This window comes from Schistocerca americana, chromosome 1, assembly GCF_021461395.2.
Source record: "Schistocerca americana isolate TAMUIC-IGC-003095 chromosome 1, iqSchAmer2.1, whole genome shotgun sequence".
NCBI classification, from domain to species: Eukaryota; Metazoa; Arthropoda; class Insecta; order Orthoptera; family Acrididae; genus Schistocerca; species Schistocerca americana.
In genome coordinates this window covers 1,147,645,977-1,147,718,065 of record NC_060119.1, presented here as the reverse complement: position 1 = coordinate 1,147,718,065, position 72,089 = coordinate 1,147,645,977, and the positions used below count along the sequence as shown (strand labels likewise).

General features: G+C 42.0%; 1 protein-coding gene across 1 annotated transcript; it reads right to left on the bottom strand.

Annotated features, from left to right (window-relative positions):
• Nucleotides 1-19,361: 19,361 nt before the first annotated feature.
• On the bottom strand, nucleotides 19,362-63,946 carry LOC124551382 (prostaglandin reductase 1-like). The gene is made up of 3 exons (XM_047126437.1): nucleotides 63,662-63,946; nucleotides 37,706-38,050; nucleotides 19,362-20,524 (listed from the first exon to the last, which is right to left on the bottom strand). Exons 1-3 carry the CDS (start codon nucleotides 63,905-63,907, stop codon nucleotides 20,072-20,074), a joined length of 1,044 nt encoding a protein of 347 aa, XP_046982393.1. The 5' UTR covers nucleotides 63,908-63,946; the 3' UTR covers nucleotides 19,362-20,071.
• Nucleotides 63,947-72,089: the final 8,143 nt, after the last annotated feature.

Genomic DNA, 72,089 nt, shown 5'->3' with positions numbered 1-72,089 from the left:
CTGAAGGACCAACACCGGTGGACATCCTTCGGAGAATAAAGAATGTGCACGGGCAGCAAGTCTGTCGAAAACTACATCTGTGGAATGGTCCGCCAAGTTCTATGCTGGTCACGATTCGAGACAAGACGCCAGTCAATCTGGGAGGCCGTCCCCAACCAGGATACTTAGATGGGAGACGCTCGAGCACCTGCCCCATAGTCGTGATCTCTTCCCAGGCGATTACCAGTTCTTCAGTCCTTAAAAAAGATCTTGAAGGGTCGAAGATCCCTGTCGCACTATGATCTGCAGCAGGGAATTACTGACTTCGGTGCGCAACAGGGCATGGTGTTTTACCAAACGGGTATCATCAACGTGGTGAGCCGGTGGGATGATTTCAGTAATCCTCACAGCGATTTTGCGTCATTGGCATACCGATTCTGGACTGTAAGGCCTTCGAACAGAAACTGTTTGATCCCCCCTTATAATAAAGGAAACGAATTATCGGCATGAGCCCACGATCATCATGAATACTTTCTGAATAAAACCGTCTGGAAAGCTGAATAAATAAAATGTCTTTATCTATTACGACGTTTTGGCATCTGCCATTATCAGATATCAGAAAACTTCGAGTTAGCGGGCCAGGGTTCAGTGTCAGTAATACAATCTGTACCTACTCAGGACGCCCAGAACAAGGTTCAGCGTCAGTATTAACATCTGTACCTAATCGGAAAGTCCAGACTAGGTATAGATTTTAAAATGACATTGCGTTTATAGATTTTTTGATATCAGACGATGGGAGATGCTGAAATAACATAGTAAAGAAAGACATTTCATTTACTGATGTAGACGGTTTTATTCATACAAAAGCACTTCTGAAAGAGGAAAGAATCTTCTATCCGTTGGGAAGATTTCTACATAAAACTACTTTCTGTGAGCCTCACTTTCGTGCGGTTTCCTTCTGAAATCCTGGAGTTACTTATGAATAACCCTGTTCGAGGTGCGACAATAAAGTAATGAGACTGATGTGAAAAAAATGTTGCTTACCGTTTTAGTCAGGTTTAGTGTTGTCTCCTTCAAAGTAGTTCCCTTCTGATTGCAAACACTTTTTCCAGCGCTTATGCCATTGATGGTAACATTTCTGGAACTCATCTTCGGTAATATCCTCCAAGACACTCGTCACAGCTTTTTGGACATCGTTTTTTGTTTGAAAATGGTGTCCCTTGACCGCCGTTTTGACTGAAAAAAGTCGCACGGAGCGATATCTGGTGAATAAGATGGCTGTGGTAGTACTGAAATTTGTTTTGAGGTTAAAAATTGCTGTACTGACTGAGCAGTATGGGATGGCGCATTATCGTGATGCAGAATCCAATTATCAGCAATGTTGGTACGGACACGAAGAACTCTTTTACGAAGTCTTTCTAAGATTTCTTCGTAGTAATATTGGTTAACTGTTTGTCCGGGAGGCACGCACTCTTTATGAAGAATTTCCTTGGAATCAAAGAAGCACACAAGCATGCATTTCACTTTTGACTTTGACATGCGAGCTTTTTTTGGTCTGGGTGATCCCTCTGAGCACCATTGTGAATTTTGGTGCTTTGTCTCTGGATCGCAACTTACATCACCCGTGATATCACGGCTCAACAATTCTGGATTGATTTCCGTTTGCTTTAACAGATCGGCGGCCACATTTTTCCGTGTTTCTCGCTGTGGTGGTGTGAGATTTTTGAGGATCATTTTTGCGTAAAACATTCTCATACCAAGATCTTCAGTTATTACTTGACGAACCGTTGGCCAAGTTGACATCCGTCCGTGAGGTTGATGGTCGTCCACTGCGGTCTTCATCTACAACATTCGTTCTGCCTTCACTAAATATTTTATGCCAATGAAAAACTTGAGCTCTTGACATAAACTTCTCTCCAAAAGCCTTCTGAAGGTTACTGTAAGTTGTCGTCGCGTTTTCACCCAATTTCATGCAAAAAGAAATGACATACCGTTGCACAATATTATGCGTTCCATTTCTGTGATGAGAGACACAAACACGTGTTAACTTATTACAGCACAACTCACGACTGAGCAGTTGCATCGATGTGCCAATCAAGGTCAAAGATATTGTGCCTACAAAAGCCTGCAGTGTTGCCACATCTTGCAAAGAAAATATGTCTCATTACTTTACTGTCGCACCTCGTGTGTCTTGTTTCAAAACCACTCACATAGTTATTCGTTGCAAAAGGAATGAAAGTGCAACATGACATTTTGTACATGCAACACAATTAAACCATCACCCTTTCGAAACACCATAATTGTCTGCTATTGTGATGTGTAAGTTTGAAATTTAACTCAAAGGTACATGCAACCGTCTACTGTAATGGTGCAAAAGCCCGCAACATCAGCCTAGGGCTGGGTGACGCTTAAAACAGCAAGGTGTCGACACATGCGGGGAAAAAAGGCCGCAACGCAGAAGTTCCTGTGACGTGTAAGGTGGGTTAACAATGTCACATTGGCACCAAATTACGTCACAATTCTTCCCAACACCATAGTGGACGTGTCACATGATGGAAAGGGCATCACACCACCTCCTACGCACATTTCACTCCTTCTTTTGATACCTCTGTGATGGAGGTGAGAACTGCCATACCCAGCGTTTAAATCGCGCGGTTTTCTTGTGCAGTGGCCTTGGAAAACATTTTTTAGATGCAACGCCGGGCTGTCGACAACACATCGAAGGGGTTGCCTACGCCCAGGCGCTACAGTAGCAGAGGAGAGCCATTCAGGTGAATGGGTCCCGAAGTCTCTGTACAGGTACACTTTTAAAGGGCGCAACAGAGGTGCTGGGATGGTACCAGGGGTGTTGCTGAAGTGTGGTGTCTTAGAGGGACCCTTTGACATTTTATCCATGCATATGTCAGTGTTGCCCGCCCCCAACCCATCCCCCCATTTCATTGTGATCACTGATCATTTTACAAGGGGGCATGAAAAAGGATGACAGAAAGAGCATAAACACCTTTTGCTGCTTCGCATCATGGTCACAGTTCGTCAAATGCTTTTGTGCGGTTCCCAGTGGATCCACCCTGTATATAAGAGCAAAAACTGTGGTCGCACTACACTCTGAAGGCATCAGATCACGTTCATTGGCGCTGCAGCCTCACGATGTCCTTACAGAATGACTGAATCGTCATGCGTCTGTCAGCATTGTCAAAGATTGCCAAGAATGTCGTCCTGTTGCTTATTGCACTGAGAAGGGCGTTTTCGACAGCGAAATGCGTAGGAAGTAGACTTATGCTCTAGCAAAACTTCGGTCCAGTAGTTTTGGTACACTACATAAATGTCGTAGTAAGTGGTAAGATTACCAGTAGTATTTGGCAGCATTGGTGGGGAAAGCAACATAAATGAATGTGTAAGAGAAAATTTGAGAGTCAGCGACTTCTATGTTTTTGTTTGTTTCTTTGTTTGGTTGTTTGTTTTGCACATGATTGCTACCGCCCATCATTCAGTGATGGTGCATTATGTATTTTGTATCTTTACAGAACATAAATTGCATTTTATAAGTAATAAAAATAGTTGATCGCTTAACTTGTGCGCTTTTATGTAATCAAAGCAATTACTTTTGATACAAATATAGTTTACATGCACAATATATTTAATTAAGCTGTTATTTTCTACTCAGCACAACATTCTCCATTATGATCAAAGTAAATACTTTCCTGTTATTTCTGACATATACGGAAGCTGTTTAGGACTAATGGAAAAATGTTTTACATAAGTTCGACGAAGTGGTGAAGCGATGTTTGATAATTTTTTTCGTATTTTTAATTTACCTTTTTGTGGAGGAAATTTCATTTTCCTGTGCTATATATAAATTTTTATTTTACCTTTTTGTTGGGCAAATTGAGTTTTCTAGCGCTATATAGTAAATCCGTATTGTTTTCTATATTTTTACTACAACATTCCTCTGCTTCACATTACAAATATCAATTTTCGGTTAACAGCGAATTAAACGCTGAAAATTTCAATTTTGCTATAAATACTGTTTACTTTCGAGTGACAGGTAGGAGAATAATAAAGTAGTACAAAAATTTTCCATAGGTTACCCGGCCTTTTATATGTCCCCATTCAGTTTCCAGACAGTTGACAGCTTTCGGTTTTAGGAGAACCTTTTAAGATACTGATTGCACATGCTAAGAAAGCGGTCGTTGTGACGTAATGTCTGACAGGTGCGCAACACGCCTAATGTACAGGTAATGTGGGTATGATCTTAACTGGGCAAAGCTACTAGGAGAACTACATCTACATCCATACTCCGCAAGCCACCTGGCGGTGTGTGGCGGAGGGTACTTTGAGTACCTCTATCGGTTCTCTCTCCTATTCCAGTCTCGTATTGTTCGTGGAAAGAGAGATTGTCGGTATGCCTTTGTGTGGGCTCTAATCTCTCTGATTTTATTCTCATGGTCTCTTCGCCAGATATACGTAGGAGGGAGCAATATACTGCTTGACTCCTAGGTGAAGGTATGTTCTCCAAACTTCAACAAAAGCCCGGAACCGCGCGACTGCTACGGTCGCAGATTCGAATCCTGCCTCGGGCATGGATGTGTGTGATGTCCTAAGGTATGTTAGGTTTAAGTAGTTCTAAGTTCTAGGGGACTGATGACCACAGATGTTAAGTCCCATAGTGCTCAGAGCCATTGAACAAAAGCCCGTACCGAGCTACTGAGCGTCTCTCCTGCAGAGTCTTCCACTGGAGTTCATCTATCATCTCCGTAACGCTTTCGCGATTACTAAATGATCCTGTAACGAAGCGCTCTGCTCTCCGTTGGATCTTCTCTATCTCTTCTATCAACACTATCTGGTACGGATCCGACAATGCTGAGCAATATTCAAGCAGTGGGCGAACAAGTGTACTGTAACCTACTTCCTTTGCTTTCGGATTGCATTTCCTTAGGATTCTTCCAATGAATCTCAGTCTGGCATCTGCTTTACCGACGATCAACTTTATATGATCATTCCATTTTAAATCATTCCTAATGCCTACTCCCAGATAATTTATGGAATTAACTGCTTCCAGTTGCTGACCTGCTATATTGTAGCTAAATGATAAAGGATCTTTCTTTCTATGTATCCGCAGCACACTACACTTGTCTACATTGAGATTCAATTGCCATTCCCTGCACCATGCGTCAATTCGTTGCAGATCCTCCTGCATTTCAGTACAATTTTCCATTGTTACAACCTCTCGATATACCACAGCATCATCCGCAAAATGCCTCAGTGAACTTTCCATGTTATCCACAAGGTCATTTATATATATTGTGAATAGCAACGGTCCTACGACACTCCCCTGTGGCACACCAGAAATCACTCTTATTTCGGAAGACTTCTCTCCATTGAGAATGACATGCTGCTTTCTGTTATCTAGGAACTCTTCAATCCAATCACACAATTGGTCTGATAGTCCATATGCTCTTACTTTGTTCATTAAACGACTGTGGGGAACTGTATCGAACGCCTTGCGGAAGTCAAGAAACATGGCATCTTCCTGGGAACCCGTGTCTATGGCCCTCCGAGTCTCGTGGACGAAAAGCGCGAGCTGGGTTTCACTCGATCGTCTTTTTCGAAACCCATGCTGATTCCTACAGAGTAGATTTCTAGTCTCCAGAAAAGTGGATAACTATTGTTATCTAAGCTTGCTTAGTAAAGTCTACGGTAGCCTTACAGTACTTTTACAACTGTAGTGGGAATGAACGCTCCAGAGGAAGTGGTGGTTTCATCGACGCCCTCTGTGTCGACTCCTGAGCTCCTGAGGCTTTTTCGTGTCGATTCTGAACGGTAGCGTGACTGAAATGTTTTCTCCAACACCCATAAGAAAACTGCGTGATTTAAACGCTGGACCTTGCGGTTTTGATCTTCAACGGAGAGGCTTCCCCCCCTCCCCCCCCCCCCAAAAAAAAAGGTTGAAACTTGGGCAAAAGGGGGTGTGATGACCTTTCCATCGTGTGACACGTCCACAATGACGTTGGGCAGAATTGGGTTAAATTTAGTGCCAATGTGACATTAACCCACTTGACAGCTCATAGGAAGTTCTGGGCTCTGGCCCTTTATTTCTCACTTGTCAACACCTAGCTGTTTGAAGCGATTGTAGGCACCTTTAAGCCAAATTTCAAACTTATACGTCGCAGTGAGAGACAAGTGCGGGGTTCCGAAAAAGTGGCCCTTCGACTGTGTTGCGCAGTGTCGTTTGCTCTGTGTAAAGCGGTAAGCACCCTATAGGAAGTGGGGTGGGGTGGCGCGAACCTGATCTGAGGTCGTCCCAGGCCGTCTTGGCGCCCGTGGCGCGAGCCCGCCGGCGTTGTCTTGCCGGCCTAGCCGATATCTGATGGCTGGAGAGGGCAGAGGGACTTCTTGTGCAGTGTAGTGGTCGCTGTACCTTCTGGCTGCCTGCTCGGCGAGGGCCGTAGATAACACAGCAGCAGGATGGAGGTTGGGGCGGGGAGTATGGGCCAGGAGGGGGAGGGGGGGAAGCAGGCCCATTTGACGCTGTCGCCAATGTTGCTTGATGCTCCGTCTCAGCTGCCTTCCGGCTCTGCTCCACTGATTGCAACCATTGCAGTTCTGCAGCTAAAATTAGCAAGTTGTTTCTTTTTATAAGAACTTTACTGTAGCCAAATAGCCATACAAGTTCGAAGAGCAATGATAATAATACACGAAATTAGAAATTTTACATATTGTGATTTGTGTAACCGCGCGACCGCTACGGTCGCAGGTTCGAATTCTGCCTCGGGCATGGATGTGTGTGATGTCCTTAGGTTAGGCCGGTATTACACTATCAAGTTTCTTTGTCAAAGATTTGATCAAAGATGTGATCAAATATTCCGTCAAATATATTTGACAAAGATCTTTGACGTAGCGCTCGAAGGGGTATTACACTGTCATCATATTTTTCGGCAAAGTTCAAGATGGCTGACAACAACTTGTTATTAACCGCAGCAGTTGTACGTACCACAATTGCACTGTGTGCATTTGCGGAAGAAAAGCGGGGAAAAAAAAGGAAACATACCGGGGGTGAAGCCGTGGGTTTTACGACGACACGATAAAAGCATTCAGCAAAACTTGTTACGTGAGCTTATAGTGGAGGACGTTAAGTCGTACATCAGTTACTTAAGAATGGATGAGCATACATTTCTGTATGTGCTCAATGAAGAGTATCCTCATATCACAAAGCACAATATTCACTTAAGAACTGCTACATCTGCAGAAGACAGGCTCACTGTAACACTCCGATTCCTTGCTACAGGAGAGGATTAGGTTAGGTTAGGTTAGGTTAGGTCAGGTCTCCAATCTTCGTAATCTATTCTTGTATTCAAGGTGCCTCACGTTGTAAAGCACCTCATCAGCTTCATACATCTCTATTAATTTTGTAGTTGTCGGGACACACCAATTGTATTTATCCGCTATGTTTATAAAAACTCTACAGACGACAGAATGCAGCGATGCTAGCGCACCATGTAGTTGGCTGGCTGTTTCGGAGAAGAAGACCAGACAGCGAGGTCATCGGTCTCATCGGATTAGGGAAGGACGGGGAAGGAAGTCGGCCGTGCCCTTTGAAAGGAACCATCCCGGCATTTGCCTCGAACGATTTAGGGAAATCACGGAAAACCTAAATCAGGATGGCCGGACGCGGGATTGAACCGTCGTTCTCCCGAATGCGAGTCCAGTGTCTAACCACTGCGCCACCTCGCTCGGTGCTCCATGTAGTAACATGTCGCAATGCAGTGAACAGAAGACAAGCGACTTCTTTGATCAAATCTACAGCGAGGCCCTAGATTTGATCAAATATTGGACGACATTTGACAAAGTTCCCTATTACACCATCAAATATCTTTGACAAAGATATTGGACAAAGATATTTGACAAAGAAATTTGATAGTGTAATACCGGCCTTAGTTAGGTTTAAGTAGTTCTAAGTTCTAGGGGACTGATGACCTCAGCAGTTAAGTCCCATAGTGCTCAGAGCCATTTGAACCATTTGAACTTATTGACCGTGTCCTTTTGGCAGAGAGTTCCATACGATTTACACTCAAACATTACGTTTGGCTCATGATATGACGTGTTGTTGCAAATAAAATGGTGGAAAACGTGGACTGTGTGGTGTCACAAGGCTTAGGCCTGTCCCACCCCTCATTAAATCTACCAAGACTTATACGAATAATTGTAAGAACAGTTATTATTATTATGTTCTTTAAGTTTGTTTTGGTTTTCAGAAATACTGTGGGAAGAAAGGGTATTTATGTTGCAGATGACGTGGAAGACGTTACCCAACGATCATCACGAAAGTTCAAAGTAGCGGCAAGTGGGCAAGGAATAAGAATGCTGCAAACTACCGCGAGCCATGGAAGAGTCTGGGCCGCGAGGGTGTCGAGCTTCCTAGGTCGTTGTTGGACAACGTCAAAGGAAGAGATATTCTGCTTTCTCTTTGTAAACAGATCGATCGAGTCTTGAAAGGTTCATGTAAAACGTATAGGCGGGTGACACATTAGGTGTGACCCGATGCTTATAATACTTCCACAGTTATTAAAAAGTTGTTAAACGGCAAAACCAATAGTTCATCATTTATATAGATAAAAAGTAGTAAAGATATAGAAAAGGAAGAGTTGCGGCGTCAGAACGAAAAGTGGTACATCGCTCAGCAACGAAGAAGGACGTAAACAGCGGGCGTTACGTGGTGAAAACAGATCAATTGATAAAATAGTAAGTCTGTAATTAAGCATAAAGCCACGTAACACGGCAATTGCCATTCCGGTGGTCACGTGTCTCATTTTGAAGTTTTCCTTTGTCCATGTTCGGTCAATCATGGGGCCTGTGCTGCTAAATTCTGGAGGTATACTTCCCTTTTTTTTCAGTGTTTTAGTAGACTTTCCGAAGCACTGGTGTTGTGTACCATCAGGTTTGTCCGTAGGTTTTCAAAGAGGAAGGGCTCCCACACCAGCAAGTATACAAGTCTGGATCGTGTTGTTTTGGACACGCCTAGTGCTTTCTTTACGAAGGTCGCCTTTACTCTTTCTAGTGTCGTAGGGTTCCCACTGTAAAATTTGGTCCGATAATTTCTATACCGTACGTCGATACTGGGAAGATTTTTGCCTCTGAATAGTGCCATCGCTGTCTCCAGGCTGCGGAATCTGATGTATGCTATTGCATGGACTGCCATTGTTGGCCGGCCACAGTGGCCGACCGGTTCTAGGAGCTTCGGTCTGGAAACGCGCGACCACTACGGTCGCAGGTTCGAATCCTGCCTCGGGCGTGGATGTGTGTGATATCCTTAGGTTAGTTAGGTTTAAGTAATTCTAAGTTCTAGGGGACTGATGATCTCAGATGGTAAGTCCCATAGTGCTCAGAGCCATTTTTTTTGCCATTGTTGCCTGCATTGCCTTGTCTGTTATCTGTTTTGTGAAACGTTTTGCAGTTGTTTGTATTGTGACTCCTAGGTTCGATTTTCAGTTTTCTCTCCCGTACGAAGATCTCGGGTGATGCAGATGCTCTTCATCCATTTCGGAGTACCATCATTTTTGTTTTTTCCACATTTATTTCGAAGCCGTGTTTGACACACGAATCTTCAATATCGTTTATTACTTCTTGTGTCCGTCCCCGGTAGCTGAGTGGTCAGCGCGACAGAATGTCAATCCTAAGGGCCCGGGCTCGATTCCCGGCTGGGTCGGAGATTTTCTCCGCTCGGGGACTGGGTGTTGTGTTGTCCTAATCATCATCATTTCATCCCCATCGACGCGCAAGTCGCCGAAGTGGCGTCAAATCGAAAGACTTGCACCCGGTGAACAGTCTACCTGACAGGAGGCCCTAGTCACACGACATTTTTTTATTTCTTCTTGTAATGTTATAGTTTCCTTTGTGTCTATAATAATATCGTCTGCATTTGCGTACCATCCCTCTGGGGTCTTCTAGTTATTTCTTCCGCTGCAAGGATAAATAATCCTCCAGCCTTCCCCCCTAATCTACATCTATAATCTTCAAACTACCTTACGGAGTGTGGCGAAGGGTAATTTGTGTACTACCTTCCATTTCCAATCGCCAAAGGTCCGTGGGGAGAATAGTTGTTGGTGAGTCTCCGTGTGGGTTAGAATTTCTCCAATTTTAACTTTACGGTCTTTACGCGAAAAATGTGTAGTAGGAGGCAATGTATTGGTAGACTCTTCTAGGAATGTACGTTATCGGTTGTTAAAGTAAACTTCTCTGATGCAGAATGTCTTTTTTAGCGTCTACCACTGCTTTCGGCGGAGCGTCTCTGCCACGTTTTCGCGGTTACATAGTGAAACTGTAACGAAATGCCGTATTCTTCTGTCCATCTCCTCTATTTCCTATATCAATCCTATGTCGTATGGATCCCACACTGACGAGCAATATTGAAGTTTTTGTTGAATGGGGGTTTTGTAAGCTACTTCCTTTGTTAGTGGACTTGGTTTCCTGATGACTGTTCCAACGAATCTGAGTCCGCCGTATGTCCAACCTGAAATTGGTTTTATATGTTTGTTCCACTTCACATCGCTCCGGACGCATACTCCTAGATATTGTATGGATGTGGCTGCTTCCAGTGATTTACACTGAGGTGACAAACGTCATGGGACGGCGATAAGCAAATATATCAGGTACACAAGGTAAAATGTAAATGTCGTGTGACTAGGGTCTCCCGTCGGGTAGACCGTTCGTCGGGTGCAAGTCTTTCGATTTGACGCCACTTCGGCGACTTACGAGTCGATAGAGATGAAATGAGGATGATTAGGACAACACAACACCCAGTCCCTGAGACGAGAAAATTTCCAACCCAACCGGGAATCGAACCCGGGCATTTAGGATTGACATTCTGTCGCGCTGACCACCACTCAGCTACCGGGGGCGGACACGTACGAAAGGTATAAAAGGGCAATGTATTGACGGAGCTGTCATTTGTACTCAGGTGATTCATGTGAAAAGGATTCAGACGTGATTATGGTCGCACGACGCGAATTAACAGACTTCGAACGCTGAATGGTAGTTGGAGCGAGACGCAAGGGACAATCCATTTCGGAAATCGATACGGAACTCAACATTCCGCGATCCTCAGTGACAAGAGTGTGCCGATATTAGGTTATCAAATTACAGGCATTATCTCTCACCACGGACAACGCAGTGGCCGACGGCCTTCTTTTAACGACCGAGAGCAGCGGCGTTTGCGTAGATTTGACAGTGTTAACAGACAAGCAACACTGCGTGAAATAACCAGAGAAATCAATGCGGGACGTATGACGAACGTATCCGTTAGTACAGTGCTGCAAAATTTGGCCTTAATGGGCTGTGTTAGAGGACGACCGACGAGAGTGCCTTTGCTAACAACCGACGTCAATTGCAGCGCCTCTCCTGCGCTCGTGACCATATAGATTGGACCTAGAAAGTTGGGAAACTGTGGCCTGGTCAGATGAGTCCCCATTTCAGTTGGTAACAGCTGATGCTAGTGTTCGACTGTGGCGCAGACACCACGAAGCCATGGACCCAAGTTGTCAGCAAGGCACTGTGCAAGCTGGTGATGGCTCCATAATGGTGTGTTTGGATGGAATGGGCTGGGTCCTCTGGTTCAACTGAGCCGATCATTGGCTGGAACTGGCTATGCTCAGCGACTTTGAGACCATTTGCAGCCATTCGTGGACTTCGTGTTTTGAGAGAAAAATTGCATTTCTTTGGACGATAACGCGCCATGTCACCGGCTACAATTTTTCTCTATTGGTTTGAAGAACATTTTGGACAATTCGAGAAAATGGTTTGGCCACTCAGATCGCCTGACAGGGGACCCAGCCGGGCGGTGTGGCCGAGCGGTTCCTATTGAGAACTGAGTGACATTTCTAGCATCATCAGTTAAAAGCCTCGTCACTTACATATATTGTGAAAAGTAATGGTTCTATAACGCTCTCTAGGGGTACATCCGGGGAATTTTTCTTCGCTAAAAATGACATTGTGTTCTGTTTGCTAGGAAGTCTTCAATCCTAACAAACGGCTGGTCTGATATTCCAAACACTCGTATTTTTTTCACTAAGTGGCAGTAATGAACTGAATAGAACTTCTTCTGGAAGTCAAGTTACAACGTGGGCGTCGGTATCTAATGCTTTCTGGTTGTCGTGGACGAGCAGAGCGAGTCGAGTTTCAAACTATCTTTGGGGAATCATTGTTCACTTCCACAGTGGAGATTTTCTGTCTCCAGAAATGTCGTAATACGACAGCATAAAACATACTCCAAAATTCTGCAACAGAACTGTCTATGCTGAACAACTCCTAGACTTCAACCACCCCATCGCCCCATTCCCTCTCCCCTAGTTACCAAACCTGGTATGCTGCCGAGACAATACCAATACATCTCACTGACACCTTCATACCGTCCATATTCATAAAATTCTTTTGGGTTGTAGAACGTGTCAAGCTGTAAAATGATGTACCAATATAATGGAAATGGTACCAAATGGCCTTAAGCGAGGTAAGTAATGATACTTACACATTTTTTCCTCTTTAACGTGATTTCATTTTCTGGGCCGTCAGGTTGGCAGCGTCAAATGACAAGTCTTTATGACAACGGATCACTTTACTAGCGTTACATGACGTAAGCAGGAGGTGAGAAGGGTTGTTAGAGGGAGACTGTTTTGGTGAGAAAGTGGGATGGGAGATTTGGACAGGAGCACACAAAACCACGCATTTGGAAAGACGTGGAGGAAATGGAGGACAGTCAGAACAGCCCCAACATGTAGAGAATACTGCCAGGACCACATTTTTTCCCCTTTATTGTTATTTCATGACCTTGCGGGTGGGCATCCTGGTGGCGGATGAAACTACTGTTTAGCCAAATGCAGGATAACAAAAAATGATTTAATTCTATAAAACCGTTGAAGAAGCAATTTTTTAAATTTATACATAAATGAAAAATTACGATTTTTAAAAACTTTAGTGAAGTTACACAAAAATTAATCGATCAGATACTGCGCTGATGATGGTATGGTGTAAGGGTGGTTATGTTCATGATGGAGATAGGATGATGAATATTACAATGGGGCTCTGTGGCCCTGCAGAATGCAGTTAACGCTTAGTGAAGGGGAGGATGGAGAAAACGGAAGGATGGGGTGAAGAGGAATGTTGTTGGCTAGGAATGAAAGGAAGGGTATATCCTGTGAAGGATTTAATGATTAGGTAGTGGGAGTTGAATGAAGTTACAGCAGGGGAGCATGGACACAGCAAGCAATTCCATGGAAGGTGAAAGAAAGGAAGGAAGGAAGATTAGGCTTTAACGTCCCATCGACATCGTGTTCACTAGAGTCAGAGTAAAAGCTCGGAATGATTCAGGGAAGGGGAAGGAAATCTGCCATGCCCTTTCAGAGGAACCATCTCAGCATTTGCCTTGATTGGTTTTGGGGAATTCGCGGAGAATCTGAGTCAAATTTGGACGATCGAACGTGGATCTGAACCGTCGTCCTCCCGAATGCGAGTCCATTGTGCTAACCATTGAACCAACTTGCTCAGCACGTCAGGTAGTATATGGATGCAGTTGCACAACATGGTACCTGGACTGGTGGTTAGTGGAAATGATATTTTGGTGCTGGGACTGGGTTTTGCAATTAATGTACTGAGTCCGAATTTGCTCCAAGAAGAGAAGAAGGTGTGGGAAGTGGATGAGTTGGGCAGTGTGCGAGTTGGGGAAGATAGGCGGATGCGCAAGGCGGGGCGAAGTGCATGCCTTTCCAGAATTTCAAGGGATTTATAAAATTTAGAGGCCAACGGCCTTGCCACAATGGTAAAGTTGGTTCCCATCAAATCACCGAACTGAAGTGCTTTTGGGCTTGGATGAGTCACCGTCTGGGTCTGCCGAGTGCTGTTGCCAAGCGGGGTGCGCTCAGCCCTTGTAAGCCCAAGTGAGGAGCTACTTGATTGAGAAATTGCGGCACAAAACCGACAATGGCCAGGAGAGCAGTGTGCTGACCGCATCACCCTCTGTATCCACATATGGTGACGCCTAAGGGTTGAGGATGACACGGTGGCCTGTCACTACCGTTGGCATACGAGATGTGGCTATAAAATAACGGGACTACTTCTGTAAAACATTTTATATCAAGAACATATATATTTATTGTCAGCCTCAATACACTCTCTATCCCTCCAAAGCTCCATGCGAATTTTCCATTGATGGAAACACTGCTGGAAGTCTTTCCTCTGTGAGATACTTGATGACGCAAGCCACATTTTCTTTCACTGCTTCAATGGACCGAAATCTTGTTCCTTTTAATGCAGCTTTGACCTTGGGGGAATAGATAAATGGTACTAGGTGAGGCGAGTAAGTTGGGTGATCTAAAACTAGGATGTTGTATTTCGCTAGAAACCTCTTAATAGACAACGCGGTATGAGTCGGCGAGTTGTCTTGATGCAGAGCTCATGTACTGCTCCACAGTTCAGGTAGTTTTTTTCCTTGTTTTCTCATGGAGTTGAATAAGAACCACAAGGTGGTAATTTTGATTAACAGTTAGACCTCCAGGAAACTTGGGAAGATGCACAGTTCCATGAATATAGAAAAAAACGAATCATCAACACTTTGAATTTTGATCTGTTCATTCGAGCTTTTTTCGCTGTCGGTAAAATTGGGCCCTCCCAGTGCGTGGATTGGCACTTACTTTTTGGATCATAAATGAAAAACCAATATTAGTCACATGTTATCTCCCTTTCCAAGAAATTAAGATCATTTTCATTGTTATTCAAAGTGTTGAGTGGAAAGATTTTCATGAGCTTCTTTTTGTTCGATCGTGAGAATTTTCGGCACCAGTTTCGTACACACTTTTCCATTGTTAAACTGGCTACGTAAAATTTGCCTTAACCATTTCTTGTCAATACCTTAAGTTTCAGCAATCGATCGAATACTCAACCTATAGTCAAATCGAATCAGATTACCTACTTTTTCGATATTTTCATCCGTTTTTGATGTTGAAGGTCGTCTCGGACGATATTCATTTTCAACTTCTCGGCCATCTTGGAAACGCCTGCACCACTCAACAACTCGCCTACGTGATAAACAGTCTTCTCCATACAAATCTCTTAATAACACATAGGTTTCAGAACCAGATTTTCCAAGTTTCATGCGAAACTTCATAACAGTTCGTTACTCTGTTATTACACATCGTTTTTCCGGCAAAACAAAATAAACTGCTTTTACACCAACGAGGGTTACGGCCACACTGATTTGTTTACAGAAACCAGAGAAACCGCCTTTGACTGAGATGACTTCGAGCATCGCAACTGTTGGTCGTTCATCTTTGGCGCATCTGTGCTTACTGTGACTGAATCAGTCCCGTTATTTTATAACAACAAACAACACCTCGTATACGGCGACAACGCAGCTTTAGCTCTAATACAGCGTGAATCCATGATGGTGTTACATACTTTCAGGGATGATGCAGACGGGTAATTGTTTCAATTTGAGGTAAGAGACTCTAGTCTGGAGGCGATGGAGTAGAAAATTCTAAGCGAAAATCGTTTTGATACCTTTGCATGAGAAAACACACGCCGGTGCTGTTGTTGCTAAGGCTGTAGGGTAGGCAACTTGCAGAGCTGGTAGTACGCACCAAAACAAGAAAAAAGTGTCGAGTAAACATGGACTCTCAAATGCATACGTTACGAGCTTGAGCACTTGTTCATCTTCGCCACTGCGAAACACTTCTACTGAACAAGTGCCCGTAAATCTTAAGGTGGGCATTTTAAAGCACATGTTTACTTGACTTTTTTTTCTTATTCTCACCTCTGAAAGTTACCTGTCTTACAAACTTAGCAACGACAGTTCCGGAACATGTGTTCCACTTGAAACCTCCCCTTGGAAAAATTTATGAATTACTGTGCTGATAAACCTCTTACGTTATTTGATTTTCAAACAGCTGAGCAGAACTGAACGTACTCAGACATTTCTCTCTTTACTTATTCTGATCGACACTAAACTGACACACAATATTTTTAGCGCAACGCAATCTGACTTTCAAAAATCCCTGTAAAAGAATGGCCCTGACTAACAATAACCTATACCTTTCATGAATCACTACCTCACAAAAATCTTCGTTACTCGAACTACTGCAATACAGCGAGCGCCAATACTGCCAGCTAAATAAAAGATTCTAACTACTGAAGGCACGAACTACTGATAGGCATAGTTAGCAAATGAAAAATTTTGATAGCGAAGAAACAATGTATTTACCTTAATAGTGTTCAAAAGTTATAATATATATATCAGTTCGTGACATCCAGTCTTACAAATTTCGTTTTCTGAAGGACACACGTCCAGATCGTCCGCTCTTAAAACTCTGCCATGTCTCTTCCCACATCCACCACTGCTGGAGGCTCACCTCCAACTGCGCAACGCTACGCGCTGTTCACATCCAACTGCCCAACACTACAATAGCGAATATTCCAACAATGCCAACCAGCCACAAACTGGACACAGCACAGCCAGTGATTTTCTTACAGAGCGCTACGTGACGTAAACCTAAACAGCCTACTTACACGCTGCCAGAGGTATCAGAACTTTCGACTTGGTCGTTTCCAGACCAAGGTCCCTTACCTAGGGATACCTATTTTCAGTCCAGTGCAGTGGAATTTTTATTTAAACTTTTGGATTCTTAGAAATGTGCAGTTATTTTAATTTAGTAATTTCATTTTATTTATACAGTCACCCAATAAGATTTTTAGAATGAATTCACATTAGCTATAGAATGACTTACTTGCAATATATCCTCACTGTATCACGGTATCTAATAAGTTATGTAACGAAACAGTTATAGCGTGTTTAAACAGTGACCTGCTAACCAGTCATAAGTCGATAGTAAGGCAATCGATATCCGAAGACACAGTGTACATTGCCCATTAAATTTTTAAATCACTTCCTACCTGCTTAGCATCCTTTAACATCATCACCGTTGTGTGACAGGAGTTAGCACATACCATTAGCAAGAAGTCTGTTGCTAAGGCAGAATACTCAAAATTTCTGAGTGTGTGCACTGATGAGAAACTGAATTGGAAGAAACACATCCTTGATTTGCTGAAACGGTTAGGTTCAACTACTTATGCTATTAGGGTTATTGCAAATCTTGGTGATAAACATATCAGTGAATTAGCCTATTATGCCTATTTTCATTCACTGCTTTCATATGGCATCATATTTTGGGGCATTTCGTCATTAAGAGAGAATGTATTCATTGCACAAAAGAGTGTAATCAGAATAATAGCTGGAGCCCACCCAATATCACCTTGTAGACATTTATTTAAGAAACTCGAGATATTCACAGTACCTTCGCAATACATATATTCACTTATGAAATTTGTCATGAATAACCCATCCTAATTCAAAAATAACAGCGAAGTGCATAGCTACAACACTAGAAGAAAGGATAATATTCACTGTTCTGGATTAAATCTCACTTTGGCACAGAAAGGGGTGAATTATGCTGCCACAAAAATCTTTGGTCATTTACCAAATAGTATTAAAAGTCTGACAGATAGCCAACCAACATTTAAAAGCACATTAAAAGAATTTCTGCATGAAAACTCCTTCTACTCAATAGATTAATTCTTAGATATGAAGTAGTAACTGTAAAAAAATAAATTAATTAATTAACTATTTTGTGCAAAGAAAAATTATGTTGAAGTGACACGTTCCACATCATTATGAAATGTTGGATTCACGATCTATGGAACAAGGATAAATGTATATATGTAACGATGTTAAACAAATAAAAAGACGCATAAATGAATTAAAATATTTTTGTTGTTCTGTGAACTGATTGTTTATACTTTGGTTGCCGGAACTACCTTTTGAATAGTTTTCAGTGTTCCTGTATATATGTCGTAATATTTCGTAATTCCCGACATTAACACGACTGTCCATTTTGGACTGTCTATCGACTTCAGAATTTGCATTCGTTTGGTAGCTCCAGAAGAGATGAGAAGAACTAGTTCATTCCTTCTGCCGAGACCTCTTGCTCTGCCATTTGCTTAACAGCTTTGGCAATTCCGAAGAGTGCAGCTCTTTTCATTTACCAAAGACAACTTCAGTTGTCTTCCAAGCGGAACTTTCGCGGTTGCTTCCAACTGCTGCTGCGTGAATTCCTCCGCCCCCCGCCGCCCCCCTCCCCCCAGAGATAATAATTATTGCTTGTCCGTACAATGCTCTCTATGAAAATTTTGTATATTTCCATTCATTACCGTCAAATTTTCTTGTGAGAGTGCGTTCTTGATTGTGAGTTAGCTTCTGTTAATTTCACACGAACACTAGCTAAACTTCATGAAATATATCCGTTGAAAAAAAAAATGGCGCTGACCTAATGTAGATGGTGAGATAAAAGAAAATTGAAGCAGCAATTCCAACGACAGAGCCCAAAACAGTCTAGAAAATGAGAGAGATGGTAAAGTGGCGAGAGCGATGACCAGTGGTTTATATGTTGATCGCATGTCTTTTCCCAAACATTTCATATCAGGTCGTCCTGACAGAACTTCGCACAGGTCTCCAGAGAAATCAGAGATATTATACCATACTAATGTTTTTAAAGCGGGGTGACATTTCACCAATACTTTTTATGTTTTTTAACATATAAAATAAAACTCAATGATAACAACTAGCAAACGAAATGATTACGAGATAGTTTGAAACAGTTTCAGGCACACGATGAAATCCTATAGCCGAAATTACCTTAATCTTCATTTCAATTTCTGTAACAGCAAGCCAGCGACTTGTGAGCACTTCAAATTTTTACAAAATCTTCTATATAGTTCATGTTATTTAGTGAAGAAAAGACATCTGATATGTTACCATGCATCACAGTAAACAAAGCATATGACTCCATCTTTGCAACAGATGTAAAACGACTATGTATAATCTCTGATCAAATTTGCAGCATTTTTACATCTCTGTATCGTATTGTATACGACTATACGAATATACGTAGGATGTGAGTTTGTACGTGCATTCATTGATCGTGAATTTATATGCCTCATAGAAGCGAGTAACTAACCTTAAGGTACGAAGGTAGTCTTAGAGACAGTTTGCTGCATGTTGTTCGAAAAATATATCTTAAGACTCGAAGCATCATATTTTCTGAGTCTGATTTATAGTCTCAAGTAGAGATGTCGTGAAAGTAGTGACTATTTCATTGTCATTAACATTGATTTCACATTTGAGTGATACGTTGCTATAATCTTTGCTTCTTTCTAATACGCAAAATACTGTCGCAATTAAATCTACCCTTCGTCTGTTTTTAAAGATGAAAAGTATATTATGTCGTTCACTGTTTAGAAGAGTAACATAGCAACGAAAGCAATACAACATAAATAAACAATAATACATATTCATCTTTCAACATTACATTTACTGTATCTGCAAGGAGGTCGATACGTGCATTCGTGTTAAGGATCTTCACGAAAATAACGACAGCTTTCATTACATACTCACTTCACACCGTAATACATGATACATCTGAAAGTACGCTTACTGCTTGGAATGTTGTGTGTCGCGAAGCGCTTCGAACATTATCACAGCGAGAGTCTTAGAATAGTTCGCCACGTATAGTACCAAGCTGTGGTCTAATCGATTATTCTCTAGTTCACGCGTCGTGTAACACACACTCTATGGGGCGTATTGTTCCAACCGTCGGCGAACGACGCACGTAATAGCGTCCTTTTAGCTTAATTATGGTCTCATTGTACTCGTTTGCATTCCAGTAACTATGAATGATGAAGTCCATCAAATAGTTTCGCAGTTCTCAGCTATTGTCGCCGAAGCGTACTTTTAGAACTAACCCTTTCCCTTTTCAGACAGTGTTATAGTGCGTAGAGAGGAAGCAAGAACGGTGTTGTACGGCATCATTGGAGTGAGTGAAATATCACGAACCATCATGGATAACGTCTTCTTGGGTGACTACAATAGCAGCAAAGGACCGCAATACTTCACACTAACACTATAACTGTTATACGTAAGCAATTTAATACGGGACTACGGTGACTTGGCAGTATAGGTTATCACGAAATAACGTGAGGTCTCGCGGCTGTGCACACGGCATCACACCTTGACAACTGCCTTGCCCAGGTTTTCTCCCTTGAGCATACCGATGAAAGCCTTCGGCATATTTTCAAACCCTTCTGTGACCGTCTCTTTGTACTTGAGCTTTCCCTCTTTAATCCATTGCATGTTCTGCTTAATGCCTTCATCCCAGCGATCCAGCCAGCGGTTGACCAGGAAGCCTTCCATCTTGAGCTCGTTGAACACCATCGCCGGCTGCAGGATGGGCGCAGACGGGATCTTGGTGTCATTGTAGCTGGAGATGGATCCACAGACCGAAATACGGCCTCCAGTTCGCATCTTGTAGAGGATGGCGCTGCTCTGTTGACCGCCCACATTGTCGAAGTATATGTCCACGCCATCAGGTGCGACTTCCTTCAGCGCTTTTCCGACGTCTACCGTCTTATAGTTGAATGCGTGGTCGAAACCCAGTTCATCTCTCAACCAGTTTACCTGCAACCAAAAGAGAACGGTTACATGACAGTTAAATGTGAGGTTGACAGCTGAGTTCAGAATAATGTTTTGTCGCAGAAGCAGAGTTCCTATCGATCCAATTCTCTTTTCAGTTTAGTGATATTTACCTACATCTACAGGGTGGACCAGAACGCTGATAAACTTTCAGGGGTGGTAGTATGGGCCAAAAAAAGAAAAACATGTCCAGCAGATGTGGCCTACAAAGTGAATGCCTAAAGTGCTATGAACACTTGTTCATTTCGCTGCTGTGAAACACTTCTCTTCCACTGAACAAGTACTTATATCTCTTAAGGTATGGATTTTACAGCCCATTTTACTAGACATTTTTCTCTTGTTTGGGTCTGTACGACCACCCCTGCAAGTTCTGGTTCACTATGTATACTTCGCAAGTCACATTACTCCGTGCGGCTGAGGTTACTTGTGGTATCATTATCCCCACTCCCTTCCCAGTTCCTTGTTCCATTCGTGAATGGTATGTGCGCTAGTTAGTTTCATGTTCACGGATCATTTGCACGATAAATCGTAATGATATGGAATGAGTCATTTTACATTCACATTACAAATTAATATGTAAATATGGCTACAAGCAGAACACTTGTAAGTTTTCTGTTCTTATAATAATAATAATAACAATAATAATAATAATAATTATAATAATAATAATAATAATAATAATAATTATTATTATTATAAAATATACAGATGTGAGTAACTTCCACTCATCACCGTTTGCACTTCACAATAATAAAAATTATTCTACGGATAGAAGGAGCTATCAAGGAGGAACTTTTTCAAATGTTTTTTTACTTCCCTGTCTGTCAGACATTTTATATCACTGGATATATGAGCAAAAGATTTAGTTAAAGCATTTCCCAACCTTCTTGTGCTAAAAACAACCTTAATGCAGAGTAACTCATTTTTCCTTGAGGTATTGTAATTATGTACATCATTGTCCCTTTTGATATATAGTGGATTATTTACAAAGAGACTTCATGAGGGAATAAATATACTGTGAAGCAATAGTCAGAATGCCGAATTCCTTAAAAAGATGTTTTCAAGCTGATCGTGGGTGAGCACCACATATTACTCTATCAGCACATTTTTCAGCAATGAACACTTTCTTTGTTAAAGACACATTAACCCAGAATATTATTCTACATGATATTATTGAATGAAAAGATGCAAAATATGTCAACTTACTTATTTGCCTGTATCCAATATTTCCACTGATTCTATGTGCAAATTTGGCTGAACTAAGCTTTTTTAGGAGTTCCAAAATTGACTTTTTTCCTGTTTAAATTCTGATCAACATGGACAGCAAAGAATTTTGAAGTTTCCATCCTATTTAATATTTCCTCAGCATGCGTTACACTTATCATTGGTGCAGTACTTCAAGATATGCAGAGCTTAATATGTTTTGTCTTTTTAAAATTCAGAATGAGACTGTTTGCAGGAAACCAGTCCATGACGCTATTAAAAGCATTGTTCAGCATTTCTTCTGTTGAGGTTAGTACACTTGGATCGTTTACTATAGCAGTGTCATTCGCAAAAAGAACTCATTCTTCTGGTGGGGTATTAGACGGCTGATCGCATATAGAGGGTGATTCACGAAGATATGCAAATATTTTACAATGTTATTCTACAAGTAAAACTGAAGAAAAAGTTCATATAAACATACGTCCGCAAATGTTTAGTTACGGAGTTAGGGCTAATAAGAGGTTTTGCCTGAAATTTAGCAACTTCGCAAATATAAAGCTACAGCAAAACTGTACGAGTTTAAAGTAAAGCATGATTTCCATTTATTTTGTTGTTATTGGTCAGGTGAATCTAATAAAACATGTCCCAGACGCGTATCTGCAGTCGTTTTACAGAACATTCACAAAAGCAAAGGAGTAATTTCGTAAAATTTTTAATTTATTAACTACTTGGTCCAATTTGTTTTTTAAATTCCAGACAATTGCACAAAGTTTTCAACAGAAGTTGTAGAGAATTTAATTTTGGAAAAATATTGGTAATAACGTTAACTCAAACTGTATGAGTGCAAAAGATAATCTGCTTTTATTAATACCATAGCACACGTGAATTCATGTTAAAAGCAAAGCTCAGTGTTAAGGAAGTTGTATAGTGTCCATGCAATTTCACAATACATTCACAACAGATGTTCAATAATGTCTTCACGAGTTCAATGCATTTAGCTGCACGTATATGAACAGACTTTGTTGGTCGTCTCAGTTTACTAGGGCTGTTCTCAATTTCGTCTGTTGCATTCATAATGCGACCAATAATGCCTCACGTGTATTGACTGACCTCATAAACTATGTCTTTCATCCATTCCCAAACACAAAAATCGTGGCATCATATTAGCGAAGTTGCAAAATTTCAGGCAAAAATCTTTTATTAGCCGTTAACTCCGGCACTAAACATATGCGCACCTATGTTTATATGAACTTTTTTCTTTACTTTTACTTGTAGAATAACAGAGTAAAATATCTGCATATCTTCGTGAATCACCCTGTATATGAGGAACAATGGCGGACCTGAGACTAGCCGGTCGCGGTGTACGAACGGTTCTAGGCGCTTCAGTCCGGAACCACGCGTCTGCTACGGTCGCAGGTTCGAATCCTGCCTCGGGCATGGATGTGTGTGACGTCCTTAGGTTAGTTAGATTTAAGTAGTTCTATGTCTAGGGGACTGATAACCTCACATGTTAAGTCCCATAATGCTCCGAGCCATTTGGACCTGAGACAGCCTTGGGGAACTCCGTATGATTCAGCCCGGTCACGCGAATCTCCCACGATTAGGCTGGTTGAATTACTAAGTACAAGAACGACTACAGCAAACTTTCGTACGAGCTGTAATTTTTCATATTTTCTCGTCGAGATCGTCTTGTAGGACGTATGTAGGTGAAAGTAGTAGGTAATTTTTTAGAACATTTCTGTTGGGGTACAGCGGTTTTGTTTATCACTTGGAAATGAACATAAACAGTGTCGACCATAAGAAACTTCTTTTTATACGGGGCTACCGGTTTCGGTTTGTTGTAGACCACCCTTAGACCTCATACAACGATGGTAGGCAGTGGCGGTGAACGGAGCAGGCAATACGAATCCTGGTATGAGGCCTGAAGACAAATATCGGTAGCGTAAAAAAAAAAAAAAAAAAAAAAAAAAAATCTTGAGGTCAAGACTGTTGATGTTCATTTTAAAACGAAAACAATACGTTTGTCGAGTCTTATTGCATAATTTCAACAGTAGACCTACCCGTCATGCAGAACGCATCTCCTGTAGCGTCTGTCACTGTAAATTGTTGAGGCTCCCCATAAAGGCGTGTACACATACGGTCAGCGAATGACAAGCATTCGCTTCGTTGGCCGTGATTTACTTAGTGTGTACGGGCGGCAAATTGCAGCCAACGCTTGTGGTGGGGTTCGGTTGCTGAACGGACGGCCGGCGGTAACATCAAAGCGTCGGCGGTGAATCAGCATTGGAACCTCTCTCCTATTGTGGACGCCGGGTCGAATGTTGGTTGGCAGAGTAGCGATCTGCCGTGTCTCTTGAACATGAGCGTATTTATTGCGTTTAAAATACTGTAGTATGGGGAGCAATGCAAAACGAGCATTAAAGTTGATAGAGTGTTATCTTAGACTGGGCATTAATATTTCTGCTGCAGGTACAGCTCTCCTAAAAGAGGTAACATCCTTGGAAACTCAGTAACAGTTCGAAATTTTGTAGCTTCCACATTCCAATTCAACTTTAGAGTCAACATTAATTTTGTCTCACCACGCTGCTCCCTGCTTTTTAAAAGTGATATAGTTCATCAGCATCGTTTCTTCTTCTGTTTCTTTTTCTAATGGTCAGATAGGTACTTGAAGTAAAGTAAATGCCGCAAATGCGACGACTGCTAAATCCTCTTCTTCCCTCATAATTTCGGCCGGTGAAACAATAAATAAATCACCACTTTGTAATAATAACAATATGGGAGCAATTCCTAGGCCCCAACCCCTTGGTTTGGTGACGATGAGGGGTCGAACGCCATTGCGTTGGCCCCTACGTTCGGCCGAAGCCATTGGCTGTCGCTCTTTGGCCTTCATTGGGCTAGAGCGCATGGCGCGCCTTTTAACGCTTTCGCAGCGACCAGGCGGTCCCGTTACAGAAAGAGCCAATGCGCCACTCTTCGTTGGATCTTCTCCACCTTTTCTGTACATCGAATTTAGTACGGGTCTGAGACTGATAAAAAATACTCAAGGATCGGTTCAACAAGTGTTCTGCAGGCCATTTTCTTCACGAATGAATTGAATTTCCTTAACATTGTTGAACTGCACTTCCTTGACATTGTCGCAATGAATGTCAAAAGTAAACCTACACAAGCGATACAATTAAATTTTGATCGGCTGTGCATATGTTTTAGCGTAGAGCACAATAACAGCCACATATCTTTTATACGTGTCAAAGCGGCCATAAAGAGGGTGAAACGCCCCCTTGGAAAAAACTGAGTTTATTGGTTGGTTGGTTGTTGGTTGTTTCGGGGAAGGAGACCAGACAGCGAGGTCATCGGTCTCATCGGATTAGGGAAGGACGGGGAAGGAAGTCGGCCGTGCCCTTTGAAAGGAACCATCCCGGCATTTGCCTGGAGCGATTTAGGGAAATCACACAAAACCTAAATCAGGATGGCCGGACGCGGGATTGAACCGTCGTCCTCCCGAATGCGAGTCCAGTATCTAAACTGAGTTAATTCTGTATAAGTACCCTTGAAACGGCAACAGACATAAAAAAGCTTCAAATAAAAGTTCTATGGTTTTTAATGAACGTTACACAAAGATGCACCAAGATTTAACGAAAAAACCTTTTTTTTCGAAATCCCTCCCCATCACTATCTGATTTTTCATTTCGATATCTAACTAACAGCAAAAAGTACATCATCATTAATACCACATCCGGTCAGATAGGAAGAAGTGGTATTCCAAAGACGCATGTGCTTTTGCTTGTGCTCGGTGGGCAAAATGAAAATGCAATCAGCATTTTTTCGATCCAGAAAGTTCCGCGCGTTCTCATTATTGTACAGATTTCCAATCCCACAACAATAATTTACAAACAATTTCAAGTATAACATAATTAAATCTGAAAACGTTACAACTAGAAAGAAAAATACACCAACTATAAAAAGCAAACACAAATACAACACAAGATATATTTCACAAAATTAAAAGTGTGTATATAAGAATATAGTTCTGTGGGAAAGACTTAGCAAACAACCCAGCTTGACAACTGGCGTTGAAGACGCGACATATCGTGCTCACGTGCTCACGTACAGTGGTACAGAGATATTATTTCTAGCTTATTTCTGACAAATGCGTCTTTGGAGTACCACTTCATCATATATGGCTGAATTTGGTACAGACGATGCTACACGTTTTGCTGTTAGTCAAATATCGAAATGGAAAACAAAGTAACGATGCGGAGGGGATTGCGAAAAAAATTACTTTTCCGAAAAACCTAGGTGCGCCGTTATAACGCACATTAAAAACCACAGAACTTTTACTTGAAGTTTTTTTACATCTTTCGTGGTCTCAACGGTATTAATTCAGAAATTTTAAACTCAATTTTTTTCAAGAGGCCGTTTCACCACCTTAACGGCCGTAAAGGCACGAATAAAAAAATACGTGTCTCTAATTTTGCTCTTCACACGAACGTATGCAAAGCCGATCAAAATTGTATTCCTTGAGTAGGTTTACTTGTCAGTTTGGAATCTATTTTTCCTGCTATTTGTTTTAGTGTGTCATTCCACTTTAGGTCGATCAGGGTGGTTACTTCTAGGTATCTTTTTGCGGTAGTTAATGCTCTCGGCCATTTGTTGATTAGAGTGTATTCGAACAGTAGTGGACCCTATCTCCTATTTATACGCAGTACGGTACATTTATTTACGTTCTAGGTCAGTTGCGAGTGTCTGCACTAATGAGCGGCCCTCTGTATGTCTTTCTGCATCTTGCTGCAGTCTCCTGGTGCTGCACCTTCCTAGAGAGAACACCATCGTCCGTGAATACACCTGTCTATTTTGTTCCATTAACAACAACATGTCGAATTCTGTCAACAAGGAAATTCTGTATCCAATCACAAATCTGTTCTGATACTCTGTAAGCTGGTATTTTGTTCACTAAAGGACGGCGCGGAACTGTATCGAATTCCTTTCGGAAGTCAACTAACAAGACATCGACCTAGGCCCTTCGATTATTCCGAGTATAAGAAGAATGCTAATCGCACGTGCCTCAAATTATGGAGTCAATTGTAGAGAACCGCCGAAGTTGCAATATTAAATTTCTTTATTACTTGATGAGTACTTAAGAGCCTAAGCTGATTATCAAATCATCCAACAAGCTATGCAGTAAGATCCGCTACGGCAGCCACGTGAATCTTCACTGTCGTTAAACACACCTTCACTACAAAGGTGGAACTTCATTCTCCAAGCTAATTGAAATGATCGTACGGCATTGTTGGCCGGGAGGCCCCATTCGAGGGAGTTCGGTCGCCGTATTGTAAGTCCAGCACATCGGCGACTTGCGAATCAACGATGATGGAAATTATGGTGAAGGACACATAACACCCAGTGCACCGCCGGGAATCGAACCCGGTGCCCCTGTGTGGTAGGCGGTAACGCTACCGCTACGCTACAGTGGCGGACATTCACCTAACTGAATGAAATTCAGCCCTGCACTTCTTTGCAGAGCGAACAATCATGTGGCTGTCTTAGTGGATGTTATTGCATAGCTTATTGGCAGGTACCAATTTTCATCAGTTATCTTTGCAATGTTGCATAGTTTTGTAATGTATAAAGTACATACAACGAAGAGCGTTCAGCAAGTAATGCAAAACATTTTTTTCTCGGACAATTTCAGTTGAAAAAATGCGGAATTTGCTGTGGCATATCGTGGAACATTCCAACTTCAACACCTACAGTTTACTGAGCAAGGTGGCGCAGTGGTTAGCACATTGGACTCTCATTCGGGAGGTTGACTGTACAAATCCGCCTCCGGTCATCCTGACAGTTTTTCGTGATTTCTCTAAATCGCTTCAGGCAAATGCCAGGATGGCATGGCCGACTTCCTTCCTCATCCTTCCGTAATCCGACGGGACAGATGACCTCGCTGTTTGGTCCACTCCCCCGAATCAACCTGCAGTTTCACGAAGTTTCGATAGATGGCGGCACTGTACGTAGCCCTCAAAATGGAGTCTGTAACGGAGATGAGTTCAGAGCTGAGAGCTGTCATTGAGTTTCTTGTGGCGGAAAACCAGATCACCGCAGATATTCATTGCGCTTGTCGAATGTCTGCGGAGACCCCGCAGTGAACGAATGTACGGTGAGTCGTTGCGCGAGTGGTCTGTCACCACTGCAACAAGGTCGCGCAAACCCGTCCGATCTCCTGCGAGCTGGCCCGGCGGCACACAGCTGTGACTGCTGCAATGTTGGAACGTGTGGTCACTCATTGGAGGTGCGAGACAAATCACAGTCAAACACCTCGCTGTCCGACTGGACGTCTCTGTCGCGCTCGTTCACCAGTTGGGGTACTAAAATGTGTTCCTTGCCGCCTAACTCAAGACCATAAAGAGCAACGAAGAAACATCCGTGCAGAATTGGGCCCAACGAAGGATACACTCTGCGGGAAGCAGTATGTGCATGATGGGGAGACTGATGCAGCAGGACGTTGGCTTCGACGTCGACCAGTAGTGATACCGTGCGGACATACCGGGCCTCACAGTAAGTTGGTGTAAGGCCGTCATATTGAACTGAGATTATGTTGAAAAATAGGGTTTTGTAGCCAAAAAAGTGAGGAATACTATGGTGTATTGGAATCCTGGATAAAATCAACCTGCTTTTAGAAAAAAAATTGTAGCGTATTTGGCTTCTGGGCTTTAGAGTGATTTGATAATGAACTTACGCTCGAAACTAGTCATCTTATATAAAAAAATATTGCAGTTCCGACAGCTCTCTGCAATTTATTGCATAATTTGGTAAATCATACAGTTGCTTACGTCATGCCTTCCAACATGCTGGAAATTAGTATAGAGGGTGGTCCATTGATAGTGACCGGGCCAAATATCTCACGAAATAAGCGTCAAACGAAAAAATTACAAAGAACGAAACTTGTCTAGCTTGAAGGGGCAAACAAGATGGCGCTATGGTTGACCAGCTAGATGGCGCTGCCATAGGTCAAACGGATATCTACTGCCTTTTTTAAAATAGGAACCCCCATTTTTTATTACATATTAGTGTAGTACGTACAGAAATATGAATGTTTTAGTTGGACCACTTTTTTCGCTTTGTGATAGATAACGCTGTAATAGTCACAAACATATGGCTCACAATTTTAGACGAACAGTTGGTAACAGGTAGGTTCTTTTAAATTAAAATACAGAACGTAGGTACGTTTGAACATTTTATTTCGGTTGTTTCAATGTGATACATGTACCTTTGTGAACCTTTCATTTCTGAGAACGTATGCTGTTACAGCGTGATTACCTGTAAATACACATAAATGCAATAAATGTTCAAAATGATATCCGTCAACCTCAATGCATTTGGCAGTACGTGTAACGAAATTCCTCTCAACAGCGAGTAGTTCGCCTTCCGTAATGTTCGCACATGCATTGACAATGCGCTGACGTATGCTGTCAGGCGTTGTCGGTGGATCACGATAGCAAATATCCTTCATCTTTCCCCACACAAAGAAATCCGGGGATGTCAGATGCGGTGAACGTGCGGGCCATGGTATGGTGCATCCACGACCAATCCACCTGTCATGAAATATGCTATTCAATACCACTTCAACCGCACGCGAGCTATGTGCCGGACATCCATCACATTGGAGGTACATCGCCATTCTGTCATGCAGTGAAACATCTTGTAGTAACATCGGTAGAACATTACGTAGGAAATCAGCATACATTGCACCATTTAGATTGCCATCGATAAAATGGGGGCCGATTATCCTTCCTCCCATAATCCCGCACCATACATTAACCCGCCAAGATCGCTGATGTTCCACTTGTCGCAGTCATCGTGGATTTTCCGTTGCCCAATAGTGCATATTATGCCGGTTTACGTTACCGCTGTTGGTGAATGACGCTTCGTCGCTAAATAGAACGCGTGCAAAAAATCTGTAATCGTCCCGTAATTTCTCTTGTGCCCAGTGGCAGAACTGTACACGACGTTCAAAGTCGTCGCCATGCAATTCCTGGTGCATAGAAATATGGTACGTGTGCAATCGATACTGATGTAGCATTCTTAACACCGACGTTTTTGACATTCCCGATTCTCGCGCAATTTGTCTGCTAGTGATGGGCGGATTAGCCGCGACAGCAGTTAAAACACCTACTTGGGCATCATCATTTGTTACACGTCGTGGTTAACGTTCCACATGTGGCTGAACACTTCCTGTTTCCATAAATAACGTAACTATCCGGCGAACGGTCCAGACACTTGGATGATGTCGTCCAGGATACCGAGCAGCATACATAGCACACGCTCGTTGGGCATTTTGATCACAATAGCCACACATCAACATGATATCGACCTCTTCCGGAATTGGTAAACGGTCCACTTTAACACGGGTAATGTATCACGAAGCAAATACCGTCCGCACTGGCGGAATGTTACGTGATACCACGTACTTATACGTTTGTGACTATTACAGCGCCATCTGTCACAAAGTGAAAAAAGTGGTCCAACTAAAACATTCATAATTCATTACGTACTACATGAATATGTAATAAAAATGGGGGTTCCTATTTTTAAAAAAACGCAGTTGATATCCGTTTGACTTATGGCAGCGCCATCTAGCCGGTCAACCATAGCGCCATCTGGTTTCCCCCTTCAAGGTAGACGAGTTTGGTTCTTCGTAGTTTTTTCGTTTGATGCTTATTTCGTAAGATGTTTGGCCCGGTCACTATCAATGGACCACCCTGTATATCAGTTCCGTAATGGCATACAAGTAGTATTTCTTAGGCTGAAGAAAGACAACATTGTAGCATGCCAATTGAACCATGTCTGCTGAACCGCTGGGATACTCAAACTAATCTTCCTGCTCCTAAATTCTTTGCAAATTACATAACAGAGTTTATACATTTAATATCCCATTTTCACAGGCACAGAATGTATGTAATAATGGATCACGAAGGGTACTGTTGTTAGGACAGTTAAACTTGGCCGCTAATGACCATAGAAGTTTTGCGCCCTAAAACCACAAACCAAAAAAAAAAAAAAAAAAAAAAAAAAAAAGGACAGTTAAAAACAACGAGTTTGTGGGCAAGGAAAGAAGAAAACAGAAGAGTACAGATGGAAAAATTAAGATTTCAATGTGTCGCACTCAAAGTTTCTGATCATCAAGGTTTACTAGTTTAGACTTATGGCAGCGTGACAGAGACATGTTATTAAAAGCTTTATGAAGCGATGATGGTACATTAATCGAACCACGAGGTCTTAATACTTCCAATATGATAACTAGTTTTACTTAAAAGATGTTTTTATTGCTGTTAATTAACCAAAACACCAGAAAAGAAACATCGATAACTCATATAGTACATTGCTTACAAAAAATCCAATTTCAGTTTCGTGCTCCTGAGATCGAACAGAGTCGTTTGATAAATTTCGTTTATGTTTAATGCCCCCTTTGGTACTTTGTTAGTGGTTTTCATTGTACACTTTTAATTCTTCCATACTCTCTTTCAGGTCGATTCAATCAGCACATTATAAAGGAGATTTGAGTATGGATACAACTGGCAATTTGTGAAGAAACTCCTATTGTCGTTTGGATGCAATGAAATTAGCTGTGTAAATTGCCATCAAAATTGTCTCACAGCGCAGAATAACATTACTATACATGCTTAAATTTTTTAAAAGTTGTACTTGGCGTCCTCAGAGACAAGAAGGCTAACTCTGTGTGGGTGTGCCGATTGGAATGACAGCACAACGTACCACCGAAATAATGGACGTCAGTGCACTAGGCGAATACTTGCCAAACAACCTCCGAGTAAGTGAAGCAAAAAACGCAAATGCCACAGTGCTACATAACGGGGTAGTGTGAAGTAATGTCAGCGCCAGAGCGTCGCTGTTGTAGTGAAACGTTGCAGAAAGACCAGAGTTCGGCGACCCATAGGAATTATTAAGTTACCACAGAGAACGATAAACGAGGGCAAATGCGATCATAGGCCTAGAGCCACAGCCTTGAAGTGTCGGCAGAAGTGCCAACACCGTGTTGTTTGAGGAAGCCGAAATGCACGCTATAAGCTCACGCAGGCGGGCGTGAGGTCTGAAACAGGATACGTAATGAATGCTACAAAGAACAGTACGTAGCTGCTGGAATACTTAACTTTAATCCACAATTGGTGAACATTGGTCTTGTTACTGTACATGCTTCATTAGATACATAGCAAAGGATAAATGGCGCCTTGCTAGGTCGTAGCAATTGACTTAGCTGAAGGCTATGCTAACTATCGTCTCGGCAAATGAGAGCGTAATTCTCAGTGAACCACGGCTAGCAAAGTCGGCTGTACAACTGGGGCGAGTGCTAGTAAGTCTCTCTAGACCTGCCGTGTGGCGGCGCTCGGTCTGCAATTACTGACAGTGGCGACACGCGGGTCCGTCGTATACTAACGGACCGCGGCCGATTTAAAAGCTACCACCTAGCAAGTGTGGTGTCTGGCGGTGACACCACAAGCCTCATACGCATGGGCTCAGATAGTTAAATAACGAGGCTTTTGGACATCAAAGACACATCCAGTTCTGCTACTATTCTCTCCATGTCGCTAGAACGAAAGAGTTTCAGTGAAACCACATGATGATGGTGTGCCTGCTACCCGCTTGCTGATTCAACAACGGTATGCAGCTGACCTGGTGCATCCCACAGCTGTGGTCTGCCATTGCTGCCTACAGGGACATGGTAGATGAGAAGAAGAAGGTCTGCAGTCAGCAGTCCTCCACTGGTGGTCAATACGCAAGGTGCCACCTCCACACCGCGTAGGCGCAGCACACTTGCACAGCCCCTGGTTGACTCGCGAACATCTGCTGCAGGCATGGACGATCCATGGTAATGACCAGGGCCTCGTCTTAACGACAACCGGCATCCTGGAGCACACAGTTGGCGAGCCTCACGTGAGTGCACAACGGGCTGCCTACAGGAGAGCTCTGGTGTGAGCGTCACTGCGCAGAATCTAGACAGACTATGCCTTTCCGTCCCCAAACTGCCTCCAGCACAACACAGCCACAGCTCGCTAATCTGCGGTGGCTACATCACAACTCTCTGCTGAGGCGCCAGCTCTTCTCCGCAACACGCCTTTGTACCCGTCTGACACCCTGAGACACTTACAGGGTGTTTCAAAAATGACCGGTATATTTGAAACGTCAATAAAAACTAAACGAGCAGCGATAGAAATACACCGTTTCTTGCAATATGGTTGAGACAACAGTACATTTTCAGGCGGACAAACTTTCGAAATTACAGTAGTTACAATTTTCAACAACAGATGGCGCTGCACGTGATGTGAAAGATATAGAAGACAACGCAGTCTGTGGGTGCGCCATTCTGTACGTCGTCTTTCTGCTGTAAGCGTGTGCTGTTCACAACGTGCAAGTGTGCTGTAGACAACATGGTTTATTCCTTAGAACAGAGGAGTTTTCTGGTGTTGGAATTCCACCGCCTAGAACACAGTGTTGTTGCAACACGACGAAGTTTTCAACGGAGGTTTAATGTAACCAAAGGACCGAAAAGCGATACAATAAAGGATCTGTTTGAAAAATTTCAACGGACTGGGAACGTGACGGATGAACGTGCTGGAAAGGTAGGGCGACCGCGTACGGCAACCACAGAGGGCAACGCGCAGCTAGTGCAGCAGGTGATCCCACAGCGGCCTCGGGTTTCCGTTCGCCGTGTTGCAGCTGCGGTCCAAATGACGCCAACGTCCACGTATCGTCTCATGCGCCAGAGTTTACACCTCTATCCATACAAAATTCATACGCGGCAACCCCTCAGCGCCGCTACCATTGCTGCACGAGAGACATTCGCTAACGATATAGTGCACAGGATTGATGACGGCGATATGCATGTGGGCAGCATTTGGTTTACTGACGAAGCTTATTTTTACCTGGACGGCTTCGTCAATAAACAGAACTGGCGCATATGGGGAACCGAAAAGCCCCATGTTGCAGTCCCATCGTCCCTGCATCCTCAAAAAGTACTGGTCTGGGCCGCCATTTCTTCCAAAGGAATCACTGGCCCATTTTTCAGATCCAAAACGATTACTGCATCACGCTGTCTGGACATTCTTTGTGAATTTGTGGCGGTACAAACTGCCTTAGACGACACTGCGAACACCTCGTGGTTTATGCAAGATGGTGCCCGGCCACATCGCACGGCCGACGTCTTTAATTTCCTGAATGAATATTTCGATGATCGTGTGACTGCTTTGGGCTATCCGAAACACACAGGAGGCGGCGTGGATTGGCCTCCCTATTCGTCAGACATGAACCCCTGTGACTTCTTTCTGTGGGGACACTTGAAAGACCAGGTGTACCGCCAGAATCCAGAAACAATTGAACAGCTGAAGCAGTACATCTCATCTGCATGTGAAGCCATTCCGCCAGACACGTTGTCAAAGGTTTCGGGTAATTTCATTCAGAGACTACGCCATATTATTGCCACGCATGGTGGATATGTAGAAAATATCGTACTATAGAGTTTCCCAGACCGCAGCGCCATCTGTTGTTGAAAATTGTAACTACTGTAATTTCGAAAGTTTGTCTGACTGAAAATGTACTGTTGTCCCAAGCATATTGCAACAAACGGTGTATTTCTATCGCTGCTCGTTTAGTTTTTATTGCCGTTTCAAATATACCGGTCATTTTTGAAACACCCTGTAACTCTGTAAGCTCAACTTGAAAGATGAAAGTTACTTGCAGGGATCACTGAGTCACTGACGCCTCCAGGCACAAATTCGACCACTCTCCCACACTCCGTGCCCGGCGTCCTGCACACAACACGACCCCGGCTCCCTGGGTCGCAACAATAGCTTAAAATTACATGAAACTTAATTTGATTCATAAAACACATCGTAATTCCGAGGTAGGGCTTGGTTAACGCCTCAGCCGAAAATGGGCTCTTGGACAGTAGTGGCAGCTGTGGTTGTTTCTGTCTTGACCTGATATCAACGGCTGTAGTTAGCAGACGTCTGACAGTAACGGACATGCGCGTTTTCAAGATGGCGCTGTATTGGTTTTGCCTAGAGAGCCTGCATAGGGAGAGAGTGGCCAATCGGACGATACGGCGCCCATTTTTCTGCCAAACTGCGGGCGGGACTTTTGAATGGCCAGTAGTGGAGTACATACTCACCGAATCAAAAGCGCAAGACAATATGGCGAAATCATTCGTTAAATGCCTTTCTTTACAGCTATAATATACTCATAGTAGCCTACTACGTACAGCACACGAAAATTTGATACAGTGGCTGCAAAAATTATTCGTTACTTGCATTTATCTCCTTTGAAGTTCGTTTACTAGACATATTGCAATGAAAGTAACGCAAATAAAAAAAATATAGTGTATAACATTTATTTGGATCGTAAGTGCATAACGTACCTGTATTACGTCAAATGAATGAAAGTCGTAGACAGTTGTTTACTTGTGACATGCAAAAAGTGTGAGACGTATTAGTACTTCTTGTCACGTCTTCAAACTTTCTGCATGTCACAAGTAAACAACTGCTTACGACTTTCTTTATATATACAGGGTGTTACAAAAAGGTACGGCCAAACTTTCAGGAAACATTCCTCACACACAAATAAAGAAAAGATGTTACGTGGACATGTGTCCGGAAACGCTTAATTTCCATGTTAGAGCTCATTTTAGTTTCGTCAGTATGTACTGTACTTCCTCGATTCACCGCCAGTTGGCCCAATTGAAGGAAGGTAATGTTGACTTCGGTGCTTGTGTTGACATGCGACAGATTTTCTGTGGACGTTTGGGCAGGCATTGTTGGTGATGTCTTGATTGGGCCCCATGTTCTTCCACCTACGCTCAATGGAACACGTTTCATGATTTCATACGGGATACTCTACCTGTGCTGCTAGAACATGTGCCTTTACAAGTACGACACAACATGTGGTTCATGCACGATGGAGCTTCTGCACATTTCAGTCGAAGTGTTCGTACGCTTCTCAACAACAGATTCGGTGACCGATGGATTGGTAGAGGCGGACCAATTCCATGGCCTCCACGCTCTCCTGACCTCAACCCTCTTGACTTTCATTTATGGGGGCATTTGAAAGCTCTTGCCTACGCAACCCCGGTACCAAATGTAGAGACTCTTCGTGCTCGTATTGTGGACGGCTGTGATACAATACGCCATTCTCCAGGGCTGCATCAGCGCATCAGGGATTCCATGCGACGGAGGGTGGATGCATGTATCCTCGCTAACGGAGGACATTGTCAACATTTCCTGTAACAAAGTTTTTGAAGTCACGCTGGTACGTTCTGCTGCTGTGTGTTTCCATTCCATGATTAATGTGATTTGCAGAGAAGTAATAAAATGAGTTTTAACATGGAAAGTAAGCGTTTCCGGACACATGTCCACATCGCATGTTTTCTTTCTTTGTGTGTGAGGAATGTTTCCTGAAAGTTTGGCCGTACCTTTTTGTAGCACCCTGTACATATATATCGTAGATAACAAACGAAAAAAATTACAAAAATGTAGGCTACTGTAATAACGACCAAATATAACAAGAAAACTACCGTATTCCTTCTACCCCACAGTAAGTAGGCCTAACAAAAACTGTAAAACTGTCTTCAAGACTACCCACAATTATTTACTACGAATAATGTTTGAGCAACCACAACAACTGCGGAAAACGTGCTTACAACTTGCCTGCGTCAACAGTCAGGCAATAATACTGAAACCAAAAGAATGCCTAGTGTTACTGATTCGGAACGAAATAAAGTTTGACGCTATAAACGCGAATGAGCATGGCATAGCAATTACAGGATCTTTCCGTTTCCAGTAAGGACTGTCAGATATTGGCTTCAGAAAAGCTTGTGATGCTACCAGTATGCACGAACTGCTAAAGAAATAAGAGCTTAAAAATGCAATAAATTGTAATAGGCCTACCTGTTTTGCGTGACTAAAAATATTTTAAAAAACTGCCCATTGCTTTCGTCTTTCTTCATTGCGTGGAAATGCTAACATGCGAAATCCACCTACGCCGCTATTGGAACAACCAAATGCAGCACAACCTGGCATCGTTTACTAACGTCTGCAGAACGTATTGCAAAATGGTTCAAATGGCTGTGAGCACTATGGGACTTAACTTCTGAGGTCATCAGTCCCCTAGAACGCAGAACTACTTATACCTAACTAACCTAAGGCCATGACACACATCCATGCCCGAGGCAGGATTCGAACGTGCGACCGTAGCGGTCGCGCGGTTCCAGACTGTAGCGCCAGAACCGCTCGGCCACTCCGGCCGGCAAAAGGAATTACAGATGTCAAAAACGATACTGTACAATTACTAACGTGTTTACTTCAAACATGTAGGCCTACCGACTTCATCACAAAACGCTTCATTATTTCAACTCGCATTTAAGATTAGCAAACGCTAATTACGTACTAAAAACGATATACAACTAAATCGAACATGCATGCACAACGCATAACAAGTCTCTCAATAATTCAAATACCTTTTAATCGTTTCCAAAAGTCCTCTGAACTTCAATTCAACTCAAAAGCACGGCGAACATAGGAAGCGCGAGAGACGTTTGGCAGAATAATGGCGCCAAAGCTAATCAATCAGTCACGGGCAACTTCACATATGGCCATTCTCTCTGTATACAGGCTCTCTAGTTTTGCCTAGGGTAAAGGTGGCAATACTGATGCAGCGAGATATTTCAGTGCATCGTACTTGTGTGATTGTTTTTGTACTGAACATTACTAAACAAAAATTACTCAAAGGTTTTTGTTTGTTACTTATAAATTTAAGATAAAATCAACAAAAAATGGAACTGCAGATCTGTAACCCTCGTCAGCCAATGACCACAAACTAAGTTCTGGATCTGGGATTGTACATTATTAGTGGGAGCTTGCATTTATGGCATTTCGTGTAAAATATAGGTAGATGTCAGCAGCATACCTTGGAGTCAGAGCCGGCGAACCCAATGACCTTGCAGCCCTTGATGCGAGCGATCTGCCCCACGATGGAGCCGACGGCCCCCGCTGCGCCGCTGACCACAGCCACCTCCCCTGGCCTGGGATGGCAGATCTCGAGCAGCCCGAAGTAGGCTGTGTTGCCGGGCATGCCCAGCACACCCAGTGCCAGTGACAGTGGCAGGTCGCCCAGCTCCGGGACTAGCATTGGGGCCCACATATCCCGGTTGGCCCTCGTCTCTGCCACTGTACGGTCACGCCAGCCCCAGTAGCCCACCACATATCTGCCCACTGGGAACTCTGGGGCACGGCTCTCCACGATGAGCGCCACCTGCAATGATACAACAAGGCTACAGCTACAATAGTCAGTAGAAATAACTGTTAGAAACAAAATTTTAGTCTAACCCACCAAGACAGAAGATCCAACTGAAACGTCCCCTTTGAACAATTATACAAGACTGTGCTTGTACTGACACACAATATTTTGTTAGCGCAACGCAATCTGACTTTCAAAATTCCCTACAAAAGAATGGCCCTGACTAACATTAAACTATACCTTTCACAAATCACTTACCTCACAAAAATCTTCGCTGCTCAAGCTACTGCAATACAGCGAGCGCCACTACTGCCAGCTAAATAAAAGGTTCAAACTATGGAAGGCACTAACTACTGATAGGGATAGTTAGCAAATGAAAGATATTAATAGAGAACAAACAATGTATTTACCTTGATATCATCATATATAAATATAGCAGTTCATGACAAATTTCAAAACTCCGCCATCTCTCTCCCCACATCCACCACTGCTGGCGGCTCACCTCCAACTGCGCAACGCTACGCGCTGTTCGCAGCCAGCTGCCTAACACTACAATGGCGAGTATTACAACAATGCAAAGCAGCCACAGACTGCACGCAGCACAGCCAGTGATTTTCATACAGAGGTGGCGTTACCAATAAAAAAACCTAAACAGCCTACTTACATAGCCCCCATGCTCCCCACAAAAAATTTTACAAATTGGATTGGGCAGTGGCCAATACAGATTTGAAAAATTTTTTTCATAATTACAATAACAAAGAAATCAAATGCACACACTTATTGATACAATGTTGGTCAAAAGCTAAAATTGTCTCACAGTCCATAAAGACAGTCCTAATCGTACATAACAGGAGAATAGCAGTGTTTTTCTCAAAGTCTGAGCAGTAAAAGAAAATGCACACGGAAGTAGTGGATTTCCATGCAGTCTTGAAGAAGTAGTGTTGTCCTTCCAATGGAAAGACAGTGCTGACTCTCGACATGCAGACAGGTAATGGGCCACAACAGAGCAAACCCACAGCAGAGTCAGTCGAAATTTTGAAGAGTATTGGTAGGTAGGTCATCACAGAGCAGACCCACTGTAGTCCTGGTAGAGATTACGGTATTGGTGGGCCACCAGAGGTGCAGACCCACTGCAGGCCTTGTAGAAATAATGGTACTGGTGAGTCAGCAAAGGTGTAGACCCACTGTAGTCCTTGTAGAAATGGCCAGCAGCCATCTGTTGTGACTGTGCAGGTGCACAATCACCATCGAAGAGTCTTGCAGAGAATATAGCAAGTCCATAAACCACCACTTGTGCACTCACAAAGTGTTTGGAATTGTCCTTAGAACCAGCAATGCTGTTATCCAGTCCCTTGCTGAATTATTAACACACGTGCAAACACTAACAGTCCCTACTTCTCACATATTGTCCATATACTATGACCAACAGAAACGTGTGCAGTGAAATGTAACTTAATTTGAAGAACTGGTGTCTGTACAATTATAAATTTACAACATGAAAATACAATTACAAAGGTACAAAATACATCATTAAAGAACATAACAATACAGATAACATTTGTAGTAACACAGGCTTTACAAAAGAATAGAAATAAACATATACATCAGTGGAATTATGACATGAGTACATACATAATGGATCACAATAACTTTTGAAACATCAACTTCACACATGAGCATTGAACAGAACAGAATTAATAATGTCTAACATCTTTACAAAGTAAATAACATATTATTAATGCCAATTATATTCGAGGATAACAGTATTCCTCATCATAGTGAATATAGCTTAATATTAAAAGAAAAAAAATTCTATGAAACTACACAGAGACAGGAAGAAAACAAATACACAAGGGTACACAAACATATAGTGGGATAACACCAATAGGAAAGGACAGAGTTCGTTTTCAGTGTAACATTTGGTACTGCAGTCCAACCCAAAACTTCATATATCTTTCCTCTTATTTCATCCTTTGTTTCCACCAAAAAAATTCTATCTAAGCATGCTTTCTGTATTTATATGGTCACACATTTCTTACCTCAACATTTATTTCCAAGAAAATCCTACCTAAACCTGTTTTCTGTACTTTTTTTGTATAGCCTCTCAGTGTATTTCTTCAAATTCATCGCAACTCATTCTCTTATAGGCTACCCCCTCTTAAGCTAACTTAAATCTACTGAGCTCAGATGCTAAACTAAGGGACGAGGCAATGCAGCAGCACATAACAAATTAACACAAACAGCAATGCAAAAAAATGGAAAATTGCAAAGCAAGCTACAGTAAATATAAATTACCAAGCAATGCAACATTACAACTAATATGAGCCAATGTACAGTAGCAAGAAAAATAAGTCAGTAGTAAAACTAGCTTAACAGAGTAACACAATTTAAAATTCAGTAGCACTATGCCTGGCAAACAGCAGCAGCAAATATAAAAAATATAAAAAATATAAAACTTATATCTATACATGACAAAGCTCAAGCAGAAAAGATATTATAGTAAAAACAACAATGCAGATAAGGGAAGTGTATATTCACATCTTAATGTCTATGTAAATTAAAGTGGTGCACCACAACAACTTATTATAAAAGAAATATTACCATGTACTTGAAAAGAAAATTATGTGTTACTGTTACTAGTTCCTTCTTATTGTTCTTTCCTTTCCAAGTGCTCCTTTTTTAAAGAATGTGGATCATAAAATAATTATTTAATAGATCTGTTGACAGAAAGTGTTCACATTAGCAAATGCATTTTATTTTATAAAAGCAATGCTGCAACACAGCTGGAAACCAGATATCAAGTGAAATAAGCAACTACGAAAAGCAAAGCATAAAAATATCATTCAATAGTCATGTGGCATTTCGTAAGTCAGTAGCTCTCAACTCTCATAGAAAGACACTTGTCATAATCAGGTGTGTAGATGTACGAATATTTCCCATCAATTCATAAGCATTTCAGTAATTAGCACAAAGTACGAGTAATCATATGTTGTCAGGTAATGAGCGTGTAATATTTGCGATGCTTTCTACAAAGGAATGTCAATAGCAAGGTTAATGGAAGTAATGAGGGTGTCGCATTTGCAATATCTTCTCTAAAGGAATGCCAGTGGCGAGGATAAAGGCCTGCCTTTTTTCTTTTTTTTTTTTTCTACCTGTGCTTCCGGAAAGGCACACCCTAATGGCTTGTTCTCCAGGTGTTTGACACAGCTGCGTGCCCACGACGCATTACGTGCAGGTGGTCACTTAACTTTCTTACGGAAATATTTACGACACCAGTTTCCGCTACAGTGACAGTCTCACATAAAAATATTTCACAGTTCAAGAATTAGCGTTGCAAATCTGTAGAAAGAAAATCCTATAAATATAAGTGTCCAAATAAAATATTCGTCAGCATTGTGATACAGTCACGCATTTACGCACATTTCATAACTCTTAAAGTACGATTCTTGGTTTCCAACAACCTTTTCCACAAATCAGAGTCCCTAAACACTACTCATTATTCCTTACCTCATTATACATATACGTATCCATCGACACTCGTCAATATTTCGTCATTATAAATATGAAGCATAATCAAATAACTCATATAGCCTCAGCCTATTAATCGTAAACATACCTCAGCAGCATAATACACATCGTCGTCGTAAAAATAACATCATAACACCTCAGTCAAATCTCAAAATCGTCGTAGCTTCCTCCAATAATTAAAAAAATTCTCTGCTCATGTCAAAAGTGTCATCTGCCTCAAACGTACTTTAAAAATCATGAATCCATACCAAATACATCATTCAAAGCTCTCATAGTATCACAATGGTTCCGAAAAAATATGAACAGTTTACAAAGTACAGACAAAATACAGTTTCATAAGTGTGAAGTTATCCAACTGTGTAATTACGTAAACATCTGTCACTGATATAGTAAAATAAATGTTTGTCTCTCTCAGTTAAATGATCAGATAGCTGTGTAGTTTGTGTGTTAGAGAAATATGGTACGGATGTGTGAAGTTGTATAAGCAAATGCCATATTAGCTAGGGCTCCTTGCGTTGCCAAACACATGGTACACAAAGTAAGCATGTACCCCCCTGAGGATTAATGTAATTATACCCTCAGGTGTTACAGATTACAGCAATGGAATGAAATGTATCACGGAAAACTTTCTTTGTAATTCAAAAATCTTTAAAAATAAATGTTTTAAGTACAAAATTAATCACTCAAATACGTGTACTGTAGCGCTAAATGTGCGTCTTGTTGCAACATAATCTGTGTGGAAGTGTCGTAGTTATCGTCCTCCGAAAGCTAAGTTCTGCAGAAGTCAATGTACTTACCTCATAATACATAAAAGTGAAATGCTTTGCGTATAAATGTCTTAGTTATTACGCTTATTGCCGTGATGAAGAAAGTACTGTACTGTAATGTATTGTTGTGCTACGGAAAAGGCAGTCTCATTGTAGCTATACTACAAAAGTTACTACTAAAACCTGTTTTACTTTCCAGAATAAAACAGAAAACTGTGCAGATATAAAACAGAAACACTGCAAAAGCAACATTGTAAATTTTCACTCATTAGTAACGTCGTGATAAAACCGTGTAGTTGTCACATAAACTAACCACTGTGTCGTCTGGTATCTCACAGAAAGTACTTTAAACCCAGAATGTATTTTCAAGTAAACCAAAATGTTGCATTAAAATCTCATTAGCAATACTGGTAAATGTTCTAAGTATGTAAGCCTTATAGTCGTTACGTAATCGTGCAACTAACAAGCAAGAATGTACAAATACAACACTGTGTCGTCTGTTCACTATAACAATGCATTCGTAATTTCTGTTTAAAAATGTTCCCTAGGTTCTTGACTGGATATTTCACTTCAAACATTGTTACATGTTAACAGATTCTAAATCTGACAAAGCATACTAGTAATGTGAAGCGAAAAATTTTATGACAAAGACTAAGTTAAAAAGCAGATTATCTTTCAATAAACGGTTTTACATGTGAAATGTGGTGTAAACCTTTACTCTTCCTAGTACGCAGAGTTTCAACTTCAACGCAATTATCATGTGGTTTACATCGGTAAAGAATGCTAAATCTTTTCTCAAGGCTAGCGTCTTTGTTATTTTTCCCTGAGCCAGCGGCCGCACGCAGCTGCCTGCTGTGCGAGTCATTGTCTGTCTCTTTGTTGGCACGCACTGTTATTGGGATTAGGAGACCTAACTTCTACGAATTCGCCTTGCCGAGAGGGCCCAGCTCTGTTAGAATCCCGCCAGTTCTGATGAAATTCACGTCTGTCGTTTTGTCGGTAGTTTACATAGTTTCTTGTTTGTCGGTCATGTGGTGGAGAATTTCTCCCTGAGTCGTAACTGCGCGCTGGACCGTTGCGTCTAAAGTTATTCTGTCTCCCTTGATAATAATTATTTTGGTTCCCATAGTGCCTGTTTCCCTGATTGTCTCTGTCGTATTCATTACTATGGAAATGCGATCTTTCTCTGTAACTATTATTACTCTGCCAGTGGTTGTCATATGGGTGGTGTCTGTTTTGGTCACGATTTGCGTTGTAAGAATAGCCTTGTCGTGTCCACTTATTGATTCTGTCGTCACGAAATTGTGATGTATGTGACCTGTAGTGATTGTTTTCCTGTTTTCGCATCCGGCGACTGTCTGTGTCAATTTCTAATTCTTGTAAGAGTCCCTGAAATGCTTCAATGTCGTCTTTGCAACGTCCTGCCAAAATTATATGTCGTAAATGTTCAGGCAATTTGATTAAGCAAATGCGGATAAGTTCTGAGGGGCTGTATGGGTTTGACAGGTACTGATTCTTGTGCAACATGTCTTCAAAATATTTCACAAGACTGGAGAATTCTGATTGTTCGAAATGTCTCATCATTATGATGCTATGTTTTACTCGGTCTTGTGTGGGTTGAGACCAATATGCTGAGAGGAAGGCATGGTAAAACTCTCCTTCACTGTGGCAATCGTGAATTACCGATCGCATTCTTACAGCTGGTTCATTCTCCAAGTAGCCACACATAAATTCTAATCTGTGTTCTAACGACCAGTTGGGAGGAAAACAATGCGAGAATTGATGGAGCCATGCTTGCGGATGAATGTCGTTGCCAGAATTCTTAAATGTTTTGAATTTACGTGTAGTAATGAACAGCTTATAGTCAAAATCGTCATGTCGGCGAGTCGCATGTCGGTCATTGTTACTTCGTTTCGGCGGTTCCATCTCAAAATCCAATGCGCCTTGCCAATTTCTTTCATAATTTCCGAAGTGTCCTGTGTTATTATTTTGTGGTTGTTCCGTATTTCTATGTCCCTCTTCCCGTATTGGAGCGCGAGTGTCCTCTGAAATACGTAATTCTTGTATTACCTGCGTCAACTGATCTTGTACTTCCCGGATTTCTCTTTTAAACTGTGTATTGATTTGATTTTGATTTTGTTTGAATTTTCTTATTTGTTCATACTCTTCTGTGTCAGTGAAGGCTACGGGTCTTGTGTCATTCAGATCATCATCTACCTTTGTAGATAAGTTAGTGACCTGATCCGAAAGTTCGGCTACTTTCTCCGATAGTGTACTTATTTCCTCCATGTGTCTTTCTGAACCAATTTTCAGGGTATCTACTGTGTCCTTTAAGTTTTCCTGAGTTCTTGCAAGTTGCGTAACCGAATCGGTAGATGCAACTGAGTCAATTTTAGCTTGCAAGGTCTCATGATTTTCATGAACAATAGCTTGCAGTTCTTTTATGGCTGCTTCGTGATTCTGTAATACATTTTCATGACGCGAAAAAATAGGTTGGAAATGCTCACAAATTTGTGTTTTTACGTCATTACAGACCTTTTGACATTTCGATTCGATGTTATGTAACTCAGTGGTTAAATCTTCACGTGTTTGTTCAAGTGTAGTGTCTAACTTTTGAAGATTTTGTTCCATTGTGTCTAACTTTTTGAGATTTTGTTCCACTGTGTCTAACTTTTTGAGATTTTGTTCCACTGTGTCTAACTTTTTGAGATTTTGTTCCACTGTGTCTAACTTTTTAAGATTTTGTCCCATTTGTCTCTGATTTTGTTCCATTTGTTGCATTAATTGCAATAATAATGTATTAGTGTCTGGAATCTGTTTCTCTACGCTTTTCGGCAGTGCATTTGCACCTGCAACATTCACATTTTGACAAGCAGAAAATGCGTCTTGACTTATTTGAGAAAACGGTGATAACCCAAAACCTGAATCTACAGTATTTGCGAAATTGTGTCCTGTCATTTCGGATTCCTGAGGCTAGCTGTTGCCGACCGATCGATCGATAATGCTTCCCTGTTCACTACCTGTTTCACTGTCTACACCATTGTTTGCAGCCCGCTCCATTTCCCTATGCACAATTACCAAATTACTACTTTGAACATCAGTTAATTCATTACTCGGTGGCACTAACACACTGCTTTCATTTTCACTGTCATTTCTCAGTTTACTTTGGAGCCTAGTATTACGTTTTTCACACGCCATTATTGTCACAGTATTTCACACGACAACACAGAAAAACACAATTTGAAGATCAAAAATAAGAGAACACATTAACATAGCACTGAAAATAATATCTAGTTAATTGCAGCTGCGAAATACTTGGTGCAAATCTACATGCATGCCACAACTGTTTTACTGTACAACAATGAAAGACTGCAACTACAAAGGAGATTTTCTCTACAATTACGCGCTAGCAATAAACAAAAGCTACACTAAATACACAAACTACAAGAAAAAAATCAGAAGATTCCAGTGAGGTATCCTAGGCTAAGGGTCGACATATGAAACGTCCCCTTTGAACAATTATACAAGACTGTGCTTGTACTGACACACAATATTTTGTTAGCGCAACGCAATCTGACTTTCAAAATTCCCTACAAAAGAATGGCCCTGACTAACATTAAACTATACCTTTCACAAATCACTTACCTCACAAAAATCTTCGCTGCTCAAGCTACTGCAATACAGCGAGCGCCACTACTGCCAGCTAAATAAAAGATTCAAACTATGGAAGGCACTAACTACTGATAGGGATAGTTAGCAAATGAAAGATATTAATAGAGAACAAACAATGTATTTACCTTGATATCATCATATATAAATATAGCAGTTCATGACAAATTTCAAAACTCCGCCATCTCTCTCCCCACATCCACCACTGCTGGCGGCTCACCTCCAACTGCGCAACGCTACGCGCTGTTCACAGCCAGCTGCCTAACACTACAATGGCGAGTATTACAACAATGCAAAGCAGCCACAGACTGCACGCAGCACAGCCAGTGATTTTCATACAGAGGTGGCGTTACCAATAAAAAAACCTAAACAGCCTACTTACACAACATATAAATTCCTAATCTTACAAGGGAACCTCCCCGTCGCACCCCCCCTCAGATTTAGTTATAAGTTGGCACAGTGGGTAGGCCTTGAAAAACTGAACACAGATCAATCGAGAAAACAGGAAGAAGTTGTGTGGAACTATGAAAAAACTAAGCAAAATATACAAACTGAGTAGTCCATGCGCATGACAGGCAACATCAAGGAGAGTGCGAGCCGAAGAGCGCCGTGGTCCGGTGGTTAGTGTGAGCAGCTGCGGAACGAGAGGTCCTTGGTTCAAGTCTCCCCTCGAGTGAAAAGTTTACTTTCTTTATTTTTGCAAAGTTATGATCTGTCCGTTGGTTCATTGACGTCTCTGTTCACTGTAATAAGTTTAGTGTCTGTTTTGCGACCACACCGCAAAACCGTGCGATCAGTAGACGAAAGGACGTGCCTCTCCATTGGGAACCGAAAACATTGGATCGCAAGGTCATAGGTCAACCGATTCCTCCACAGGAAAACACGTCTGATATATTCTATACGACACTGGTGACGGAATGTGCGTCACATGACAGGAATATGTTGTCGACCCACGTAACTTGTACACTTGGACGTGATGACTGGGTGTTGTGTGCGTCCTTAGGTTAGTTAGGGTTAAGTAGCTCTAAGTTCTAGGGGACTGATGACCATAGATGTTAAGTCCCATAGTGCTCAGAGCCATTTGAACCATTTGTACACTTGGCGAATGGGTAAAAAGATTCTTCGACCTTGCCCGATTTAGGTTTTCTTGTGGATGTGATAATCACTCCCAAAAAAGTGATGAAAACATAAGAGTTTGTCACATAAACTGCAACAAATGAATGCAACAGTTTCACAGTCGCACAGTTTTGCCTGTGCTCTGTCAAAACATATGTTTTTAACGTTTTCAAATTTTTCCGTGTGTAGACCGTCAAATCCTGCATATGTCCAAGCAAATCTGAACATGTCCTGGAATTTTGGAGAGCGAAGTTGATTATGTGTGAGTGCCTGAACTTTGATAATTGTCTGAAAATAAAAAAAATTAAGCTTTTCACCCGAGGGAAGACTTGAACCAAGAACCTCTCATTCCGCAGCTGCACATGCTAACCACGGGACCACGGCGCTCTTGGGTCCACACTCACCTTGATGTTGCCTATCTTCCACATGGACTACCCAGTTTGTATATTTTTCTTATTTTTTCATAATTCCACACAACTTCTTCCTGTTTTCTCGGTTGATCTGTGTTCAGTTTTTCAAGGCCTATCCACTGTACCAACTTATAACTAATTCTGAGGGGGGTGCGATGGGGAGGTTCCCTTGTTAGTAAATGTACTTTCATTGTTGGTTAATTATACAATTTTAATTTGGGGATGATAATGATGAGAGTGGTGATAATGATGATGATGATAACATTGTTGGTAATGATGGCAGGTGTGGAGGTGGTGGTGGTGGTGGCTGTGGTGGTAACAGTGGTGGTGGTGGTGACAATGGTAGTAGTGGTGGTGGTAACAGTGATAGTGGAGGTGGCGTTAATGGTGGTTGTGGTAACAGTGGTGGTACTGGTTGTGGTAATGGTGGGGATGGTAGCAGTGGTAGTGGTGGTAACAGTGGTTGTTGCAGTTGTGGGAGTGGTGGGGGTGGTTGTGGTGGTGATGGTGGCAGCAATGTCAATGGTGGTGGCAGAGGTGATGGTTGCAGTGATGGGGTGGTAAAGGTAATGATGGTGTTAGTGATGGGGGTTCAGTTGTGGTGATGATGGTCATGTCAGTGGCGGTGACAATGGTGGTATTAGTGGTGGTGGTGCATTGGTGGTCATACTGGTGATGGTGACAGTGGTGACAATGATTATGGTGGTATTGGTGGTACCAATACAGCATTTAGTGTTCCCACATCTGGCCATTCGAGGGAACTTAATGTACCAGGAAACATTGTCAGACATGATTATTCTGGTGATCCAGTTCTTATGGTGTGGGGAGACATGATGTTGCATGGGTGTACTCACCACAGTACACTCACAGGTCAGCATTATTGTGCCTCTGTTCTCTTCCGCATGTGTATCATTTCAAGGGAGCGTTTGCCGCTTACTTCAGTTTTAGGGATGGCAATGTGCGACAGCATCGAAGAGCGCATGTGGAGAGCTCTTGGAATGATAGGGTATTTGTCAAATCGACTGGCCGCCCGTTCCTCTGATTTAAATCCCATTGAGAAAATATAGGACATGTTGCAGAGATGTATTGCAGCACATCCAGATGTATCAACGACAATCCAGCAGTTGTCTAGCTGAAACTTCTTATCAACCTTGTGGCCAGCATTGGGGCACATTGCAGAGCATCCATTAATGTCCGTGGTGATCACACTCCCTATCAAGAACCATGTCCCACTGTTTGTAATGTCCAGAGGAGACTCATGAATTATGTATCTTCAGCGTAATTATTTTCTTCGTGTAGAAGTGTGATTTGTCTCGCTGCATAGCTCTTTTAGTTACCTTCTGTTCTATAATGTAGCAGTTCTTTCTGTGCATGGTCCAAGTTGCATCGAGATATGTTACTTGGCAGCGTCACATCTTGTGAAACTTACTTTCGTCGTCAAATTTTGCATACCAGTGAGTTATTCCAAGGCTGTTTCTCGTAGGATACAGGTACACTGCTTGAAATAATATGGTATGTAAGTGGTGACGTAAACTGCTGCATATTCTTTGGCCCAGTGCGTGCATGTAGTTGGGTCCATGACAATAACACAGGAGTAGGGACTAAGAGAGTTGTAGCGACTGCTACAAACATAATTTGATGAATTTGTTTCGTCGGCCGACTGTGACGTCATTACGGTGTGTATCAGTCAGGTGCACCGTAAAGTGTATGTGTAACGTATATGGGTAAGACGAAATACCCTCCAGAAGAATGTAATAATTCCAGTTCCAAAGACGGCAGGAACCGACAGGTGCGAGTAATACCGAACTCACAGTTTAATAAGTCAGATTGCGAAATACTAACACGAATTATTTACAGGTAAATGGAAAAACTTGTAGAAGCCAGTTTCGGGGAAGATCAGTTTGAGTACAGGAGAAAAGTGAAGCACACAAGGCAATACCAACCCAGCCAGTAACCTCAGAAGATACATTGAAGAAAGGCAAACCGCCATTAAGCACTTTTAGAGTTATAGAAATCCTTTTATAAAACTGACTGAACAACTTCTTTGTAGTGTTGAGGGTATCAGGGATAAAATACTGGGAGCGAAAGGTTATTTACAACTTGTACAGAAACAAGACTGCAGTTATAAGATTTAAAGGACATGGAAGGGACGCCATAGTTTAGAGGAGAGTGAGACAGTACTGTAGCCTATCCTAGATGTTATTCAGTCTGTACATTGAGAAAGTAGCAAAGGAAACAAAAGGTAAATCTGAAGTAGGAATCACAGTTTAAAGAGGGTACCGATGGCATTGTAATTCAGTTGGAGACGATAAGAGACTTGGAAGAGTAGTTGAATGGATTGGATAGTTGATGAAAAGCTCTCGAGTTTCCAGCCCAATGCGTGTTAATTCCTAACGGACCAAACTTCTGAGATCATCGGTCTTGACTTATACACTACTTAAAGTAACTTAGACTAACTTATGCGATGCCCGAGGGAGGACTCGAACCTCCGGCGGGAGGGGCCGCGCGATTCGTGACATGACGTCTCTAACCGCGCGGCCACTCCGCGCGGCAGTTTCAAAGTACCGCGACGTTTCGAAAATTGTCACACTCCTCATCTTCTGGCGAAGTGATTGGTTGGTGTCGTGAAAAGACGGTGTAAGGTGAACTTCAACATACGTAAAACAAGGGTAATGGGATGTAATTGCTTAAATAAGACGATTCTGAGGGAGTTAGATTAGGAAATGAAACCTTAGAAGAAAGAGATGAGATCTGCTGTTTGGACAACAAAATAACTGGTGATTGAAGTAGAGAGGATATAAAATGTAGATTGACAATAGCAAGAAAAGCATCTCTAAAAAAGAAGAACATGTTCATATGTAATATAAATTTAAGTGTTAGGAAGTCTTTTCTGAAGATGTTTGTGTGGAAGTGATGCGTGAAAGATGAAACAGCTCAGAAAAGACGCGAATAGAAGCTTTTGAAATATAGTGCTGAAGACTGGATGGGTAGATTCTATAATTAATGAGGTGGTACTGAATCGAAATCTCGAGGAAAGAAAATGATGGTATAACCTGACTGATGCTGCTACGGTCGCAGGTTCGAATCCTGCCTCGAGTATGGATGTGTGTGATGTACTTAGGTTAGTTAGGTTTAGGTACTTCTTAAGTCTATGGGACTGATGACCTCAGATGTTAAGTCCCATAGTGGTTAGAGCCATTTGACCCATTTTGAACACAAAAATCAGTAGAACAAGACCAGTTGACTTGTTATTCAACATTACATAGACAATATTTTAAAGAGTGTTTTCGTTTCGTTCAACCTCGTATTTATTATCTCCTGCATTCTGCATGTCTTTCTTCCGCGGCAATAACGGATGTTAAGTCTACGAAGTTCTACTGGAACTTTGTTGCAGTCATAACTCATAACTGTCTTGCATCCATTGCTCTAGTTAAACGTTTTCGTACAAAAGATGACCGTTGGCTGTATCAGTGCAATTCTGTCTGCCGGAGCGAGCAAAAGAGCAGATCGACTCGGTCTCATGTTTTCCTTTCTTGTTGTATTCAGTCTGAAGTATGGTTTGAAACAACTCTTCACTCTAGTCTTTGTTGCACAAATTCCATACGTGCATAGCTATATCAACCTAAGCCAATTTGAACCTTTTTACTACAGTCAAAACACTTGTAGACATCACCACATTGATTATTCCTTGATGCCTTGGTATGTGTCTTATCAACCAAATCCTTCGTTCAGTCAAACTGTGGAATAATTTTTCTTTCTCTCCAGTTTGATTCGGTATTTCCTCATTAGTTATTCCATCTATATATCCAGTCATCATCAATCTTCTGTGGCACCACATTTTGTAGGTAACAAATACTAATATTGGCCAGAAACTTAGGCTTCCCCATTTTTCTTAATTCAAAACAGAAAAAAAACAAAATTTACATTCCGTGTGATAAGTCTTTGTAATTTCTAACCATTATCAAACTGTCACGTCATTCCATTTCTAAATTTCCATCGTTATCGAAAAGAAGCGGCATTTGCACAACAACTGGCACAAGGACTTAAGGTTTCTTTTTGCTATTTTGCTGTTAATTATAATCTATTGCAGATCACTCGAACCAAAAACAGCGTCAAGTAATTGGAAGAAAGTACAAGGCACACCCGTTTACAGGGAAAATAGTAGAAGTGATCCACAAAACTACCGTCCAATATCCTAGACGTCGATTTGTAGTAGAATCTTAGAACACATTCTGAGGTCAAACATACCGAAGTATCTCGAACAGAATACACTCCTCTGTGGCAAACAGATTGGATCCCGAAAACATTGATCATGTGAAACCGATCTCACACATCTCGCATGACAGAATGAAGTTCAAAATGGTTCAAATGGCTCTGAGCACTATGGGACTTAACTGCTGAGGTCATCAGTCCCCTAGAACTTAGAACTACTTAAACCTAACTAACCTAAGGACATCACACACATCCATGCCCGAAGCAGGATTTTAACCTGCGACCGTAGCGGTCGCGCGGTTCCAGACTGTAGCGCCTAGAACCGATCGGCCACAACGGCCGGCACAGAATGAAGTGTTTGGATAAAAGCAATCAAGTTGATGCAGTATTACTCGACTTCCGAAAAGCATTTACCTCAGTACCACATCTATGCTTGTTATCGTAATTACAATCGTACGTGCCAGTAAACGAAATTTCTGACGGGGTTGAGGATTTCTTGGTAGGGAGGACGCAGCAAGTTACCTGGGATGAATAGACATCCACAGATGTGGAAGTAACGTCGAGTGTATCCCAGGGAAGTGTGTTGGGACCCTTGCTGTTCACGTTATACATTAATGACCTTGCGGACAATGTCAATAGTAGTCTCAGAATTTTTGCAAGTGATGCAGTCACCTATGATGAATTACAGTGTGAAAGAAGCTGTATAAATAATTAGTCGGATCTTGATAAGATTTCAAAACAGCGCAAATAATGGCATCTTGCTTCAAATGTTCAGAAATGTAAAACTGTGCACTTCATAAAATGAAAAAAACGTACTATCCTGTGACTACAATATCAAAGAGTCAAACTGGGAATCGGTTAGCTCATAGAAATAGCTGGGTGTACCATTTCGCAGGGACATGAAATGAACTATATCTTAGGCTCAGAATTGGGTTAAGTAGGCAACTGACTGCGGTTTATTGGTAGCATGCTAGTGAAATGCGAGCAGTCTACAAAGGAGATCGCTTATAAATCACACGCGTGACCTATCCGAGAATATTGGTTCAAATGGCTCTGAGCACTATGGGACTTAACTTCTGAGGTCATCAGTCCCCTAGAACTTAGAACTACTTAAACCTAACTAAGGACATCACACACATCCATGCCTGAGGCAGGATTCGAACCTGCGACCGTAACAGTCGCGCGGTTCCAGACTGTAGCGTCTAGCTGAGAATATTGCTAAGGTGTGTGGGACCTGTACCAAATATGACGAGCAGGGGATACTGAACGTGTATAGAGGTGGTCAGCACGAGTAGTTACAGATTTGAAACTTCCTGGCAGATTAAAACTGTGTGCCGGACCGAGACTCGAACTCGGGAACTTTGCCTTTCGCGGGCAAGTGCTCTACCGACTGAGCTACCCAAGCACGACTCACGCCCCATCCTCACAGCTTTAATTCCGCCAGTACCTCGTCTCCTACCTTCCAAACTTCACAGAAGTTCTCTTGCGAACCTTGCTTTCTAGAAACATCCCCCAGGCAGTGTCTAAGCCATGTCTCCGCAATAGCCTTTCTTCCAGGAGTGTTAGTTCTGCAAGGTTCGCAGGAGAGCTTCTGTGAGGTTTGGAAGGTAGGAGACGAGGTACTGGCAGAATTAAAGCTGTGAGGACGGGGCGTGAGTCGTGCTCGGGTAGCTCAGTCGGCAGAGCACTTGCCCGCGAAAGGCAAAGGTTCCGAATTCGAGTCTCGGTCCGGCACAGTTTTAATCTGCCAGGAAGTTTCATATCAGCGCACACCCCGCTGTAGAGTAAAAATTTCGTTCTAGTTACAGATTTGTTTAGCCCGCGGAAGAGTATCACAGAGATGCTGACGGAACCGATCTGACGAGACTCTTGAAGGAAACGTAAACTATCCTGAGAAAGCCTACTCACAAAAGTTTGAAGAACCGGTTTTAATTATTACTCTAAGAATATGGTACAACCCTTTACGCATCGCTCCCATGGGGTTCGTGAGGAAAAGATGAGATCAATTACAGCATATAAACAATCATTCTTCCGCGCTCCACACGTGAACGGAACGGGGAGAAACCCTAATAACTTGTACAATGGGACGTACCCTCTGGCGTGCGCTTCACAGTGATTTGAAAAGTATTGATGTAGCTGTAGGTGTTTTCAAAGTGACGACCACGGCGAGCGACCAATACCTGGATGGCTCCTTTGAAAACGAAACTGCGGGTTTCGTAGCCCAATCCAAGCTTGTGCTCCGTCTCTTAAAGACCTCGTCGACGGGACCTCAAACCATGATTTTGCCACCATCCCACAAGATCTGAATCCTTCATCACACGAAACAGTTTCGGCGTATTCGCGCCCTCGACACCGGCTTCCTATTACAGAGAGCAGCAGTGGCACGAATCTGTGGCTTGCGTGGCGGAGGAACGCGTCACGCAGAGCAGTGCGTCACGCACGCGACGTTCAGCTGCCTGTCTGGACAAACCAGCAGCTCGGTAGGCGCGTGCCACACCCTGTTGTCAGTTCCGTGCGGGCTGTGCTCTTCACACGACTTCTCCTCGTTAAACTTTTGAGTCCCAGCTATACGAAAAACTGTTGTTGTTGTGGTTTCCAGTCCAGAGATGGTTTGATGCAGCCCTCCATGCTACTCTATCCTGTGCAAGGCTCTTCATCTCCGAGTAATTACTGCAACCTACATCCTTCTGAATCTGCTTAGTGTATTCATCTCCTGGTCTCCCTCTACGATTCTTACGCTCCATGTTCCCTCCAATGCTAAATTGGTGATCCCTTGAGGACTCAGAACGTGTGCTACCAACCGATCCCTTCTTTTAGTCAAGTTGTGCCACGAATTCCTCTTCCTCCCAATCCCATTCACTACCCCCTCATTAGCTACGTGATCTATCCATCTAATCTTCAGCATTGTTCTATAGCACCACATTTCGAAAGCTTGTATTCTCGTCTTGTCCAAACTATTTATCGTCCACGTTTCACATCCATACATGGCTACAGTCGATACAAATACTTTCAGAAAGGACTTCCTGACACTTTAATCTCTACTCGATATTAACAAATTTCTCTTCTTCAGAAACGCTTATCTTGCCATAGCCAGTGTACATTTTATATCTTCCCTATTTCGACCGTCATCATTTTGCTTCCCAAATAGCAAAACTGATCTACTACTTTAAGTGTCTCATTTCCTAATCTAATTCCCCCAGCATCAACTGATTTAATTCGACTACATTTCATTATCCTTGTTTTGCTTTTGTTGAAGTTCATCTTATATCTTCTTCCAGGTCCTTTGCTGTCTCTGACAGAATTACAATGTCGCCGACAAACCTCAAAGTATTCATTTCTTCTCCATGGATTTTCATTCCTACTCCAAATTTCTCTTTTGTTTCCTTTGTTTTAATGTAATATTAATAAAATATAATGTTATAAAATATAACATCAATATAAGTATAATTATAAATTTTTTCAAATTATTAAAATTTATTATCACATTAAGTAACGGTTATAAGAAGAAATTGGTAAACACTAAGCACTCATTTGTTTTACAGAGATCGTTCCACCTTCGAACGACTAGGACATACAGTTTTGAACCACCCATCATTTCATGCGATATATTTGAAATCAATTTCCTATTTTTGCTAGATACAATCGCACATCTCAAAACTTCGATGAACTTATAAGACCTAAAACTAATTAGTCCTAAGTAACAAGCAAAAACTGACCTAAAATTTAGTAAATTTTGCTCCGCTGGTTGTGGTCTCGCGGTAGCGTTCTCGCTTCCCGAGCATGGGCTCCCGGGTTCGGTTCCCAGCGGGGTCAGGGATTTTTCCCTTCCTCGAGATAACCGGGTGTTGTTGTGTCATCTTCAACATCATTCATCCCCATTACGGTCGGAGGAAGGACGGCAAACCACGGGTACGGGTACGGGTCCCCCACATCGTTCCCCTATGCTCTGTCGCGGAGTATGGGACTTCAACATCAATACTGTAATATGTTAGTTTAGCATTATAACCAAATAACCTGTAACACTGCAGTATTGTGTTGTTTAATTATTTATTGCGTAAGGTGTAATTTACAACATTAAAAAACAAGTTCGGTGCACAATATCCTGTGCAGATGTATCTTTGGAGCTAAGTTTAGGTTACTTACGAACAAGTGTCCCACGTGAACGCTAGTCAGTTGTTTTCTGAAGATGGCCCAATAAGCCGAAAATGAGTACAACAAAAATAGCTGACTTGTTCTTGTTATTCTGCCTTAAATAAACAGTATATTTACAAAATGTTTCGCTTTGCTCAACCTCGAATTTATTATCTTCTTTATTCTGTATGTCATTTCTTGGCAGCAACAACAGACGTTAAGACAGTCCTGGAAATTTGCTGCAGTCACGGCTGACATGTATCCATTGCTCTGGCTAAACTTTTACTTTCATCTGTATCTGAGATTTTAGTCCCTCTCCTGCACTTGTAATTTGTGGGTATTGTCTTATCGTGACTTAATAATCACTTCATCTTTTTGCCTACTTTTCATCTACGTTCTCAATATAATTTGGGTTCAAAATGGCTCTGAGCACTATGGGACTCAACTGCTGAGGTCATTAGTTCCCTAGAACTTAGAACTAGTTAAACCTAACTAACCTAAGGACATCACAAACAACCATGCCCGAGGCAGGATTCGAACCTGGGACCGTAGCGGTCTTGCGGTTCCAGACTGCAGCGCCTTTAACCGCACGGCCACTTCGGCCGGCCAATATAATTTGGCGATTCCGTTTTTATCTAACACATATTTCTGACACTTCTCCTTTCTGCGCCCACATTTGACAAGCCACAAGGTATCGACTTGATATATTAGCATCTTTGCCCTCTGTAGCTCATACTCTTTGTATGTTTACATATTTGCCACTATCGTGACGACTGCTACACGAGATTTAAGCTTAAGTGCTTATGTCACTATTTCACCAGCTTTCTAATGTGTGTGTGTGGCTTATGGAACAGCAGGTAAATTCACACCATCCCATGAAACTGCATTTACACAGCATATCGCAGGTCTATATTATTGGGTGGCTTACAACAAGTAAAGTAACTAGCTTTGAAATTTCCATTTTCACAGTTTGTCAGTTTCATATTTACGTGTATTATGTATGACGACGGATTGCTTTCAGAATGCATGAAAATGACACTATGTATCGAAACTGCAATCGTCGAGCATTTGTCGATAAGCAGAAGGAACCAAGATCTCATAAGAGGACACGTATACCTGATCAGATCGGTTTTTACGCTGCCTCTTTCTGGTTTCCTTCTGTTTTTCATAGGGAAGGAGATCGGATGTGTCCTCCTCTGAGGAGCCATACTACGCGTTTGCCTTACGCGGTTTAGGTAAACCGCAGACAAATTTACATGGTCTGACGCGGGTTTAAAATCCGACCCCGTCTAGTGCGAGTCCAGTATGCTGATTACTTCGCCACCTCATTCTGTGTATTTTGTGGAAAGTAAATATTTGCTCAAGGAAATACGAGGGTGGTTTGTTAAGTCTGGTAAATTTCCTTGAAAGGATGGAACATTTTTGATGCACCTTCATGGCTGGCAAGCTTGATTATTCCAAGGATCCATTGTTGGCAGCCATCCGAATTTATCAGTATGTCGATAGCGAATGAAAATGGCGAAAACCGAATTTCGTGCTTTTTTAAACATTTTCATTTGAAGGGTTGCATTGCTGCACGAATCAAATCAGAATTGGATGAAGTTCACGCGGATTCTGCATCATCGTTGAAGACCATTTACTTCAATATAAACGTGATAAGACAAGCGCCGAATATAATACGCGCCCTGGCCATCCGTTTGAGGTCGCCACAAAGGAAACCATTGACAAAGTGCTTGATGTGGTAATGCAAGACCGCCGAATAAATATTCGTGAGATTTCGACTGAGCGAGTGCATACAGGGTGGCGCACGAAATGTGTTACCATTTTGTTTCGGAATATAAACATTATTGACAATGCAATCTGAAAGGAACATATACTACAATGAAGAGCCGTCCATGGAGATTTGTTCTAACTCAGCACATGTTCAATATGTCCACCATTTCGTTTCCTAACTTCCTTCAAACGAACACTGAAGTTAGTGATTACCTTACGGCACATGTCTTCGTAATTTCACTGCAAGCTTGAAGAATAAGTCTTCTGAGCTCCATTAAATCACGTGGACGTTTCGGGAAATTTTTTTCCTTTAGGTACCCCCAAAGAAAAAAGTCACATGGATTGAGGTCTGGACTATTGGGGGGCCAATTTTGTCCGTCACCTGAGTGAAATGATCCGCATGTCGAAATGCTCGTGTAAAAACTCCAACATAGTGTTTGCAGTATGTGGCCGTGCTCCATCTTGCATGAACCACTGCGTGTTGAAGGGAAAGGCAGTAGCAAGAAGCTGTGGAATGAAGCTATTGCGAAGCATGCTCAAATAACGCTCGCTGTTCACAGTTTCATCAAAGAAAAAGGGTCCAATAAGTCCGTGACTGGAAATTGCTGCCCAAGCTGTAATCCACGGAGCATAATGTTGTTCATGAAGCACTTGTGGGTTTTCAGTGGCCCAGAAGCGTACATTTTGTTTGTTAACCACGCCGTCTAAATAAAAATGCGCTCGTCTGAAAACCAAACGTTGTTGAGAGTTTCTTCCCTATCCTCCGCCCACTGAGCAAACGGTAGTCTCTGCTCGTTGTGTTCTTCAGTGAGCTTCTGTGGACAGGTCATCTTGTATGGGTACGTATGGAGTTCACTTTTAAGAATGTGTTGAACGGAGCGTCTAGATATTCCCAGTTGCATTGCTGCCTTTCTACACAGTTTCCCGGGACTTCTCTGTACAGCAACTCGTACCGCTTCAATATTCTCTGGCGAACAAACAGGCTTAGGCCGAGGTCGCTTCGCTTCCAATACTGTTCCTTCCTGTACAAATTTATCGTACAACTTGTGGATGGTCTTCTTGCAAGGAACCCATAGTGTGTTAAACTGTTGTCGAAAACGCCTCTGAGTCACAACAACACAATTGCCGATCGTTGCTGTGTCGTCAGTTTTCCATTGTCAGCCATTGCTGCTTACTAGTCTCCTAGCGGCAGTATCGTGAATTACAAGTCATTTCGTAACTCATTTGTTTTTCCAAATGGTTCAAATGGCTCTGAGCACTATGGGACTTAACATTGGAGGTCATCAGTCCCCTAGAACTTAGAACTACTTAAATCTAACGAACCTAAGGACATCACACACATCCATGCCCGAAGCAGGATTCGAACCTGCGACCGTAGCGGCCGCGCGGTTCCAGACTGTAGCGCCTAGAAGCGCTCGGCCGTCTCGGCCGGCATTCCAGTAGTAAGATGGCTGAAAGGGCATGTCCCGAAAGCCAATAAAGTGGAAAAAAACACTTTCAGAGTATCACTTGCAACCAATGTCCTCAATTATGTTTCGGATATATTCCAATCCTTGTCTTCCGTTACAGTTCTTACCCTCTACAACTGCCTCTAGTACCATGGAAGGTATTCCGTGAGGTATTGACACACATCCTAACATCCTGTCCCTTCTCCCTGTCAGTGTTTTCCATATGTTCTTTCTTCGTCGATTTTGTGGAGTCTTCTCATAGCTTATCTGCCGTCCTACTTTTCGACATTCTTCGGTAGCGCCATATCTCATCGATTCTCTTCTGTTCCGGTTTTCCCACTGTCCATGATTCACTACCATGGTCCAAAAGTACATTCTCGTAAATTTCTTCCCAAGTTAATGCCTGTGTCTGATCCTAGTTGACTTCTTTTGGCCAAGAATGCTCTCTTTGCCTGTGATAATTTCCATTTCAAGTCTCCTTGATTTATATGTCAGGTGTTATTTTGCTTCCAAGGTAGTAGAATTTCTACATTTCTAGAACTTCATAGTACCGAATTCTGGTGTTACGTTTATCGCTAGTCTTATTTCTGCTTCTCTGCATTACTTTCGCCTTTCTTCAGGTTATTCTCAGCCCCTATTCTGTATTTATCAGACTATTAATTTCTTTCAACGGATCCGGTATTGAGAACAGCAAATCCAGCAGCGAATCTAATCACTGATGTCCTTTCACTCTGTATTTTAATCCCGCTATTGAATCTTTCTTTTATTTCCGTCATTGCTTATTCGAGGTTAGATTGAACAATTAGGGAGAAAAATTGCGTCCTTGCTTTACAACCTTTTTAATCAGAGAAATTCTTTCTTGGTCTTCTGTTCTTATTGTTCTTACATATTGTAAATACCCGTCGTTCCCTTTAGCTGACGCATATTTTCCTGAGAATTTCAAACAACTTGCACCATTCTATATTGTCGACCGCTTCTCTAGGTCGAGAAACCGTATGAAAGCGGCCTGATTTTCTTTTGTCTTGGTTCCATTATCATGTGCAGCGTCTGAACTGCCTTTGCCTTTCTTAAACCCATAATGATCTTATTTTATATTACGGTTAGCGGTATTTAATTGTTTTCTGTTAGTTGATTTTTTTTTACGTTTTATACTTTGTTCTTGTTTATGCGGCACAAATTAAGAGGAAAAGCTTGACCACATTACTGTCTCAACCTACTTAGTACCATCACAATTAACAAAGAATTTGTGGTTTATTCTCCGACTATGGAAGTTCGTGGTGCGGGGAAACGTAGCGACATTACCTGGCGAACGCGACTCTGTAGAAGCAGAACGTTGTCCAGTGCGCTTGGACTTTTGTGCAAATACACTTTCTTACTTATAACAACATTGTATTCATCTCAAAACATGGCCCTCCGTTATTGAGATGTTTGCATTGCAAATTACGGGCAGTTAAACAGTCACGTAGAGAGCCAATAATCGGTCTGCATAGCTGGCAAATCACGTCAAAGACGAGCTGACGAGAAGATGGGTATCGTAGATCCACAGCAGCTGTGTTGTTAGAACATGGGAAACAAACCTTGATTTCCAGTGACAGCTGCGTTCATTACAGGTTGCATTTGCGGTTTGCAATTAGGTCGGCGAAGCTTTCAGCGCTGTTCTCTGTGTAGCCGCAGAGAGGGTCTGAAACAGACGCTGCAATTCTGCGGTTTAATCATGCCACCGCCTCTGCGCGCCATCTGTGCGTGAAAGCTGCTACTACTCGCGAGTAGCGATAACCAAGCTGACGCAGCAAAACAAACAGGGCGCGACAACGAGAAACCTCGCTGTCACTGCACGTCCTCTAACTGCGTCTCCAAGCCAGATAATTAACCAAAAGCTCGCTCTTCCTACCTCACATGTACTACGAATGTGAAGCACAGCCCTTTCAGCAATCTAACAGGGTCCAAGCTGGCCGAGAACAAATTATTTCACTGAGCAACACGGGATTTAGTTTTTCTGTAGACACGGACTATTCTGAAGTACTGAAGTGTACAATGATTAAGTTATCGGAGGTTTAGCCTTGAAATTCGGATTAAAACTTATACCTAATTCGTATCACAATTCACATGTTCGTGCTTCAGCTGTAGACGACTAGCTATTAGTAGTTGCACAGAATGCTTGTGGTATTGCGATCATTACACGAGTCGTAGGCGACAACATCGACAGCGTATGTGCAGCAGTTACATACTTTCATAATGACTATCACATGAAGCATCACATGGTAGCACGAAGTTGTATGAACTATATATTAATGTACGCGAAGTTTTCGATCGATGATATACCGTTACGGTATTTATTTAACCGACAAATGATAACACGTTTTCAAGATAGCCAGTCTTCTAAAGATGACAGATAATTCGTCACTCCGACCTTTGTCGGGAACTTTCCGCGGTATCTCATCTCGGCACACACAAACGTGCCGACAAATTCCTGAACATGTTTTTCACGTCTGTATCAATTGTCGGAGAGTTTTCAATTTCCTTTAAGAATTTACTGCGGAGAAACGTAGTTTACAGCCACTAATTATTGAAGGGACCGTTTTCTATATTTTGTCAGGAAGAAGTAAGAACAAAAATGTTTTTGAACACTTTGTGAAACCATTTGGTATTATCGCCAGTGTATCAGTTTTTACGGCATCACAACATTATTCTCCAAGTAAACAAAGAGCTACAGAAGACAGCCAATTACTTCTTTTGTAAAAATGGTTGTTTCCAATTATAATCTACTAACGACATTTAGCGGAAGCGGTTTTCCTGGTGCTACAAATGTAGACTCCATAAATATGATATACTTCTGTGTCATCGTAAAATTCAGCCAACACGTTAGTAATCATTTTAAAAATCAAACCCACCCGCACATCTTAGGGTCTTTTTCCACTGTATCCAACTTTGCTAGATCAGGATTTCCTCTCCTTCCGAATGCTTTTCCTCTAATTCAGTGGGATGAATATTGTTCCATTCTACTACCACTATTTCCAAAGTTTTCAACCACAAATCCCTGAAAGACAACGGTGTCTAATTTCAAACGTTCTTGCTCCACTATATCCCCTCGGTCTAAACCTCCACACAACTTCCCCCACTCAAACCTTCCCTCACACAATGCTTCAAATACCATGTTCGTCATTTCTACAATTACCACACAACAATCCCCTCCTTGGCTTCATTACTGAAATGATAAATTTTTATACTCATATTTTGGAAAGTCATGTAAGCCTTGTTAAAGCAAGTTTTAACTATTTCTCTTCCTTTAAATATAAAATAGATAAAAGTAAAGAATATGCACATAATTATCGAAACACATGCCACTGTCACTACAGTCTGAATCCTCCCTTAATGTTGCACTGTGCAAAATATTTGAAAGTAACGTGAAATTTTGCAATAGTGTGATTGCAGTTAGTGTGGATGAAATAACTGAAGTTATTCACAAAAAATTCAACCGGGGTAAGACGTTTGAAGGCCAATGGTGAGTTGACAGATGTGAAACGTATACTTCTGTCAACCACGTCTGTTGACGCCAGGCAGTGTAAGGCATTCTGACACTGGCAGCCACACAATGCAGATTTTTTTTTTTAAAAAAAAAAACTTTATTGTTATTTAGAGGCTGAAAACTCTCTTTGATCAGATTATACTTCAGTGATAGAAAACGAATAGTATACATCTACAATAGGAGTTAAGTGTTCTGGCTGTCAGAGAGTATGCCACAAGTTTCTGTGTTTGGATTATTCACAGTGTATGTCAGTTACTTGCCTAGAATTATGTTGTGTAACTCCACACTATATGGAAGTAGAGGGCGCTACATTTGTTACAGAGTAAAGAATTCTTTGTTGTGAAAAAATTGCCAAAAATGCAATCAGGAGCATCTGTGGGGTCAAAAGTAAAAACTGTATTAAAAAAAGTGAAAAGGGCTACTGGTTGTACTTCTGTAATATAAATTGTATGATGCATGTAAAGGAAAACCTGTAGAACCATAAACTTCGACAGCCTGTTCATTAACAAAAGCAGTAAATTATATTTACAACTAACATGTTGCCGGAAAAGGAATATGGTGCGACACGTAATTCATTCAGAAACATCACATAAAATTAGATTACACAAAAGGCATTCCACCCGAGTCAGTAGAAGAATTTAAGATGTGTCCCAAAGATGATCTTGAATACTAATGTTGATTAATTTATGTACCATGTGAATATGTAATGTTTCTTTTTTGAACAAATTGTATTGTGATAATAACGGCCTATCGTGTGTCACATAACGTATGCAGCGTGTCAACGATAACAAACTATTAGGGCTGGAGGAAAAAGGAAAAGAAATTTAATGTACTTTAACTTTGTACAGAGATACGTTTTCGCTAGAGACTACGGTTTTCGAGTTATTCAAGGCGTGCGTGTAAAGAAAATGTCATTGCATTAATGTGTTTAAAGGTGGGTAATAAATAATAATAAATCTGAACTGTTAAGCGGAATGTTTTTCTAGTCACATAGTAGTTCTTGTAAGTGTGAGACCTGGAATGAAGTATGAGACTCGTTTACGTACTTGCGACCCGATCATGGGCTGGCCGACTTTGTGGCGGTGCGTGTAAGCCCGCTGGTAGGGGTCGACGCTGAGGTAGGCGGCCTCGCACAGAATCTGGCCATCTTTGAGTGGCGGCAACGCCTCCTCCTCCAGCCGGAAGTCGTCCGGCTTGGGGTCTCCCTGGAAGTGGCGCGCTATGACGATCTTGCGCGCCGTGGCGGCAGACGCCGCGCTCAACTGTCTCACAGCCGTCCTCACGCCCTGCATGGCCGACTCTCACTGGTGTGGCTGCCAGCGGCGAGCGTCTGGCGAAGATAGCGCTGCGGTCAGTGCGCCGGCATCTGTCTGGGCGGCATATCTGCGTGGCGCGCTCTTTGGACCAGTGCGTCGGCAAATGCTGTTCCCGCCCATATTACGAGTCACTTGCGTTGGCAAATAACAACCGATCGAGCGCTGTTTCGCTGTCTGTGTCTCGCTAGACACTCAAAAGCTTATTTTTTCGCGCAGTTCGGCAGTGCATTGAGCGGCACACTCTACAACAATGACGCTGCGAACCCGCCGCGTGAATGCGGCCAGGCAACTGTACTCGCCAGCCACTGCTGACCGCATCGCAGTGGGTAGCATTCATCTCACGCTAGGCGAGGAGAATCCTACGTCATAGTGAGGTAACACTACGTCATCGTGACGTAAATAACGTAAATCGACTACATGTGTGCGTAAATCGGTCTTTGCGGTTGTGCCGATAACGTCAAAGCTAAATGTAAATACATGTGTACAACGAAGCGATAGGAGTTATCTGTTACGCTCATCCCAGTTGAATTAATTATTAAGCTGTAATCCCAACAATTTGGGATGGTATTATGTGTTTCAGGAACATAATGAATGTCTGAACGCAGGAACCATAACGAAAGTAAAAAAAAAAAAGCTTTTAGTCAATTTAAAAAAAAAAAAAATCCGATGAATCGTGCATAAATCGTGTGGATAGAAACGTGAAATAATTAATTATTACGCTGCAATCCAAAGAATGTGGGATATTACTGTGTGTTTCATGTACATAACGAATATCTGAATGAAGGACTCATAACCATAACGAAAGTGTCTTGTTATTTTTCTAGCCTGAAATGAATGCTACCCCATTTTTTTTAACAGTCCGAGGAATCGTGTCTAAATCGTGTGGATAGAAACATGAAATAATTAATTATTAAGCTGTAATCCAAAGAATGTGAGATGTTATTGTGTGTTTCATGAACATAAAGAATATCTGAATGAAGGAATCATAACCATAATGAAAGTGTCTAGGCAGTTTTTAGTCCGATTAATTGTGCATAAATCATGTGGATAAAAACATGAAATAGGGAGACATTAAAGTGTTTCGTATTTTAATAAAAGCCAATGACTTGTACAACTTGGACAACTCGTGGAACTCATGATGACGCATGCCTACGTCACGTTGACGTAGGGCTCTCCTCACCTAGCGTGACATGAATGCTACCCCATAGCAGCGACCTCGCAAACTACAGCCTAGTTTACACGACGACACTAGGTTGCAGGCAACTGCACTACCGGCAACTGCGCATGCGCACAGCGCGTTTGCGCAACTCGTTGGTGAAACTAAACGCTTTCGGCGCGTTCCAACTCATGGCGACATTAATTGCATGAGTTTTGAGGCTATGTGTGTTCGTAGAGTGTAGCCAAACTGAAATATGAAATGGGGAACGGAGAATAATGTTCGCTTTTTGGATATCTATGCTTTGCATAGGTGTTTGTGGGATTTCAGTGATGCCGATTACAAAAATAAGCAACATATTGCTGCCGCTGAGACCTTCATGTGCGATCACAACATAGATGCTTTGACAATATCTGAGGTGCAGGGCAAAATTCATTGAGTTAGCAGCACATATACAACTGAATTAAGAAAAATACAACCAGTTGTAATTCTAGCTGTGGATTGGATTGTTTGGGGGAGGAGACCAGACAGCGAGGTCATCGGTCTCATCGGATTAGGGAAGGAAGCCGACCGTGCCCTTTCAAAGGAACCATCCCGGCATTTGCCTGGAGCGATTTAGGGAAATCACGGAAAACCTAAATCAGGATGGCCGGACGCGGAATCTAGCTGTGGCAATGCTCTCGTCTACAAGACGGCCCAGTTGGCCAACTCTTTGTTACGAAATATTGTTGACAGGGGGGAAGGCTATACCAATTCAAGAAGCTGCATTCTTTATTCAATATTCGTTTATTTAAAACGTTGCTGCAGTGCTCCTCATTCACATATGTTAGAATTTTGAAATATTGCCACTGTGCAGATCTATCTTCAAAAGAGTAGTTTGCAAACCATTCTCTTCTTAATGTGGCCAGCTTCGAATAATTATTATTGCTAATGATAATAATTATTACTGTTAATGCTAATAACAATTGGTGTTAATAAAATAGCGTCTAAAACCGTATCTTATAGCATGCCTAGTGTTCTATACTGTAATGCACGCGTTACGATATGTAATTTCAGGTCTGGCGACAGTGCTTCATGCATTACAGTACCTTTATTCCTTATTGCATAATTAACTTTATTTAGAAGAAACTTGAACAGTTCTGGTTACATTCTAAGATAATTAAAACAACTTCTTGGATCTTCCGTTATAAATTATTTCAGCAAGGACGCTGAGCAACCGAGCTGACGTCTTTTCTTCATCCAGTCACGAATTGAAACACGTTTCTTATTTTTTTCTTAAGCAGCAATTTCACGCAACAAGCTTTAACTCCATCACAACTCGTGCGTTGCGCAGCTGCCAAAACTTTCATTTCAGACACGACTCACGGGACCCACAAAATGACGAAACAGAAGTGTATACTGGTGTCGCCGTGTATACAGTCATATATGAAACCACTTGCGAGCAACTCATTCCACGCAATGAGTGATGCAACCCAATGTCGTCGTGTAACTAGGCTTACCGCAGAGCAGCAGAGATACAGTGGGTGAACGGGGCAGTGCACACTCTTTCGCACCCCAGCAACAGCTGTCATTAGCCTGTCTTGAATGCAGCCATTTTGGACGTGTATTTGTTAATCGAATGGGATAAAAAATACCCTGAAATATGGGACACATCTCGCAACGACTATCATGATAGCATTTAGAAAAGACCCGCATGGTTTCAAGTGTGTGTAAAGTTTTGTAGGTTTTTTGCTGCGAAACCAAATCAGGAGAGAAATGATATAGGTAAACATCACTATTAAACTAATGTGTGTTTGTGTTCTAGAGGTGGCGTTTTTACTCGAATGCGGTCATTGAAAACTGGAGACAGCGCAAAGCTCCCTGTCGGGAGCCCTTTCATCTAATTTAACAGATCTTCAGTTAAAATAAAATCTCTTTATCCAGCTGGTTTAATGTAATCAATGCTTTATTGTATTGCAGCCACGAAAACACATTTCTGTAGTGATACAAATCCAGTAGCCATACACATTAGGAAATATATTAATTTAGGTTCATTGGATGTTACCGACCAATTTAGATACGTTTGTCTTGGCATGGCACTTTACCAGCATTCTCTATAAAGAAATCAGCAAAATCATTTCTTATACTGTTACTGCTAATAATGCTAGAAACATATAAATTATTATTATTATTGTAATAATAAATGTTAGATTATTATATAGTTTTTCTAAAGATATTGTTGCCGACCAGTGTAGCTGAGCGGTTCTAGGCGCTACAGTCTGGAACCGTGCGACCGCTACGGTCGCAGGTTCGAATCCTTCCTCGGGCATGGATGTGTGTGATGTCCTTAGGTTAGTTAGGTTTAAGTAGTTCTAAGTTATAGGGGACTGATGACCTCAGCAGTTAAGTCCCACAGTGCTCAGAGCCATTTTTCTAAAGATATTGTTATTTCTTGATTATTAATTGAGTTGTTGATATATATAGTCTTGGTGTTTCTAAAGAAATTTATAAGTATTGTTGTATCTATAATAATTAATGTGAATGTAATAATGATTCATATTGTTAAAGTGAAGATTATGGTTACTGATTTCGTTTGGAATATTTCATTTGATGCAGATATTGTAATGTGAATAAATAAAACTAATATACCATCAACTTCCTTATTAGATTGATCGGATCTCATTGTCCAGGTCACATAGCACACTTTTTAAAGTCCCTGGCATTTTTCAACCAGCTTTCTTCTGTGAACTTCGGTATGCACTCTTTTTATGCAACGCTTCCCAAACGGATTTAGAAAATTACCTCAGTATTTTACAAGGTGTTGTGTGGCCAGTTTTGTTTTGATAATTCAGGTTAATTAGAGTGCAACACCTGTCCTGATAGCTGGAAAAGGCGAGCAGTTCAGGCTACAGCTGTTGCTTTACTGTTATTCCATCAAACAAAGATACATTCATTCGAAAATAAAGAATTTACTTTCATCTTCTCTTAAATCCGTAAACAATGTTACGATTTCTCCTTTCAGCAGCCATGAACTAATCGTTGGGTGAGTCCGAAAACTCCTGTTACGTTTCTCAGTTTCTCAGTCACGAACGAAATAAGCAAATACGGCCCGTTTTCCCTTGCCGACGCGCATAGTGATTGGCTTCCAATCAGGTACTCCTACGCGACCATCATTGTGATGCCGCATTGTGTCTGGGCACTGAAACAACTTCTGATGACGTTATCTCACTGCGAGCACGTGCGGCTGTCACTCGCTCATCCGCATCGAGTGTAAGACATCCGTTGTTCTTTTTAAACTACGAACCTGTGTGCTTCTGGTTCATCTGTCCGCCCGCAGGAGTACTACAAGGATCAGTTCTGTTCCCACACCTCTACTTCTCTACACAGCTGAAATGCTGCAATCAATCTACAATTGCAGAAGTTGCACTGAATAATTCAGACAATGTCGGAAAGGTAGAAAATTTTAGTGACTAGAGAAAAATGACAAAGGGAGTCCAATTTTGGGTCCATGCGTGTTCGTGAAGTGAATGACCTCCCACTTAACATTCATCAAGCAGAATTGGTACTTTTTGAAACGATAAAAATTCCATTAGGGAGAAAGCAACAGAAGAGACTGTTAATGATGCTTTTCAAAGAATTATGGATAGGTTCTCTGAAAACGAATTCTCCCTAAATTTTGAGGAAACGTGCTATATTCAGTCCTGTACAACAAATAGTCATACCAAGAAATGATGTAGCACATGATGAGGAGTCAGTAAAGGAGGTATTATTGAGTGTAGCTACTGATGAAAACTTGAAATGGTGGAAGCATATTACTGAGTTGCTCAAATAGTTAAGTTCAACTACATTTGCTCTTCGTATAATTGTTTGTATTGAAGACAAACGAATTAATGTCCTGACAAATTTTGCGTATTTGCGCTCAATGATGTCTTACGGAATGATATACTGAAGAAAAGAAGGCGAGAGGTGAGAATAATATGTGAAATTCGCTTACACTCGTCATGTGGGTACCTCTTCAAGAAGTTAGCCATTTTAGCTGCACCATCACAGTTTACATATTGGCAAATGAAATTCATCATAAATAATCCATCACAATCTGAGAAGAATACTGATGTCCAAATCTACAGCACTAGAGGGAAAAATGACCTTTATTACCTATTATTAGAGCTTATAGTGACTGAGAAAGGTGTTCAATATGCTGAAACAAAAATTTTTGATCATTTGCCGAATAACATAAAATGTCTGACAGGCAGCAAAGCACGTTTTAAATCTAAAGTTAAATTACTTCTCTTGGACAACCCCCATTCCATGGCCAAATTATTATTTTAAAACTCATGGCGTGTTTAAAATAAACTAGTTTTTTAACTAGATAGAGTAGGACTAAAAAGTAATATGTTAATTTCCAGAATGAATTTTTCACTCTGTAGTGGAGTGTGCGCTGATATGAAATTTTGTGGCAGATTAAAACTTTGTGCCGGACCGAGACCCGAACTTGTGACAGCACACAGTTTTCATCTGCCAGGGAGTTTAATATGTTAATTAATGTTGACACTAATTATATATATCCTGTAATCTCACTCGTTTCTCATCGTTTTGATAAAACTACCGCTCAAATGATCTATGGAACATGCAACTACCTAATACTCCACCCATTCCACCCCCCTTGCCAAAGGTCCTTCCAAATCCAATAACTTCACCTAATCATACAATATATCACTCCTCAGAATTAGTTCTTTCAACACCCAGCCCATAATCGTTGCATGTATGAAAGCAGTTTCTGTCTCTCTGCTTTCCATCTCACCTTCTATAACTATCCCATACATCTGCCTTGGAGCAAACCTCAAGACTGAACATGCCTCTCCTACATGCATTGCATCTACACACATTCTCCACAACTCACCATACGGTGCAGGGTGGAGGGTACATTGTACAACTGACAGTCATACCCTTTGCCGTTCTATTTGCAGGTGAAACGAGGGGTAAATGACTGTCTACGTGCTTTCTGTACAAGCCATGATTCCTCTTATCTTGTCTTCTTGGTCCTTAACGAGATTTTGGTTGCAGAATCTTTCTGCAGTCTGTGGGTTTTGCCAGTTTTCTAAACTGTCTCAACAGTCTTTACTGGAAAGAATGTTTCCTGCCCTCCAGGGATTCCTATTTGAGTTCACGGAGCATTTCTATAATACCCGCGTGTTGATCGAACCTACCGATAACAAATCTAGTTGTTAAGTGAAGGCCGCCGGCCACTGCATTGTCCGTGGTGAGAGGTAATACCTGAAATTTGGTATTCTCGGCACACACTTGACATTGCGAATCTCGGAATATTGAGTTGCCTAACGACTTCTGAAGTGGGGTGTCCCATGCGTCTAGCTCCAACTACTATTCGGCGTTCAAAGTCTGGTAATTCCGATCGTGCGGCTATAATCACGTCGAAAACCTTTACATATGAATCACCTGAGTACAGATGACGGCTCCCCCAATGCACTGCCCTTTTATACCTTGAGTATGCGATACTACTGCCATATGGATATGCACATTTCGCTATTTCATGACTTTTGTCACCTCGGTGTGATGAGGCATCCAAGGTGAGCAACGAGTTAGCGAGTTTAGGTAGAAAGTTTTTAGAAAAAAAAGTTGTTGCACCACATAAAAGTTCTACACGCAAATGTGAATTTTTAAAGCTTAGCTCCTATCGCCGTGAAGAAATAGAGGCCTGCTCGGCCGATGTGCTAATCAGGTAAGGCAGATGCGCTAATCAGGTAAGTCACTGGACGCTATTGTTGACATTAAGAAAAAACAATCAATGGCCAAGCGTATGGACTAGCTGATACAGTGTGACCAATAATGAAGTAATACACCATGTGATCAAAAGTATCCGGACACCGCCAAAACATACGTTTTGTATACTAGGTGAATTGCGCTGCCACTTACTGCCAGGTACTCGATATCAGCGACCTCAGTAGTCATTAGACATCGTGAGAGAGCAGAATGGGGCGCTCCGCGGAACTCGGGGACTTCGAACGTGGTCAGGCGATTGGGTGTCACTTGTGTCATATGTCTGTACGCGAGGTTTCCACACTCCTAAACATCCCTAGGTCCACTGTTTCCGATGTGATAGTGAAGTGTAAACGTGAAGGGACACGTACAGGACGAAAGCGTACAGGCCGACCTCGTCTGTTGACTGACAGAGACCGCCGACAGTTGAAGAGGGTCGTAATGTGTAATAGGCAGGCATCTATCCAGACCATCACTCAGGAATTTCAAACGGCATCAGGATCCACTGCAAGTATTATGACAGTTAGGCGGGAGGTGAGAAAACTTGGATTTCATGGTCGAGCGGCTGCTCATAAGCCACACATCACGCCGGTAAATGCCAAAGGACGGCTCGGGTGTACAGAGCGTAAACATTGAACGAGTGAACAGTGGAAGAAAGTTGTTGGAGTGACGAATGACGTTACACAATGTGGCGATCCGATGGCAGGGTGTGAGTAAGGCGAATGCCCGGTGAACGTCATCTGCCAGCGTGTGTATGCCAACAATAAAATTCGTAGGCGGTGGTGTTATAGTGCGGTCGTGTTTCTCATGGAGGGGACTTGCACTTCTTGTTGTTTTGGGTGGACTATCACAGCACAGGACTACATTGACGTTTTAAGCACCTTCTTGCTTCCCACTGTTGAAGAGCAATTCAGTGATGGCGATTGCATCTTTCAACACGATCGAGCACCTGTTCATAATGCACAGTCTGTGGCGGAGTAGTTACACCACAATAACATCCCTGTAATGGACTGGCCGGCACAGAGTCCTGACCTGAATCCTATAGAACACCACTGGGATGTTTTGGAACGCCGACTTCGTGCTAGGCCTCACCCAACGACATCGATACCTCTTCTCAGTGCAGCACTCCGTGAAGAATGGGCTGCTATTCCCCAAGAAACCTGATTGAACGTATGCCTGCGAGATTGGATGCTGAACTGTAACTGATCTGAATGCAGCATGTTCTTGTGTTAAATCCGCAACTGAAGT

Bases quoted from the DNA above. Each gene is read 5' to 3' on its own strand.
- LOC124551382 (XM_047126437.1), bottom strand. From the start codon at position 63,907: ATGCAGGGCGTGAGGACGGCTGTGAGACAGTTGAGCGCGGCGTCTGCC. The intron at 38,051-63,661 runs GTACGTAAACGA...GTATCATTGCAG, and splicing joins AGCCCATGATCGGGTCGCAA to GTGGCGCTCATCGTGGAGAG. The intron at 20,525-37,705 runs GTATGCTGCTGA...TTTTGGTTGCAG, and splicing joins TCGCCGGCTCTGACTCCAAG to GTAAACTGGTTGAGAGATGA.